This window comes from Marmota flaviventris, chromosome 12 (genome assembly GCF_047511675.1).
Source record: "Marmota flaviventris isolate mMarFla1 chromosome 12, mMarFla1.hap1, whole genome shotgun sequence".
Taxonomy (NCBI): Eukaryota; Metazoa; Chordata; class Mammalia; order Rodentia; family Sciuridae; genus Marmota; species Marmota flaviventris.
Window position 1 is genome coordinate 1783193 of NC_092509.1, and position 72089 is coordinate 1855281.

The 72089-nt window shown below is 35.5% G+C and overlaps 1 protein-coding gene and 2 pseudogenes across 1 annotated transcript; 2 read left to right on the forward strand and 1 right to left on the reverse strand.

The window, feature by feature from the left end:
* Window positions 1-1778: 1778 nt before the first annotated feature.
* On the reverse strand, window positions 1779-17617 carry LOC139707875 (kanadaptin-like). The gene is given in 3 exon segments (XM_071619780.1): window positions 1779-4020; window positions 4023-4090; window positions 17571-17617. Coding segments are annotated over 3 exon segments (2232 nt in total). The 3' UTR covers window positions 1779-1903.
* A 349-nt stretch (window positions 17618-17966) lies between these two features.
* Window positions 17967-21204, forward strand: LOC139707876 (zinc finger protein 84-like; annotated as a pseudogene).
* Window positions 21205-37849: 16645 nt separating this feature from the next.
* Window positions 37850-59291, forward strand: LOC139707877 (transcription factor JunD-like; annotated as a pseudogene).
* The last annotated feature ends 12798 nt before the right edge of the window (window positions 59292-72089 follow it).

The following is a 72089-nucleotide window of genomic DNA, read 5'->3' on the forward strand; positions in this document are numbered from 1 at the left end:
GTGTCCCCTTTTTAAAATAACAACTACTAACATCTATAAAGTCCTGTACTAAATCCACCTCCATCATCTCATCCAATCCTTAAGTACATTTGAGGTTCTAGGAGCAGGAAGCTTTGCTAGACTTGCTTGAGATAACAAAATTGAGACTCAGAGAATTTAGTCCTATTCCCAGTCTCTATTTAGTAAAAGGCAGCTAAGAAACATGTGTAGGTCATTTAAATCAAGTCCACTGCCCACAAATTACATATTTAGATTTTATTTTGGCATGTGGAATCCCACTTGCTTTCAGTGTCTGTAGACACGAAAGCATACCTACTGTTCCCAGAACCTTAGAAATCTGTCCTCCTAAAGCTGTCTATCCTCCTATAGCTCCTGGGATTCCTTAGGGTCACTGGAGGAGAGGATGTGTGTGTGTAGTAGCTCCAATCCCTGCACCTTCACTTCACCCAGAGCAGATATATTTTTACCATTCAAATATTAGGCTCACACATACAACTGTGTTTGAATAGAATTTCATATGCAAAGACCACTGATGTGGCTCAGACCTCTGTCCATTGTTTTAATCCAAATGTCATGAACACTGCCCCCAAATTCCTGACACTTCTTATATCATCAATCAGTTCTCCCTATTGGTCTGAATGAAGTCCAAAGTACGTTTCTCAGAGTACCAACACTCTCTTTTGAAAGATGAAGGACTTACTTTTAGTAGACAAGAACTTCCCCCATCTGTCATGGTAACTGGAATGGCTCATTACTTCTTCCTGCCTACTGTTGTATATACTGCGTAATGCATAATAAAAAAGCAACCAGTCTCATTCACTCTCTGGCTGGGCCACAGCATTTCTCCCCAATGTCTGCCTTAAGCCTAACCCAAATGCTCTCTACCTTGCTGCATCCCTTTACTTTCCCGCTTTCTATCTATGGAAGTAAAGTGAGGCATTAATTATGGGGAAAACGGGTGGAGTAAGACATCTTTTTACATTTCTTTGTTCCCAAGAGGAAAACACAGAGGTGAGAAAACACACATTGGGCGGAACACATTCAACTTTTCATTCCATAACAATATTTGCACCCTTCTGTAAGAGGAGGATGACTAATTGATTAGTCAGAGCCAAGATATTCAATGGGATGAGTTTTTATCAGACTGGGGCCCGAGTATATGAGATGGTGCTATCTATGGTTAACCTTGTCCTGATAAGTCAGGGTCTATTCTCAAATGTAGAGGGAGGATTAGGGTTGGAGGCAGTAGGAAACTTTCACTGTCAATCTAAATTTAGTTCTAAGAATGACAAGGACATCCAGAGTCAGATCCATGAAATATTCATATTTCACATCTGAGGAAGCAATATTAGTGAATTCTACACCCTAACTGCCAGACATAGCCTAATGCTTAGGAAAGCACAATTCTCCATCTTTTTTTTTAAATTGTGTTTCTGGGGATGGAACCCAAGGACTCAAGCATGCTAGACAAGCTACACCTCTAACCCACAGTCCCTAAATCTTAAATCAAACAGGCAATCAGTATTAGGGGCACTTTGACTTTTCATTTTATAATAGCATCCCTGTTTCTCACTTTACTATTTCTCAAAATATAGGGTTCCCTTCATACACACACACACACACACACACACACACACACACACACACATATATATATATATATATATATATATATATATATATATATATATATACAAAAATAAATACTTTTAAACATAAATTCCCAAATCAGGAGAACTGGATAACAAGATAAATTCAAGAAGCCAAGAGCATGGAAGAAAAAGTCAGTCACCAGATTTTACATAAGATCATCTGAACTTCTCTGGCCATTCAACTTCACATATTATTCCAAATACTCTATGTCACATAGTCCACAAGATCTTCCTCTGGGACTCTGATGTAATCAATAGCCATACTTGTCATTAAGATGAGTTCTGCCATCTCCACTTTGGCCTTCAGGTGGAACCCACACACAGTAGTCTGGGTCATCTTCGGGATATTTAGAAGAAAGTGTGGGGGGAAATTTGCCTGGACCAGGAGCTTTCTTTTTCTTCAATTCATCTCTGCTTTTCTCATATTCATTCTTTGGTGCTGATGGTTCTTTGCAGGATGAAGATGTTTCATTAATCTCTTGATAATTTTTCTTCTGTTCCATGTGGCTGATTTGAGACATGTTTTCATGGTTTTTTGTTTCCTTAGAACATGTGAGATCTGTGGGAGAACTCATTTCCTGCACTGAAGTTTCTGGCTCTATCTCCTGTGGCAACCTGCTGTTTCCATCCTCCATTTTCTCTTCGTGCTCCCCCTTTTCTTTCTCTTCTTCTTCATCTTCTTCTTCCTCCTCCTCTTCTACTTCAGGCTCGTCCTTCATTCTCATTAGAGCCGGAGGGAGTTCTGGACGCTTGGGGGGAAATTTCCCTACTGTTCCAGTTTTTAACTTGAATTTGCTTCCTCCTTTCATAGCACCAAAGAGAGGCAGTGTAAGTTTCTTAGCTTTATTTTCTGTATCTGTAGTCTGACTTTCAGTCTTTTTTAGTTCTGGAATATCTGCTGGCTTTACAATTTTTATTAACCCTTTAAGCCTCTGTTGTTCTTTCCTCAGTTCGAAAGTTCTGAGATGAAGTTTCTTCCTGGACACACCATCTAATGCACTCCCTGATTTCATTTCTGACATGAATGCATCTAAAGAATCCTGAGGTGGGGACTCTGACAGAGCTTTGCTTGAGGACTTGAGACTCTCAGAAATTTCAGAGAGTTCCCTTTCAGCATCATTTAACTTTGCAACCAGTGATTCAAAGGTCTCTGGCTTCTCATCAATCTTCCCAGCCTTCTTCATTCGGTTAAGATGCTTCTTCTCCACAAGGCCAGTGCGATCAAGGAATGTGTCATCATCACTATCATAAAAATATTCATCTTCCCAGTTCTTGGCTTTCCTTTTCCGAGATACTGCTTCCTGCCGCAGCAATCCCAAAGTATCAAGGATCCGGCAAGCTTCCAGTGAGCACTGAATCATTGCTTCTTTTTTCTTTCCTGAGTGAATGGCCTCAGCCACCAGCTGTTTCCCAGTTGAATCATCCACAGGTAATCTCACCCTGCAGAGCCAAGTGCTATGTCCCTGTTCATAAAATTCATATTCTAGTTCTTCTCCTTCTCGGTCAAAGAAACCTTGGAGAGCCTTTTTTGGGTCCTTTATATAAAAGGCTTCCCTTTCCTGCTGAAACTCTAAGACAATGGGATTCTCTTCTGCATCATCCTCTACAGCATCTTCTCCCATTCCCCAGGTACAACCCATATCATCATCTTGGTTACTAGTATTCCTCTTCCATTCAGTGTTATCCATTTCCTCTTCTTCATCTGAATCTTCTCCTAGCATCTTCTTCTCCAACAACATCTGTTGCTGCTTGCGCAGTTCCTTCAACTGTGTTACTGTTAACTCGTATTCTGCCTCTCGGTCTTCTTCTGGTCCCTGCAGGATAAAGAGCCGGGTGCTACCACCAAAGCGGAAAACGTGCCCGACATGGACTCGACAATAGGTGCGGGGAGGGATTCGAGTTTTGTTGAGGAACGTGCCATGGGTACTTCCCAGGTCGTAGAGGTAGAAGCCCTGCTCTTGGCCGTCGCATTCTCCGTCCGGGTCGGACGCCCTGTGTTGGAGCACCGCGTGGTACCGAGACACCGAAGGGTGCTCCAGGCACATGTCGCAGCTAGACAGCCTCCCCAAAAGGTAGCAACTTGTCCCTTTTAAGCTACGGGTGCCCAGGATGGTGCCGCCCTTCAGGGTCTCTAGGCTATAGGGGGCCATGGCTGGGCTGCCCCACGGCGGCTCTCTGTACAGCAGAGCTCGAGCCGGGCCACCAGGGTAGGAAACCGCGGTGGGGGGACGCAGCTGCTCTTCCTGGACACTCCTAGTCTCTCCACTCCTAGTCTCTCCGCTGTCCCGCCTAGGCGGAACGTCGGGCTCCGTAGAGTCAGAGTCCCGCGGCTCCGTGGGCCATTCCTTCTTCACCTCCTCAGGGTTTGCGGAGCCTTACTCCGCACTGCTGGGGTCGCCGGCAGGGCTGGCTTCTTAAAGTCGCCACTCAGTTCTGGCCTTTATTTGATAATTTATAAAGGAGAGTTGAGAATGATTCTTGCTCGTGTTTCCCCTCCTTAGAAACTGAACCAGAACTGTTCTTGGTCCTGAAAAGGGAGGACCATAACCAATCAGATATATATATATATATATATATATATATATATATATATATATATATATATATATATATATATATAAAGTTAATTGATTGTATATTCTCTTCTAAGAACTCTCTGTTCAGATCCTTGGCCCATTTCTTGATTGGGTTATTATTATTATTATTATTATTATTATTATTATTATTATCATCATCATCATCATAAACATCACAATTATTATTATTTGTTTAGTTTTTTTTTTTGAGTTCTTTATGTACCTTAGAGATCGGTGCTCTATCTGATATGTGCGGGGTAAAATATTCCTCCTAAAATGTAGGCTCTGTCTTCACCTTACAGATTGTTTCTTTTGCTGAGAATAAACTTTTTAGTTTGATTCTATCCCATTTATTGATTATTTGTTTTAATTCTTGTGCTTTCAGTGTCTTATTAAAGAAATTGGGGCCTAATCCCACATGATGAAGATTAGAGCCTGTATTTTATTCCATTGGACACAGAGTATCTGGTTTAATTCCAAGATCTTGATACACTTGGAGTTGAGTTTTGTGCATGGTGAGAGATAGTGTTTTGTTGAAGAGGCTATCTTTTCTCCAGTGCATGTTTTGACACCTTTGTCTAATATATAATAATTATAGTTTTGATAGTTGATGAGCAAAGTAGATGGAAAGTAGATGGAAAGCCATCTTCTAAGGTGTTAGGCTATCTTTTCTCCAGTGCATGTTTTGACACCTTTGTCTAATATATAATAATTATAGTTTTGATAGTTGATGAGCAAAGTAGATGGAAAGTAGATGGAAAGCCATCTTCTAAGGTGTTTTTTGATTCTGTTCTTTAGGTTTCTGTAGTTTTCCTTGTATAGACCTTTCACGTCTTTCATTGAGTTGATTCCAAAATATCTTTTTTTTTGAAGTTATTGTAAATGTGGTAGTTTTCTTCATTTCTTTCTCAGTAGAGTTTTCACTGATATACAGAAATGCCTTTGCTTTATGGGTGTTGATTTTATATCTTGCTACTTTGCTAAATTTATTTACTAGTTCTAGAAGTTTTCTGGTGGAGTTTTTTGAGTCTTCTAGGTATATAATCATATCTGCCATTTGAAGGTAAATGGATAGCATTGGAGAAGATAATGCTAAGTGATGTTATCCAATTCCAATAAAACAAAAAATGCCAAATATAAGGAGGCTGACTCATAATGGGGTAGGGAGGGGGAGCATGAGAGAAATCCATGGATTCTCAATAAAGAAGAGGGGTGGGAGGAAAACAAAGGGGGCAGGGGATTATCAAGAATGGTGGAATGTGATAGAGACCATCATCAAAAGTACATGCACAAATACACAAATTTGTATCGCCATACTTTATATACAACGAGAAATATGAAAAATTGTGTTCTATACATGAAATAAGAATTGTAATGCTTCTGCTGTCATTTCTTTAAAAAAATTGATAGAAATATGAAAAAAATGTTCATAAATTATATACATTATATATATATATATATATATATATATATATATATATATATATATATATATATATATATCTAGGGAAAGGCAAGTCTCTTTCCTGAATTTTCAAAAATCAATTAATTTATTAATTTGTTCTAACTTGCTAATAGAGCAGAATGCATTTCACTTTGTAGCACACAAATGGAACACAAGCTTTTATTTCTCTTGTTGTTCAGAATGTATAGTTAAAAAACCCATGTAACTCTACTTTGTGTACAACAAGATTTTCATCTCATTCCACCATCTTACCTACCTCTATAACATCTCCCATCACCTCCCTCCCCTTTGTCTTATTCAAAGTTTCTTCATTTCTTCCATGCTACCTCCCACTTCCCTCATTGTGGATCACCATCCACTTAGCAGAGAAAACATTATTGTCTTTGGTTTACGAGGATTGGATTACTTGCTTTAACATGATATTCTCTAACTCCATGCATTTACTTCCCAATTCCATAATTTTATTCTCTTTTAATGCTCAGTAATATTCCACTGTGTAAATAGACCATATTTTTTTACCCATTCATCTAGGGAAGAGCATATAGATTGGTTCTATAGTTTACCTTTTGTGAATTGTTTTGCTATGAACATTGATGTGGATATGCCTCTGTATTATGCTGTTTTTAGCTATCGTTGGTCTAAACTGAGGAGTGGGATAGCTGGGTAAATTTTGGTTTCTTTCCAAGTTTTCTAGGGAATCTCCTTATTCTTTTCCAGATTGGTGTCACCAATTTAGAGTCCTACCAACAGTGTAACAGTGGGCCTTTTTCCTCATATCCTCACCAACATATATTTTTGCTTGTATTTTTAATAATTGCAATTCTGATTGGAATAAGATTACATTTTGGAGTAGTTTTGATTTGCAATTCGTTAATTGCTAGAGATGTTGAACATTTTTTATTTATTGATTGATTGTTTATATTCTAAGAAGTGTGTCTCTTCAGTTCCTTAGCCCATTTCATTTAAGGATAGGGAAATTTGTTTTCTGTTATTAAGTTTTTTAACTTCTTTATATATCCTGGAAATTAGGTTTCTATTTGATGTGCATGTGGTAAAAATTTGCTCCTATTCTCTGGTATCACTTTTTGCCTCACTGAGTGTTTCCTTTGCTGAGAAAAATCTTTTCAGTTTGAATTCATCTCATCTAGTGATTCTTGTTTCTATTTCTTGTGCTTTAGTACTATTCTTAAAGAAGCAAAATTTCAAATCCCCTACTTGGGATTACAGTAAGACATTATGATAGCAACACGATTCATCTTCATTTCAAGCCCACTTTCTTAAGGGGCTTTCATCCTAGGAAGAAAAAGAAAATGTTATAGACAGGCCACTGGGTCTAAGGCCACGACATAAAATAAGGAATATACCATTAATCAATTTAAATAATATACTCAAAACTTTGGATCTCTGGAAAAACATATATATATAATAATATATATATATATAATATATATATATATATATATATATATATATATATATATATATATATATATATATATATATATTATTATTATTATACACACACACACACACACATACACACACACACCATACACTTTCTGGTTAAATCTCCTTGCCCTCACTCAGGGCAGTTTCTCTCTAGTTTTTATATGTCAAAAGAAATATTGGTTAAAAAAAATAAATGTATCTTTCACCTGTAGCATAAAAGAAGTGATCATGTCCTTCATCTTCCTGAACTCAGGACAAGCATAACTCTCAAATATGGTTCTGTGAACTGAGATTTTCTGGAGTCTTGACATGGTTTTGAGGGTGCTGTTCCAAAATTACATATACTTTATTAGTAATATTTTAAATTCACAATGGTAATTTTCACATAGTGGAAATTATGGGTTATACTATAAAATTCAATTTTTACTATTTTTATATGAATTCTAAAAAATAATTATCTTTCCACCTCATATAATTTTAATGTCCACTCTGTTTCCATACAAGAGAAGTTAACTGAAATTTTACAAGATTTTCACTGTATTATTTCCATCAATAAATAATATATTTACATATATAATCTTCAAATTCAAAAGGCCTCATATGGAAGTTTAAATGCAAATGCTTGTCTGGGTTGGCTGGATTTTACTTCTCCAAGGATACCTTGCCTTAATTTCGCTGCAGCCTGAGGATCTGGATTTCAATTCCCAGAGCCTCAAAAGAAAAATAAATAAATAAATAGATGTACAGACAAGACCCTACAATTAGACATCATTTATTTCTGGATTTGAGGTTATCTCCTGACTCTCAAAAAAACTCACTAGGCTCAGATTGAGCATATGAAGACATAAGTTGTGTCTAATCAGGACCCCTTATATAAGCATTGACCAATGTACACATATTCAGTAAAGAGAAGCAAGTTGTGACCATCTGGTGTGAAGTCTGCCAGAGTGGGTATCCATTTCTAGGCTTTCTCACTTATGTTCAGTGAACCTTATTTTTTCTCCTGTATACGTACTTTGTGATTTATAGAGAGGACATGTGGTTCCTAAAAATACAGTAAATGATGAGTGTGCAGTGAAATCCTGAGACTGGATGGTGAGTCTGGTTGAAACTGGCTGCACTAACTATGGTGGGAACTGGCTATGGTTGGCTAGAATCCCTGGTGTAATCTTTAGTTTCTGCAATCCTGTGTCTTCTCCTGAGAAAGGTCAGCCATGAATTTCCACTGGCCAGTCAACTGGACCATATATTAACAGTAGACACTGGAAGTTCTATAGTATCCTATAGAATATCTTCAGCCCCTACCTTAAATTCTATGTGAGAACATTTGTGGCAATATTTCCGAATCTTCTCAGATTGTGTTGTGGATTCTGGAGTGAGGAGATCATCCCAATAACAACTCCATGTATTTTTTCCTCTAGGAGTGGGGTGAGATACTCTATAGATATCTCAGTTTTTATTTCTTCCTTAATTCATTCTCCTTTTTTTTTTTTTTTTGGAGATTGTGGTATTGTGGATTGAGCCAGAGGTACTGTACCACTTAGCTACATACCTGGTACTTTTAATTTTTTTTTATCTTCAAACAGTTGCTGAGTGTGATTTTAAATTTATGCTCCAGTATTTTGAGTTGTATTTATACATAAAATTTTAGCTTCCTGTTCAATGACAACTTCCCACTTTCCCAGTATTATCAGTTACTTTTTTGCAGTACTATCAGTTTCTTTACCCATATTACATTTCAAATGAACATGGTATTTTCAATTGTTATACCAAAAACTGGATGAGATTTTAAAGTATTTTTTCTCTCTGGGTGCAATGATTCATGCATATTAATTCCAGAGACTCAAGTGGCTAAGTCAGTAAGATTGCAATTTCCAGGTAAACATCAGGAACTTAGGTAGACTAATTAGACAATTAGAAAAACCTGTCTCAAAATTTGAAAACATGGCTGGGTATGTAGCCCAGAATTAACATGCTGCTGTTTCAAATCCCCAGTACCATAGAAAAATATCAAAAGCAAAATTTTTTTTGTTGTTGTTTATGAGCATTTTACATGATTGAAAAGTAAAGAAGAATCACTTGATATTGGAAAACTCATGTGTTTCTATTCTTCCTTTGTGTCTCCAAAGGGAGACAACCTGTCAGAGTGTCTTTATGCTCAGATTTCCTTTTGTGGAATGTATATGAGAGCATTCTCATTCCCTACTCTGGTATTCTCCTGGAACTGTGTTTCAGAACTATGTAATATGAGGATCCCTCAGCTGGCACATCTAATGCCTCTCATAAGTCCAGACCAGTACTTGGGGCTTTTCTTGTTCAAGAGCAATATAAATGTAGAGAGCTTAGTTTCTCAAATAAATAACTGAGAGAACTCTCAACTTCCATTTTTTAAAAATGTCTTCACTAATTTTATAGTCTAGCACAGTGTTTCTTTCTTCCATATTCATATAATTGAAGTACTACTTACTATTCCACTTTTTGAGAGTAGCCATTCTAACAGCTGTGCTCATACAGAAGATCTTATAGTTGGATGGTGCACTAAAATTCTGATGCAAGCTTTTTAGATTCCAGGGTGCCTTATGCTCACTGGAAAAAAAAAATTGATGTGCACCTATTTTAGAAATAACGAGGGATCTGTGATTGTAACCATTTTTTCTGCACTAATATTCGAGATTTTAGCCCATTGCAATGTTTTCACACCAATGTGAGAACACTCCTTTTTGATCTAGGTAGATTTGCACCTCCACAGTTACCAGTGCTTTCAATGTTTGAGGTTTCAGATGTAGTCCATTGAATGGAAAAAGTTAATATCGGGACAAATTACTTACAGAAAGAATTGGTTAGGTCTGGTGTTATTAGTAAAGTGAGCTGGGTGAGAGACATCAGGAAGTGCTGAACTGCCACTTTGGCTTTCAGTGGTGGTCTGTATTTCCCTGTTAATTTTTTGGTACTTTCTAGATATAGTTCAACTGTCAGCAACAGCTATTTGCATTTTTAGAGAATGTTGGCAAATCCCTCTAAGGAATTAAGGGATTACCTTAAGATTTAACATCTCTTCCACTCTGGCCTAATGGAATAAAGCCCATAGATCTTGCATGGCCATAGAAAACCACTTATTTTTCCCCCTGGAGTAAATACTCATGTATATCTTATTCCTTCCTCTGTGTGTACAGATAAATTAGCATTTAAACTACAGGCAATTTAGAGTTAAATAATATATTTCAAATGCAAACCAATCTTCCTTTATTTATATTAACACTGTATTTGGGCATTTTGTTCCAGTAATTTTGCATATTGCTCAAATCAGAAAAATCTTCAAGTGCATTCTACTTATCTCATCTTGGTCGATATTTTTTTTTTTTTTCAGTTTTCCAATTTGTGTGCCTCTAATTCCTTTACAGTTTTTAGAAGGACTCAAAACAGGAGTATATATTTATTTGGTGTACCATAAATGGAGGTAGGCTTATATTCTGCTTTTATTTATTTTTATTTTATTTTTTAAAATTATCTCTCTTTATATCTGCTCTTTGGTGGATGCTTGTGTATAATTCCAGTGTCACACACATTCTGCACACAAATCGCTTTTGTAATCTATGCCTTTTATTCTAACATCTACCTTGAAGTTGGATTGTAGCATTCATTAACATTAAATATTTTATTGATATGTTTTGATTTATATACTTATAATAATGAACAATAAAAAGATATTTGCATACATATGAACTGCCCTATGTAGTTTTCTGTATTGTAATTTTTTTTTTATCTTAAAATTACTACACTGTTTTAGTATTATAACATGTATTAGTGTCAGGTAATGATCACTAGTACATTTGTTCTTACATGTGAGAGAGTACTTGTCTAATTTTATATACATTCATCTTTCCAGGAAAATTTTAGAAGTTTTTGCTTTGATTTCTTCTTTCACAAAAATCAAAGAATGGTAAAATTATGACCAGTTATTATTAAAGTGTACCTTGGGAAAAATGATCATTTTTATAATAGTTCTATCCTTTGTAAATATGTTGAATATTTTCTGTATTTTTATTTTTATTTTCTCAAATACTGCATATGAAATGCAACATTCATGTGACATCAGCATAAAACATACAAGGTATTTTATAGTATTTGTCAAACTGGATATAATACATCAACAAAAATTCTAGCTCCTAGAATTTACATTTTACAAAATTTAATAATTATTTCTTCCTCTTTAGCCATGCCCCTTGGTTTCAACTCTGGAAGAATGTGGATGTACTCTCATGAAAAGTTGCTGTAATTTTAGTCTCTGTTTCCTCTGTGGGTGTATCATATACATATGATTACAAAACAGTTTCTACAAATGGATAATAAAGGTTAAATTATTATTTTCCTTTTTTGTGAATGCATTTATTCCACATATTCATCAATACTATTTAATTCATCTATATGATGTGATTTTATTCAATGTTACCTAATTTCTAAAGATTTTGAGTTTTTATGATAATTGAAAAGTTAGATATATCCTTTTTAAAGTGACTCTTCAAGAATTTTTTTTCTTATGCATTCTGTTGTATTTCTTCTTCATATAAGTGTTTGATTATATGTGAGGAAATTAGGGTTTATTTTTAACTTGTCAGTTTTGCAGCTTTTAATGTAATCATTTGATGAATAGATTTTTTTGTATTAATATTTTGTAATTCATAAGTTTAAGTCTATTATATTATATTGTATAATTTTGAAAACAAAAAAAACTATTTTTTTTTCTTTTGTGATATTAGGGATTCAACCAAAGTGTCTTAATGCTGAGCATTTTCTCAGCTCTGTTTTAAATTTTATTTCCAGATGGGGTTTGCTCAATTTCTTCAGTTGGCCTTAAATTTTGAACTTCATGCCTTAGACTCCAGAATAGTAGATATTTCAGGTGTGCACCATCATATGAACCCTACCTTTTGTATGTAAACTTTTGAGCTTTGTACTTTCTTATATATTTCAGTATTATTTAGTAATAACTTATATTCAGCATTTAATGTGTCAAAATATGTTGTTATGTTTTATGAGTGAAGGGATAAAATAGCATTTTATTATCACACTCTTTTCCCAATATCTTGGCGTGTTTTAAGAGTTTTGTTGTCGGTGTTTTCTGTAGTTCCACCATTTATTTTATTATGAGGTTTACCCTGATTGATTTTACTTCATAACATCAATCATGTGGCATCATGGTATTTTGGTCAGCAGTAGACTTTATGTACAACCATGGATCTAGCAAATATCTTAGCCATGTACTAGTCTATACCATCTAGATTCTATCATTGCACCCAGAGTATTGGAAAATTGCAGAAGATTCTTAGGATAAATTTTCCAGAGTGTATTTCCATAAAGTGAGAAATCATTATATATGCCTATATTTGCAATTATATACTGTATAATTGATATAATTTTTATTCATTGAATTTTCAAATTTGCTAGTGCTTTTTTAATTGTATTTGCTTTTTAAAAAATTTGTACTGAAGATTGAACCCAGGGGTGCTTAACAATAAAGCCACATCCTCAGTCGTTTTATATATATATATATATATATATATATTATTTAGAGACAGAGTATTACTGAGTTGCTAAGTGCCTCCCTAAGTTGCTCAGTACAATATATATATATAAGACAATATTATATATAATATTGTCTTAGAATTTATGATCCTTTTTTCTTATCCTCCTCAGTCACTGGAACTACAGTTGTCCATCACTAGACTGGGCTCATTTGCTTTTTAAAAGCACCAACATTGATACTGGTAACTCTGTGTTATGTTTATCTTTAATAGCTTCTAATTTTGCTCTTTTGCTTAAGACTTTCTTTACTTTTAGTTTTTGAATTTTACTTTTTATTGGGATGTATGATTTGATAATAAATTCTAGTCATTTTATGGCTTAATAATTTTTTTGTATGTTTTATTTTCACCTCAGGTATAGATGAATTCCAATTTTTCCAGCTGTATAGAGGTCTACGTGAAACATAATAACCTGTATGGATATTGTTAAAGAAATGGAACCACAATTTTACCCAGTTTTTGACTGCACTGTATATGCCCAAAGGACATAAAATCAGCATACTACATTGACACAGCCACATTAACATTTATAGCAGCACAATTCACAATAGCTAAGCTATAAAACCAACCATTCAATGATGAATGGGTCCATTCAATGATGACAGGATAAAAAATATTGCTTATGTACACAATAAACTATGAATCGGCCATAAAGAAGAATGACTTTATGACATTTGCCAGGAAATGGATGAATCTGGAGATTTTATGCTAAGTAAAACAAACCATTTCTTTAAAACCAAATATTGAAAGTTATTGCTGATATGTGAAATCTAAATCTTATAAAGTGGGGAAGGGTAAGAAAAGAAGATCAGTAGATTGCACAATGGTAAACAAAAATAAATAAGTAAATAAATAAATAAATAAATAAATAAATAAATAAATAAAAGGGACAAGGATAGAAATATTACATATCTGTAAGTGAATCCTACCATTGTAGCCACCAACAAGAACAGGATTTTAATTAGGATAAGATATATCTCATGCTTGCATAATACCATAAAAATCAATTTACTGTCAGGTAGAACTAGAAAGAACCAATAAAAAAACCAAACAAACAAATTATATTTGTTTGAAGATATATATATATCTTCAAACAAATATAATTTGTTTCTATATATATTCTATATATATTCTATTATAAATATCTTACAATATACACATCGATCAAAGTTTGTGTATATATATATATATATATATATATATATATATATATATATATATATATAATTTTGTATGTTAAAATTATAAAAAGGAAAAATTCAAACAGGATTGTTGTTGCTATTTTTCATATTAATAACATACATAAAAACCATAAAATATTCGAACTTAAATAAACTATTAAATATTTCCATTAAGTGCTCTGCCTACCTTGTTGCATTTCAAAATTTCTCTTACTAGAGATCTCACTACACATTCAGAATAGTCAGCTCTATCAGAGAAATAACATATAAGATTCTACACATTAGTAAATTTCTGATTAGTGGTTGTACAATTAAAATTTGAAAATTCCCGTTCTTAATTACCATGATTTTCTCATCTGAAAATATGTATAATTTAGATCAAGAAATAAAAAATTACAAAATATATATTTTTGTGATAATGCCTGAGTTTTATATTGTGTTTCATAAATGTGGAGTATGTATACTTTTTTGAACTTAAATTACTTTTTCTGCAGAAGTAAATAATAGTATAATTGTGTTCCAAAAAACTACCTACATGATAGTCTACTAACTCTAATTTCAACTGTATTTACATTACAGACTGTGCAAATATTCCTGTGGTCAATATGTTATTTATTTACCTATTCTTATTTTAGGAACTGTTAACATTTATGGATATAGCCATTGATTTTACTGAAGAGGAGTGGGAATGCCTTCATCCTGCTCAGAAAAAATTATATAGAGATGTGATGCTAGAGAACTATAGAAACTTGGCTTTCCTGGGTAAGTTTAACTTCCCTTTAAAATTATTAATTACTAATTATTATTTAATTTACTTCTGTTGCAGAGTATATTCTGGGAACTTCTCTATAAAAATGAGTTTCAGATTTGTGTTTCAAAAAAAGGGCATTTTTAGTACAGATATTTTACTCTCTCTCTCTCTCTCTCTCTCTCTCTCTCTCTCTCTGTATATATATATATAATTTTACTTTTTAATCTGTCTCTTTCTTTGTGTGTTGCACATCCTTCACTTTAGATAAGTAGTACTTAGTATAATTTAGTGATGTAAACTATTGTAGACTACACATAGCAGCGGGCACAGTTGAGTCATTCAAATGTCAAGAAGAAAACCAAACTAAAAAATGTTGAAAGAGTAGTCACCCAGCAGAAGAAATTTTCAGAAGCTTAGGTTTATTTATTTTGATTGTAATCATTGAACACATACTGCCCTATATTTATCACATTTTCATATTCCTTGTTGTTCTCTGTTTTCTTCTTTAGTGATGTCCCAGTTTATTCAGATTAACCATCAAAACTTTGCTTTTGTTGTGAGGGCCAGCATGATCTGTTTAAAATCTTCTTGTGAGGAAACTTTAAAGGAACAAACAGAAGAGAGAAACGCACACACAGTGAAAAGGAAAAAAAAAAAAAAACTGGCCACCCCTCTTAACAGCTACACATATAATCCCCCAGAATTACATAGCTTCTGATACCATGACTACATTCTAACCCAGTGTTTCTTTAACCCCATGTGCTAGCTAACCAAGATTAGGTACAATTAATACAAATATAGAGCCCCTTCTCCCTAAGGAAATTACCACAGAAACTAGATAGTACACCTGTAGAGTTGTCTTAATATCTTCAGGGAGAAACTGCTGGGCATTACAATTGTGGTACGCAGGGTGCCAGTTACAATCACCCCCACACTTTCCTGTCTATTCCAAGATCAGAATACCTAATACCTCCCTCTTTTTTAAGGCCTTTTGAATAAATAATATTACTTATCTCCTTAATGCTGGTGGGGGCAAAAAATAGGGCAGACATAGACAACAGCAAGTTCCAACATCAGTAAACATCCACCTATGAATATTTTTGACCCAGATGAAATTGAGTAAACATGAAGTTAACCAATCCAAGAAGTCCAAAATCCATCATCTTGTTGAACCCTATGAATGATATCTTTAAGGTAATCTAAGCTTTTTGAAATAAAATTACTATTATAACTTTAATTGAAGGAACTCATGGTATTAAACTTCTGATATTCTTTATGATGTAACAATAACAGACAATCAATTGCAGCATAATTGTCAAGTATGGCATGACAATGTTGTTTTTGTTCTTCATTAAGCATATTTACATCCATGGAGGCATGACTAGTACTGTTTATGATAGCATAGGCGAGTTTCATAGTAGTTTTTTTAAGCCCATAGAGCTAGTCCAGGTAAACTCAGCAAGGAGAATGTCAAAGCGTTAAATTCTGCCTTAGAGAGAAGCTTCACTGAATCATCACAGTTTTTATCAAAAGGAATAGATCTTTTATGAATAAATTACACAGGATTTTGACCTATTAAATACTATGTGGATGGTAAGGACACATAATTCTGCTAAGACAACAATGAATACCATGAGATATTTTTGCAGGTGTATAACAATTTTATGCAAGTGAGTCAAGATATTGTAATGGGTTGTTGAAGTCCAGGATCTGGCAGTACTGAATTTCCCAGAGCTGGTGTACAAAAACAGAGCAAAATTGTTGTTAAGACCAAAGCATTTACAGAGTTTTGTGTGAGTTTAGCAATCAAAGCAGTAACAAAGTTATCTAGAGTACATTCTAACCCCATTTTAGCCAACACCTGTTGAGCTGAGGCTGTTGATGATTTTATATCTCAACAAGTAACTAGAATTTAAGTATTGTGGGGTCCTCTTTTAATGTTTCTCCTCTTTTGAAGATGAACTCTTATCTTCCAGGGTTAAATGAAACTTAGAAATCAGCTTGTGAAGTCACTGATGTACATTTGTAATTGCTATTTTTCAAGCATGAAGCTAGATTCCAAACAGGACATGTTAGCATAAGTGTAGCAGTCTATGCTTTTCCCCATGTGAGCAAAACCATTGGAGCTTGTCATGCTGGTCAGGTGGAACCTCATATATTACATAATTTTATTGGTAATGGCTGTTTGAGAATAAAATGTCTATTCAATGCAGATGGCCAATTTTGAGTATTAACTTTATGTTGTATATTGAGCACATTAACTGTAAATAATACAATATTTAATGCATATTAATATAATAGAGGCTAGATCTTTGTTTGTTTCTGTTTTAAAAGGCAAGTATTAGGATACAATTTGTGCACTCAACAAAAGCTCATCCAAAAAATTATGAGAAATTTCATGATTTAAAACTATATCTCACTGATTAAAAATTGTGCAAAAGGATGAGATGTAAAGGCAGGAGCATTATCCATATTTAAACAAATAGGGCCTCTAGGAGCAGATCATGCTTGGTTTCTTTCCATGCTCTCTGATGGAACTTACTTCACGTTTTCTATTGTAGATTCAATTCTGTTATTAAATTTTTTCTTTTGTTTTGTGTTTTGCAATAATGCATTAGTAATCATAAATATTTTGAAGTGAATAAATCATTATACTTCTACTTTGTAATTTTTAAATATTTTTTATTTTGATTTGTGATTTAATTTCTGGATCATTGTTATTTTATTGTGGCATGCTTGGATTCTTTTCACAATATATATATATATATATATATATATATATATATATATATATATATATATATATATATATATCCCACTTCTCTTTATATATCCTATAGATTTTTAATTTTTACAGTATTTTACAAGTTGCTTAGACTTGTCTTAAACTTGTTACTGCTTGATAAGCCTCTACCATATTTGTTGAATTTCAGATTTGCACACTAGGAATGCCCCTCTCATTTTTCGTAAAGAATTATTCACATAAACATTGTGCTCATTGATGTTAATATTTTTCAATTTCAGTCTCTAAACTTTTTTTAAATAGTTATTTAGTGTTCTTTGAGTAATTCATAACTGTCAGTATCCTAATGTTAAATTCTTAATGTTTTATTTTTGTTTTTATGTCTCGGATTTAGCCATGCTTCTCTATGTTTATATTTGCTGTACTATTTTTCATTTGTTCATTAAAGGAGCCATCAGTAGATTATATACTCCATTTTTGGGAAAAAAAAAGTATAAAAACTTTTAAATAAATAAAAATAGGCAAGAACAGTGCTGCATCTTTGTAATATTTGCTAATTGGGAGGTCATGCAAAAGTACGTCTTGTATGAGAGAAGTCACAGATATTTAGAAAGAGCATGGCTCAAACAATTTTAAAAAGACTTGTGTTGTAGTTTGTGATATAGAATTTTTGGGGTAATCTCAAGCATTACACATGAAACATTAAAAGTTGGATGACATAAAGATCCAGAATTGCCAGTACTAAGTATGTATCCATGAACAATTAAATCAGAAAATTGAAGAGATACCCCTGCTTTTGTGTTTAGTGCCAACATTTTTCTCAGTATTAAAGCTAGGGACTCAATGTGTGTGCCCATCAATGTCAAATGTTTAAAAATATGTACTCATATACTATTATTATTTAGTTATAAAACATTTTGTCTCTTAAAGTGTTATAAGAAATATATGAAGGACTTTGAATTATTAAGTTGTAGGAGCATTTGATTCACACGTGGAAGTCAGAAATTTAGTGAGCAAAATTTTGTCACCAGGCACTGTGTTTTGCGTAGGGTTGATATTATAGTAAAAGTCTCCATATTTTTATTTTATTGAGCATAATAGGGTCAAGAGTTTTATTTTACCACATAGTGAGTGTATTATGTTCTTCATAAATACTAGTAGAAGGAAAACAATACATTGTAAGAACAAAATTGATAATTATATGAAATAATGATTGTTAATTCATTCTATTTAGTCATTTAACCTTGTATATATAGTATAAATTACCATGATATATTTATAAATAAACAAAGTTGTATTTGTCAATAAAGGAAATTCTCATATCACACGAATGTAAAAATATAAAAATCAATTTATTATACTTGATTTTCATGTGTTGAATTCATCCAAATATTATGGCCACAGGCTATGCAAGGTTTTTATCGTCTTTTAAAATGTTGTTACAAAAAATTTTATTTACATATATGTATATTTCTCAGTAAATTTTTTGCTCATATTTCTTTTTAAGAGTCCATTGCCTCTTTGCCCTTGTTGAATATTTATGGTATTATCACTCAAAATCTACTAGTTATTTTCATGTCTCTATGTCATGGTAGACAAAAATCATTTTTTGGACACACTTTGAAAAACCCGGAAATGTTTGTATATGTTTTACATTTCTCTTATTCTACTGACAGTGAAGGTAGGTGGTAGATATTTCCTAAATACCCAATACTATCTTATGAAGGACAAAAGGGTGTTAAAGATTCTTTTCTACACTTTATTATATTACTCATCTTAATGATGTACTCCTCTTGGATACTGTGGTCTCTACAAGAATTTGGATAATATTCCCAAGGTAATTTTTTTTCTGTACATTTTTATTGAACTAATATATTTTTTGGATTTATGGTGACTTTGGACTTACTAATCTGCTACACTCCTGATGTACTTATTTTACCTTAATTTCATGTTATGTATGCAAAATATATTTATCCCAGTCTAATAGGTATTATTTTTTTAATTTTTGTTTATTTCAGCCATGACTCCTAATCATATCCAAGAATATTCACCAGAAAAGGGCCTAAAACATATATTACATGAAGTGATAAGTGCAAAATATGAAAGTTGTGATCTTGACTATTTACCACAAAGGGAAATATGGAAAACTACAAGTGAGAGTGAACAACAGAAATCGTATAAAAAATCAGGCCTTGTTCATCACCAGAGAATTTATACTGGAGAGAAGCTCTACGAATATAAAGAATGTTGCAAAGTTTTTAGTGAAAAAAAAGGTCTTATTTACCACAGAGGAAAACACAATGGAGAGAAGCCCTACAAATGTAAAGAATGTGGAAATGCTTTTGGTCAAAAATCAAACCTTATTCGCCACAGCAGAACTCACACTGGAGAGAAGCCCTACAAATGTAAAGATTGTGGCAAAGCTTTTGGTCAAAAATCACTCCTTATTTACCACAGCAGAACTCACACTGGAGAGGAGCCCTCCAAATGTACAGAATGTGGCAAGACTTTCGGTCAGAAATCACACCTTACTTGCCACATCAGAACTCACATGGGAGAGAAGCCTTACAAATGTAAAGAATGTGGCAAAGCTTTCAGTCTAGAATCACTCCTAATTTGCCGCAGGAGAACTCACATGGGAGAGAATCCCTACAAATGTAAAGATTGTGGCAAAGCTTTTGGTCAAAAATCAAGCCTTATTTGCCACATCAGAACTCACACTGGAGAGAAGCCCTACAAATGCAAAGATTGTGGCAAAGCTTTTGGTCAAAAATCAGACCTTATTTTCCACAGAAGAACTCACACTGGAGAGAAGCCCTGCAAATGTACACAATGTGGCAAAGCTTTTGGTTGAAAATCACACCTTATTTACCACATCAGAACTCACACTGGAGAGAAGCCCTACAAATGTAAAGATTGTGGCAAAGTTTTTGGTCAAAAATCAGACCTTATTTGCCACAGGAGAACTCACACTGGAGAGAAGCCCTACAAATGTACACAATGTGGCAAAGCTTTTTGTCGAAAATCATACCTTACTTGCCACATCAGAACTCACACTGGAGAAAAGCCTTTCAAATGTAAAGAATGTGGCAAAGCTTTTCGTCAAAAATCAAACCTTAATCGCCACAGCAGAACTCACACTGGATAGAAGCCCTACAAATGTAAAGAATGTGTCAAAGCTTTTGGTGAAAAATAAAACCTTATTTGCCACAGAAAAACTCACACTGGAGAGAAGCCCTACAAATGTACAGAATGTTGCAAAGATTTTGGTCACAAATCACACCTTATTTGCCCCAGCAGAACTCACACTGGAGAGAAGCCCTACAAATGTACAGAATGTGGCAAAGCTTTTGGTGACACATCAAACCTTATTCACCACAGAAGAAATCACAGTGGCGAGATGCCCTACAAATGTAAAGAATGTTGCAAAGCTTTTGGTCAAAAATAGACCTTCTTTACCACAGCAGAACTCACTGGAGAGAAGCCCTACAAATGTAAAGAATGTGGCAAAGCTTTTACTCAAAAATCAGGCTTTATTTGCCACAGACGAACTCACACTAAAGAGAAGCCTTACAAATGTAAAGAATGCGGCACAGCGTTCAGTCAAAAATCACAGCTTATTTGCCACAACAGAACTCACACTTGGGAGAAGCCTCACAAATGCAAAGTATGTGACAAAGTTTTTACTCAAATATTACACCTTATGTGCCACAGAAGAATTTACACTGGAGAGATACCTTACAAATATAAGGAACGTGGCAAAGCTTTCAGCAATAAAACAGGCCTTATTCACCACAACAGAACTCACACTGGAGAATAGCCATACAAAAGTGAATAATGTGGAAAAGCATTTAATAAAAAATAAAACTTTATTCACCACAGCAGAAGATATCCTGGTGAATGTGAAATGTGAATAAAGTAATAATACTTTTAAAGAAAGACTATCTTGGGGCTGGGGTTGTGGTTCCGTGGTAGAGTGCTAGCCTTGCATGTTTGAGACCCTGGGTTCGATCCTCAGCACCACATAAAAATAAATAACTGAAATAAAGGTATTGTGTCCAACTACAACTTAAAAGTAAACACTTAAAAAAAGAAAGATTACACCTTATTAACAACAGAATTTATACAGAAAAGAACCCCTACAAATTGAAACAATGCAGCAAAGTTTTTAATAAGAAATCAATTCTTTTCACCACTAGGCTACTTATTCTGGAAAGAATACATCTAAATGTAGAGAATGTAGAAACATTTTATATCATATATTACTAGACATCAGAGAAAACACACTGGAGAGAAGCTCTGCAAATGAGACCATTGTACCATTACTCTAAGAAAGGGACAGCATTTAATCCTCAACACAATAACCATGGCATAGAGAAAATTTTGTAATGTGAAAATTGACAATGTGACAATGCCTCTAAAATTTATTCACCAATACTCAGCACTTGTGGATACATACTGGTTAGAGAAAATACAAATGGAAAAAAAATGTAGCTACATGTTCTTAAACACTGCTTATTTTTGGAGAATTCATTATGCCCAGAAACTCTAAAAAGTTAAATAATATTTCCAAAATGTACTTAAATTTTAAATCATAGAACATCTGAAAACTCATACTAGTAGTGAACATTGAACAGATTTTGTCCAAAATGTATGCCTTATATAACAATGAGACATTTATAATAAATGTTAGAGTATAGTAAAGTTATTATCTATATATTACACCTTGATGTATATGAGGATCAGTAAAATACAGAACTCATTTAAGTTTAGAAAACAAGTAGTTGTCTTTAAATTTTGCTTAAATTTATTAAGCATTATCAAGTTATTTTGTGGAAATATCATATATGCATAGTGAAGAAACCTCATCTTTGAAAGAATATAATTGTTTTTCTAAATCAAAAATTACTATTTCACTTTTGAATACTGAGAAAAGAATTATATGAAATCTATTTTTGATGTTTAACACTCAAGTGTAATATTAAACTTTATTTGTGTGTGTGTGTGTATTTCAGTTTAAGTTTAGGTATTTTTATACACTGAGCCACATTCCTAAGCCCTCTCTCCACTTTTTCAAATTCTGAGACTGTCTTGCTCAGTTGCTTGAAACCACACTAAGTTGCTGAGGCTGAATTTAAATTTCTGAAATTACTCAGCTTCCCAATTTGCTTGGATTACAAGCATGGACCATCATACCAGGTTTACAGTGCATTTTTTAACCTATATTTAACTTATGTATGCAAAATGTCTTTAAAACTGAATATTTGTTTATGTGTTAACACTCATGTATTGCATCCTGTTGTTAAATGACAGACATCATAGTGTTCCACTTGACTAAATGTTCTATGTAACAGTAAAACATACTGTTGAGTGAATAATACTCTAGCATCTGTTAATACTTTTACACATTTTAATCAAACTTAATGTGGAATACAATTTGCATAAGTCAGATCATTATTTTTTTCTGTTTGTATTTATGTTGAAATTAAGAGTTATAAGAAGGATGTAGATATAGGAAAATAAGCCCCAGATTTTCATATCTTGATTTATAAATTTTAAAATTTTAACTTTTTAACATTTTAACATTTCCTAGTGATTTGAATAGACTGAATTTCCACAAACTTAAAGATAGCTCTTACATGAAAGAAGAGCTTTATCTTTCTTTTGTGCACAATGGCCTTCTAGACTTCATCCTCATTGGAGACATTTCATTTTTCATGGAATGAGGTCAATGATCAGTGTTTTCATGTACATTAGTAAATTCTGATGTCCTTGTTATTCTATAGGTTGTGTTATTTCAGGGCAGAAATTAGAGAAATGGATGTGGAGTCAAGGTTGAGTGAGGCCTTATACTTATGACAAAATAATCAATGAGCTATGTTTTATAGTCTCATTTTCTGAGGACCAAGTAGTAAGAGGTAAACTGAGAAGGTTGTATGTAAAGATTAAGTTTCTTATCATAAAATGTTGGCTTTTCAGGTACAATGGGGTAAAAGCTTCTTATACACAGAATCCATACAAAAATCATATTGAATATCATTCACAATTTTATTAACATTACATATAATTCATGAAGAACTGAGTTTACAGCAACAAAGGCCTAAGAACAAGATCTGGGGACATTGTGCACTCTCCAATATAGACATATTTATGCCAATTTAATTATACATGAAACTACTTTAAATGAGAAGTAAAATCAATTGGGTCAACACACAACAATATATAAATAAAAACTTGTAAAGACTTAAGCAAGAGACCAATAGTGGATGAAGTGTGGTTTCCAAATGCTAGGGCAATAATGGACATATAATCAGTTAAAGGTAATTGAAGAATGATAAGTTACCCACTTTGAGCTACAACAGCATTTGAATGAAAAAGAGTCACAAAGTAAGCAAAGATAATTCACTTCCATTTGTATGCTTTGTAATATTTTCTAAAAGTTTTCTGCATATTTTATTGCAGTAAAATTGGGGAAACAATCCAGAAAGTTAAAAAAGACAAGTATTCCTCCTCTGGTTTTAAAAAGCAAGAAAAGGAATAGAGAGAAATTTATTGAGCTAGAAAAATTTACTAGTTAGAGTTTAAAAAAAAAAAAGAACTGAGATTACCAGAGTCTAAGTATAATGTATTTCAGCTATCCCTGGCTGCACAGGGCATTTTTGCTTAACAAAGACTTTGTTCACGTATGTACGCTTAAAGAACATTGCTGTTTTCAGTCAGTCTTTTTCATTAATAACAATGATGTACCTTTCAACAGTTTCCAGCCACAAAAATACACAATTTCAGATATTTTCTGTTTCATCCTCTATATATTCTGCCACAATATTCACCAGGACAAGATAATATAAACCTTTTGGTAGTCAGATCAAGGCATTTACTTCTATTAATTTTAAGGCCAAACATATACTTCATAGAAAAGTATGATACATGGAACAACATAATTTTAGTTAGTAAAAATAATTTTTCTTCATGAAAAATATATCCCAACTCCTTTGTCTTGGGATTACATTGGAAAAATATGAGGTAATTATACTGGGTATTATGACCTTAGGCTATGAGCCTTAAAATACAAAAGAATATTAATGTTTATTTTTAAATATAGTTTTTATATTTAAAATATTCAAAATCCACAGCAATCAATGATACAAAAACATGAGAAAAACAACTACAGTTTGATGTCTCATCATGAAATTTCAATACCTGCTGTAGATTGCCTGTGGCTTCCACTTTTAATTTAAACAAATAGTAATTTTTCCATACAATTTGGGTGAAGTGGAGGACAAAATTTCCTGCATTGCTTTCCTGGGCAAGCCATCATACTTGAAACAACTGAATCCCAAATCAAAATATGTTTACTCTACAATCTAATTATATCAGTTCTTAACTCATCTAGCAAAAAACAAATCCACTTTCTTCTGGTTGAATATCTTGAGCTCAAAGATATGGAACCTGGGAGCTAAAAGAAGTATGGCATAAATAATGAGGTCTTTTTTTGCATAAGGCAAATTTCGCTTTTTTGTATTTGATTGTTCTGCCTGTGAAGATCTACATTTCTCTTCCTACAATGGTATTATGATTGATGGTGACTTGTATGATTACAGGAGGCGTAAAATGCAGCTACATGTGTTTAAGTCCTTTCACTGGTAAGAAAAAAAAATACTATAATTTGTACTCTAATAGGAGACTCAAAATGGTGCTGGACAAACCTATTTTTTTAATCTGCCTCTTTATTCATGGTTTTCTAATGGTTTTGATCTAGTCAATTCAGACTATTTCTGATTAATGGGTGTCATCAAGATGTAAATTCCCTCTATAATCATTAGCAATGAGACAATTCTTCCCATTAAAAATAAAAACATTCTCAAATAGTCTTTGCTATATTCTGAAGTACCACTCTTGCTTTTGCTTTACTAAACAAAACAAATTCCACATATTTGAGTCACAAAGTAAATGGCAATACATTAACCTAAGCACCATGAGGAATATAAGAAATACAAGATATCACCTTTGAAATATAAAAACAAATAAGAATCAGAAATGCTAAGCCATTACCATCTAAACTACACCAGAGCTTTTAAAATGTAATCTTAGATGTTCTACTCACTCTCATAGTAAGATGCCTTAGACACAAAGATATTTAATCACTCACTAAAGTCACTTAGTGAATGTATAACAGTTTTTATTCTAAAGCTTTTACCAAATTTTTTGATAATACATTGCAAAGTCTCAACTGTCTTCTTTAGAAATAAGACACAGAGGTTCTTTTAGTCTGTTTTATAATGTTATAGAAAAATACCAGAAGCAGGTCAATGTATAAAAAGAGATATAAATGCATAAAAATATTTTCTGAGAGGCTGGGGTTGTGGCTCAGTGGTAGAGTGCTCACCTGTCACATGAAAGAAGCTGGGTTCAATTCTCTGCACCACATAAAAATGAATAAATAAATAAAATAAAGGTATTTTGTCCAACTACAACTTATAAATAAATAAAAATATAGTTTTGAGTACATAGTTCTGAAGATTTAAGTGCACTGTATTAGAAACTTCTCAGCTCCTGTGACAGCTCCTTCACCTGCATTACACATGAGGTGGCATTATGGTGAGGGCTCATCTGAGAGGTAGAGAGAACATAATGAGACAGGAAGTCAGAGAAATTCAGAAAAAAGACTTGCTCTTTTATAACAACCGGCTTTAATAAGAACTATGTTGTGCCCCATGAAAGTTACATTAACCCTCTCCAAGAACATCTCCCCCAATGATCTAACCACAATTTACTAGATCTCACTTCTTAAACATTCCACTATTTTCCAACTCTCTCCCCTTGAAACTAAGTTCCAAACACATGAGCTTTTGGGGGACATACTCAAATTATAATGAAAGTAATATTAGAGAGACAATGGTAAAAATGAGACATAGAATGCCATTTCTTAGTAGTTATAAAGATTATAGATACTACAATAAAATGCTTTACAGTATAGAAATTATTTTAGGTTGATTTTTTTTATTTTAAAGAGAATAGGGAATTTAATTAAATTACTTTTTGAAGAATGAATGAATTTGAATGTGACAAGACTAATAGGCTAGTTATATTAAAATAAGGGAAAAGTCTGTGCAAAAACTCAATGAATATTTAGTAAACCATGCCTAAGTATAAAAACAGAATGCTGGGCTTTCTGATTATGCTATATCAAGCCAAAAGTTTACTGGCTAAAATCTGGTGGCCCTCAAAAGCAGAGCAAATATTCATATAAAAGATGCAGTGGACATCAGTCTCAAGAGTTTCCTACTTAAAATATCTGCTTCCAAATACTACATGATTCATAGTAATTCTCAGGAGTAATATATTTCTTTCAATTTCAATTTTTAGCTTTCTATATAGTTACCACACCATCTCATGGCCACATCAATATTTTCTTGAACTTCTTCATATATTAATCTATACACTATCTCAGATATGTTTGTTTCTAGATTGTCAGCGATCCCTTCTAGTGAATTCTGAGATGTGTGAGAGGTTGAACAAGCATAGAAATATGCTTATGAAATATAAGCCATGTTGTAGGTGGGAAGTAAAAGGAGAAAAGAAGCAAAAGTCCTCATCTAAACTTGAATGTGCTGATACTACACAAGGTTATTCCAATGATGTCTGGTTTGAGGTAGGGAAGCAACTTTTCTTATACATTATGACACAAAGTTCATCAAATATGGTTGTTACAGACTTTTAGAGAACACCTAAATTTTTCTTAGTAATTTCTACATTGAAAAATGACTGTTCCCTTTAAACAAAACTATCCATTGCAATAAATCTGAAATAGTTCTTTAATATTGCAAAACAGAAAATTGATAGCATTATTCACTGAATGCTAATATTTTCCAATAACACCTCACACCACAATTTATGTACCTTATATAGATTAACACCTCTAGGGGTTCTTAACACAATGGATAGATAATTAAAGAGTGAAATGAGACTCAGAAACAACTAATTATAGTAAAAATTATTATTACCTTATTTCAAATACTAGTGCACCCTTTTGCTTTTGTTTTCCCAAAAGTTCATTTTTTTTAACCTTTGGTATGATATTTCACTTTATTTAAATAACATAATAAATAGTACTGTTTTTTCATATGTACTCTCTGATGCATCTCAAATATATTTGCATACCCCGAGACCTTAGCAGATTTCTATACACATTATTCACTAGAGAAGCAGTAGTTACTTCTGAAATCTATATTGCTCTTTTCAAATGAGGTCTTGCAGTTTTTTTAAAAAAAAATATCTGAAATAATTATCATGAACTTATTTCAAATTAGCATATAGTAAGTGCCTGACAAATATTTGTGAAAAAGAATGAAGAAATAATAAGAGCATTTATATAATCTGTACAATATGGTATGTGGTATTTCATGATTTTCGCTACAACTTATTGAATATTATAACAATCTTACTATGTAAGTAAGATGCGGGTATAATGAACCAATAATAAATTTAAAAATCGTGCTGCATTGTTAGTAATTCACCAAACAATTTTTTTCAAAAACAGACACTCTGATGTGTTTTTTGTCAACTATTATATTATGAATGAATGAAGCTCAGTAAATGAATAATTTGAACTATGTACTTGCTTAGCGTGCCTGTCATTCATTGTAAAAAAAAAAAAAAAAAAAAAAAAAAAAACCTTTAGCTATATAAAATTTTAATATTGTATATACCATTGTAATATAATGGAATTTTAATAAAATGTACATTAATAATGCTGAAGTCTTTCATTGAGTCTTATATCAGTTTATGAAATAAACTTACTATGTGTGATTTCCTCAATTCTAAGTGTCTTATGTTTTAAGAAACTGTATGGACAATGCAAATTAAAGTTAACATACTAATATCAAGAGCAGAAGCACCACAGGAAAGATGAAAACAAAGAATTGGGAGATTCCACCATTGTAGATGTAATTTTCTCAACATCTTTTCAATGTACCTAACCCACTATTGATACCAAAATTAATGAGCAAACTCTTCTCATGCTGATTGTGCATGATGCTATTATATAAAATGAAAACAAGCAAATGTGTCAGAGATGCATTTTACAACATTAGTTGAAAATACAATTGATTGATCAGTATCTCACTGTGTTTTACCCCAGAAGAAACCTTCTCAGTGTGCAAGATAAATGGGTAAAAGTTAAAAAAAATCAAGTAAAATTTATGTTAAAGAATCACAACTATTTTTTCTTGAGGAAAATGTTAATGTCTTTTTGAAACAACATGTCAATAAACTGTGCCCTATCACTTAAAGGAAAGCAATAATTCTGATAAATTTCTTCATTTTATTCTTTGAATATGCCAAGTATTCTTTAGCAAACTTCCACATATATTGTTTAATTTCACAGGTGTAAATTATATCTGGTTTTCTAGAAATTGCTACTTATTTAATATAAATTTGTTGAGAAATTCTTTCTGAATGTGCTGATAGTGAAATATAGTGAGGAATGGAAGTCATTTAAAGCTCTATAAATTGAAATCACAGAATGGTGGGAGGAAACTGTATATAATCATGAGAAACATATTGAGTACTATGAATTTGTTTCAGATATTTATTTCCCTTAGTTTCCACTTTTCACATAAGCAAGTGCTTTTAAATGAAGCTGACTATTAAATATCATAGAAAAGGCCATCAGAGAAATCAGAAGAAGAAATTTAAAAGAGAAACAATCAAATCATAAACATCTGGTTGAAACAAGAACTGGCCAAATGTTGGATCTTAGCTTTTGACTTTACTAAATTTTCTCCTATCTTTTTTTTTGTTGTTTGATTATGACTAAGAGGAAGGTATTTCGATTAAAACACTTACCGGAAAAAATTTATAGCAATTTGTTTTTTCTAAAACACGGATGAAATTGACTTGCTAACTCAGGATAGAATCTAATGCGTAAATCTTGTTATGGTAAGAAAAAAAAAGTATAACTACTCAACATGAATATTTGCCTTTTCAAAAAAATATTAGGGTCAAAACCAATTTAGTAAGATAGTATTGAGTATTTTATATCAAAGAAAATGCAAAAATATTTAAAATAATTTTGATTATTAGATGCATGTAAAAAAAAGTAGTGTCCAGGCCTGATGTGGTGGTACATACCTGTAATCCTAAATATCATAGGGGCTGAGGCAGAAGGATCACAACTTCAAGACCAGCCTTGGTAACTAAGTGAGACCAGGTCTCAAAATAAAATATCAAATAATTTTGTATATATATATATATGAGTGATAAAGCACCCCGAGTTCAATCCCCAGTGCCATATAAAACAGTAGTTTCCAAAATTTACACCCAGATCAGCAGCCTACACTCTATCTGCAACTATGTAAAGTTTTAAAAGGAAACTAAATTTAGCCATATCTACTATGAGTTGTTTGATTATATTGATCATAATATTGAAATATAAATAGAAGACCCTACACAATGTTTTAGGTGTTCCCATTATTTTTTTATAATTGCAATGAGAGAGGGAGGAAAACCAATTTAACTTATGGGGCCACTTCTTTTTCTTCAGGCCTAATTAATCAAATATTAAAAGGATTTAGCATTTAACTGATTATCATTTACGGTATGTGTTCTGGGATTTCTTGCTTAATTTACATTGGACACTTTATTATTTCTGAGTATCAGCATCTGTACAGGCCACCACACCCACTCTATTTTTTAATAGTTACAAGTCCCTGTGTTCATGCTTCCTCAGTTATTCTCTTTAAAAAATAATTATGTGTTGCATTCTTTGTCTACAGAAAATTTATGAAGGTTAAAAACCCATAAGCATTTTCACAAATTTGACTTTAAGATACTTTTCATCACAAAACACACACCAAAATTAAGAATGATTTCTTTATCGAATTTATTAGCCTTTCTGACATCCAATATCAGGACATGAATGCTGCTCATGGAGGGATGTTCTTACCATCAAGAACAATCAGTACTACTTTCTTCTTTCCCATTAAATTTTACAAAAAGTGCACATTTTACTGTGTTTCATATACAGAACTTGGCTTTCCATTATTTGTGTTTAGTATGTTTTTACTTTCTTTTTTTCATCATTTGTTTTTCCTGTATTTTCTAATATTCATTTTTTATGGTGAGAAAAAATAGACCACTAGAATCTTCTAACATTTGCTACATTCAATCACTTGACTACTCACTAGCTAATATTTCTATTAAACCATCATTTTAAAGGTAGGACTGAGGTATGCTAAAAAACTATTTTCAAGGTCTACTGCAGAATAAGCATAACTTTCTTGAGCTCTGCAGTTAGAGCCACTGTTTCTGTCCACCAACTCTGCTCTCTTTTTAATTTTTTTTCTTCTATATTGAGTAACTCTCTTTGAAATGAGGCATGGGAAATAGCTTTTTAGATTTTTATTATTTATGAAAATCTATTTTTATTTATCATTGATGGACGATCTGCTTCATTTTAGAATACCAGATTGAATACTATTTTTCCTTTAACTCTTGTGCTTATTCTGTATTTATCATATATAATCCATCATTAAGGATAAATTCTTGGGTTTTATTCTTGCTTTCTTGAAGCTGACCATGGTTTTTCATTTCAGGATATTTTCTTTGTTTTAAGCATAGCTACTTGAGAAAATCTGGAGATATATTTAGCATATTTAAAATTTATTTTCTTGATTATTGTATTCAATCAAAATGGAATATTTCCAGACCTAATTTTCTTTTCAGTATATACATGTAGGAAAATGGATAAAATATGGAAAATAATATATCTGTTTTTCAGACCAAAAACAGGCATAGCAGGTGAGTGAAACCATAAGCAATAAGTGCAGACTGGTTAGGCAAACTATAACTTTATTTTAAAAAATGAATCTTAATAAGCACAGTTTGATAAAATGCTGTTAAAACTTATGGGTAAAGGGAAGTAAAAATAATCAAAGTATACCACTGTAAGAAATAATTGAGGTCTGGCACCTGAGAACAGACTGTGGGGGGAACTTCATGTTATAATAGGAAAGAATTCCTCACTTTCCCTTCACCCTCTCACCCACGTAACCTCACCAGAAACCACCAAGATGCCCAGAATAAAATGTTTCAAGTTCAATAGTCACAATCGTTCCAAATACAAAAAGCAGTTACAATTCAACTGAACAAAGAAGCTAATGTGCAAAGTTAAGGGGATCTGAGACATCATATAAAAAGTTAGGTTAAGGATAATTCTGTTTGTTTTTTTTTCTCTTTTTTGGTGTGTGTGTGTGTGTTTTGTTTTGTTCCAAGGGTGTGGCTATTCCTTGGTCACCTGAACTCAGAAAAGAAACTGTTATTTTGATGAAGTGTTAGTGGGTGACCCACATTGAAATCAGACAAATATTAAAAATTTTTTTAAAAGCCTATTAATCTGCTTGAATCAAATGTATGAAATATGACATGTAAAGAGCTTTGTAATGTTTTGAACAACTAATAATAAAAAAAATAAAAATAAATAAATAAATAAAAAGCCTAATTACAAAAAAAAAATGTTGCTACTTTCTCCCTCTACATTTTACTTTTTAAAGTATCTTTTTTTTAAAAAAAATATTCATTTTAGTTTTAGGTGGACACAATATCTTTATTTTTTTCACATGGTGCTGAGAATCAAACCCTGTGTGTCATGCATACTAGGCAAGCACGCTACTACTTGAGCCATATCCCCAGCCCTAAAGTATCTTTTTTTAAGTTATGATTTTTATTTTTTGTCCTGAAAAGTAGACAGTAAAACAGCTTCTGGAAAAATTTACAACCAACTGCATGAGGGTCTGGGAAGCTGAGAGGCTGAAGCAGGGCTGGGGGGGAGCAGACTGGAAGTCTGACTAAGGAGCAGGCTTCCCTTAGTCACTGGAGGCCAATTATAACTAAAAAGAGACAAAAATCAATAAGTGTTTGTAAACCAGGAAATGACACAGATTATCAAGTTAGTGTCAGTTATAAAAATTTATATAATCATGAAATTAGAGAAACCATGAACAGGATTAGAAAAATAATAGATGTAAATTATATTTTTAGAAGTTTATTTGTGATACATAAAAATAAAGATTTTAAATGGAAGGCAGAGAAATATGCAAGTCATATAGTACTTCACAAACCTTACTTCAGTTACAAAAGTATAATCAATTGATAACTTCTACTTATTTTACTCTCTATCTTCCTTGGCATTTCACCTGAGGTCACATTTGTAGATAGTGACCAATAACTAAGCAAATAACTAACCAAGAAGATAGTCACTGAAGTTACACTCTTTCTGAGAAAACCCCAATCAATTTCAGAGCAAAGGTGTGATACAACACCTATTCATTTCTTTCTTTGGGAAAAGGTCCCTTTTGTGAATCAGATAGAAGAGGAAATTGGCCAACCTCTATCAAAATATTACTAGAAATAAATATGAGTTATCTTCATTTAGAAGTGAAGTGAAATAAAATAACACCATTGTACAGTATCTTTCAGGATTACCCTTGAAAAATAAAAAATGAAAAAAAAAAAAAAAAACTCTTTCTAAAGAGCATAATACTTGGCAGCACACTTCATCCTTAATTTCATGTGGAAAAATAAGTTACCTCAGGTAAGAAGGTACATAAGAAGGTACATAAAATAATAAGAAGAAATCAAGACTTGGTCAAGGATTTAGAAGGAACTTTGAAGACTATAAAATTTGGGGGGTACAGTAATAAGGACGGATCTCTGAGAGAGACAATGAAGTGTAAATATAATGGGATTTCATGCTATCACATACCAAAGCACATACATCATGGATATTGTACAAGACAACCTAGTCGACAACTGGACTTGGCTAGTTGTTTTTATCCAGCCTCTGATGCCGCACAGGATGAATGAGGACTGAGTAAAATAGTGGTTTCCAGTCACCATATTTTATCTATCAAATGCTTCTTCCAAATATCTAGCCAGCTAGGAGGAGAGATCTATCTCTAGGTTCCTGTTAAAGCATCATTCTTTTCTTCATTTTCTCATAATAAATTAACAAGTGGATGTCTTTTAACCCAGAAATAATTTTAACCAGAAAAACCCAAACATTTTTTTTTTTTTTAATTTTGTTTTTACAGACAATAAATGCTAAGCAAGTACCACTAATAAAGTGTCAATACATCATGCCTAAAATCGAATCAGGTCACACTTAACAAAAATAAAGATATTACTATTGGTCTATGACCATGGTATCCACTGTATTATCATCTAAAAAATAGAAACAAAAAGCTGCTGGCCTGGTAGAATTCTGGAACAGGTGATGGTGTTGCTAACACTTCTTAAATTTCACATCATTATATCAGGTTGTGCTACCAAGAGACACAATATATAGATCCAGGAACCAGAGTGTCAAAGTTTAAGAGTCTTAACTCACCATCACTCCTATTAATGCACTTGGCAATCATATTTTCTTACATCATGCGTCTGCATCCTCCACTTTTAGAAATCCTAATTATTTAAGAGGACCCTTTACCAACAGGATGTTTAACAAAATTCCAACTAAAATTTAAACTGCACCTGAGGACTCTAAATTCTATGTACTAAGAAAACAGAAAGCAAGAGGAGAAATTACAATCCTAGGTAGGTCAATTCACTCTCCTCACCAGAAGGACATTGATTCCATGTTGCAATGCTAAGCAAGTACCACTAATAAAGTGCCAATACATCATGCCTAAAATTGAATCAGACCACACTTAACAAAAATAAAAATATTACTATTGGTCTGTGACCATGGTATCCACTGTATCCAAATATAAAAATCTATTGTATATTTGAAGATAAAAATCAGATGATTCAATTTGAAAACAGATGATCCAATTCTCTATTTTTTAGTATTCACTTTCCATACATGAATTGTAAAAGGATCAGTGCAGTAGTTGTGTCTTGAGAAAATTATAGTGAGGAGCCTCAAATGATTTGGGGATGAGTATAGAGACCAAAAGAAGTATGTTTAGTGGGTCTAAACTGAACAGAGGAAGAGACATAAGATGACTATTAATTTGACATTCAGTCTACACAGCTGTCAAAACTGTAATTAATTGCACTGTTTTCCATTCTTATAAGTTTTCTTCAGGAATAGAGTCTCACCAGTACCATAAACTAAGTACAGAACTTGGACTGAAAAGTGAGTTTTTGTGGTGTTACTACAGGGAACTATGCTTTATGGCACCATTAGGACTGAAGGATTCATTTCCCAGACAATTGCTGAAAGTGGTCTTTTCAAAATATTTTCATTAGTAGAAGATAGTTTTTCTGGCTGTTACCATTTAAGGTTTCCTAAACTCAAGACCGTTTGAGACTCATGTAAATCACACTCCATGTCTCAAGTATGAAAATACAAGAGTGCAAGACAGATCCATAATTTCACTTTGAGTAAGCAGAAGCCTCCTTTGAGATTAGACTGCAACCCCAGAGTCTGTGTACGCAAATGTGCTTCCTTCCCTTTATTTCCATTGTGCTGATCTGAAGCACACTAACTTATGGACTTCCAAGGTGCCTAGTCATGGTCTTAATCCACCTCCTGGAAAGCCCTAATTAGAACTCAAATGCATCCTTCATCTACTTCCAGACTTTCTGTTTTCCAGAAGGTGTTTAATTGATAGATAAAATATGGTGACTGGAAACCACTATTTTACCCAGTCCTCATTCATCTTGTGCAGCATCAGAGGCTGGATAAAAAACACACACCCTGGTTTTCCTGTGGACTTGATGCACAACATTTCCAGAAGTTCTTTAAAGTCTTTTTGTCACTGAAGATTACCTCCTCTTTTCATTGTGGAGGTTTGTCTCATTTTATGCTTCTCTTTTACTGTTACTTTAATTCATTGTCAGTAAAATAGACTTGTATATTTGAAGATCCAGATCTCTAAGTAAAATAGTTAGTTTATGGGCTTATAATACACAATCAAAAATTTTCAATACATTTAAATATAAATTTAGATCCATGATTAAAATTGGAGGAAATAAAATAGGCTTTATTAGGATGTAATTCTGCACTACAAAATTATCTTTTTTTCACAAAGGATAAGAATTTTGGAAGATAACATAACACTAAAAAAAAAAAGAATCACTATTTTTTATATATAGATGTGCTTGAAAGAGAATAAAAATTTCACCATAAATTGATGATATAATATAAAACAAAAAGCTTTATAACCAAGTTCTGTTTATTTTTGACAAAACATATTTGAAGCAAAAATACCAAATCCATGAATCTCCTCAAAACACTATACAGTGAATAGCATTTCTACACAAAACATATATTTTTATGATATTATGTAAATTTTCTAGACATAGATGTAGAGGTTAAATACACTAATATTATTTCTCAAGGCACATTTATTTTGAAGCACAGTTCCATAAATCTGCAAATAAAATTAAATTTTACTTATTATACACAGATCAGTACCGCAAAAATGACCAAATACCTGGATATATTTCCTTTGACAGATTTCTCTTTCCTAAACAATAAGGTCAGCTTTAATATAATATATCTCCTACCTTTTCAGTGACACAGAATTTTTAAATTTTAAGCAAACTTCTCCAATAGGCTCAAAATTCACCATATAACTATGGTACTAATACAATTAGTTATGGATGATGTTACAAGAAAAATTCTTAGTTCTTTTAAGAGAGTTTTTTGAAATGAAACACTATATCAACACATGATCCTTCAAACAAATTACGATAATGCATGCACAGCAATAAATTTGGAATAAAGAAGGTATAGACATTTATTCGCTACAGGACTTTGAAAACACATGCTTTGGACCTAAAAGACAGTTATTTTGCTTTGTAATTGCAGCACATTTTATAGCTTTGTGAGGAGTTTTAGTTCTAAATTTTTGTTTTGTGATCTCACGTGCTTCATGTATTTAGATGTATTAATGTAATATATGCTTATATGAGTTATATGCCTCTTTCTATTTATAGAATTAAAAAAAAAACTCTTGGTAATCATACAGTTTCTAAATTAGAGAGCAATTACCATGCAAGCTAGAAAATGCACAGTGGCTTAAAGAACTCCTCATTCCAGAGTCTAGCCTTAGAGTTTTCTCATAGTCGAAGATCAATAAATTTATATGGATCATAAAGTTAAGATCTGTTTAAACTTAAAGTAAAGAAATAGGAAGCCAGACAGGTGCTTATTCACAGATGTCAAGCTGTCATTACTGGGAAACCCAAGGAGTCCTAAAGTGCAGTCTGTCTCTCTGATTGATGTAGTTATGTAAAATTCAAGTCCTGCTTTACTTCCCCAAAACTTTGGCTTTCCTTTGTCATTTTGTTCTTTGTGTTTCAGTGACCAGAGAAAGAGATATGTTTACACTTATTTGTTCATGCTAAAGACAAAAAACAAACAAACAAACAAGCAAAAAAAGAACTTACAAACAACCGAGTTTGTAAAAAAATCAGAAATTTAAGTACAGTGATCAGGGTAGAATGGGATTCTACTGACCTAAATGTTCCTTTAAGAAAAATTAGATTCAGACATTTTCATTGTGACAGAAATGGGAAAGGGTATATATGTATGTATATAGTCACATATATATACACACATGAAACTAATACATAAAGAATGAATTAACACAAATATTCCTCCTCTAAACTTGGAAATTATATTCCTGTTTATTTTTAATCGGGAATGGGAAATTACTAGTACATTCATTTGATTTTCAAAAACATTTAGTGTGCTTCCAAACCCTTTTATCATGATTCTCTCATTTGTCATTTCCTAACTGAAAGAGTACAGGATCAGGAAATTTTTAATCTTTTGAGTTAAATTGGATCCAAAGACTTTATGAGAAATATAATTAGTTTATGGCATTGTTATATTGCCCTCTATGAAATGAAGTTTTGAACATAGAATATCATTTCATTCTTAAAATTTAAAAAAAAATATATAATTACTCAAATTATAGAATTCACATCAATAGTAGTCCTATTTTATTTTTTTAATATTACAGAAGCAAGTTTATAAAAAATGATAAATTACAGATGGAGATATGGCTCAGTGGTGGAGCACTTGCCTAGCATATGTGAGGTCCTTGGTTTTATCCTCAGCACCACATGAAAATAAAATAAAATAAAAATTTATAAAATATCAAGTTAAAACTCATGTCTTCTTTTATAATATGTATACAAATAAGTAATTTTTAAAATCTGTAGATGACATTCCATATGTAAGTTGTATCAATAGAACTCATTAAACTTAGAACAAATGGAAAACTAAAATTAATCATTATTACCTATTAAAAATGACTCATTTTAGGAGGATATAAAATTAAAGAAGCAAACATTGTTAGAAGAAAATATCCTCAATGTGCCATACAGAACACAGTCCTCTGGATTGAGTAAAATTATTGGAGCTGAAGTCTCTCTCCTGCATATACAAGAAACCTCACTAGTATGCTAAAATTTCCTCATTCCACAGCCTTTCCATGACCCAACTGCACACTACTTCTGAATGTAAGAATGAAGAGGCACTTATCCAGATGGATGAGGCAAAGGATGATGTGGTGCAGGTAATAGCCTAAAGAGTTGCATGTTTTAAGGAAAGACATCTTTAAGTTCTGTCTCTTCAGGCCTATAATATTATTTTATAGAGAAATATGACAAAAATCTCCCTGGAAAACACAGAACTGAGGCTTTCCAAGTGTAATACATAAGCTGTCTCTTAATTTTACTTATTCTTTGGTGGATAACAGCAATCCTGGGATAGCTGGTCTCCAAATTTTTTTCTGGACATATTTGGAAAGGCATCTCAATTGGAATCATGTCCAAACAAAATTGCTATTACTCTGATCATAAGATCAAATTAGTCCAGTCAAATTAAACAATTTACAATGCCTCCAATTTGGGGTGAGGGATTTCTGGCACCTTCCATGGTTACACCATGGCTCTGAGGGTCCTCTCTCTATCATGTGTGATAGGCTCCTCTTCCCTAGCTTTTTCTCACATGAAGCACCTGGTTTCTGGGTAGTGTTGTTTCTGCATGCCACCATTTCTAAAATGGATTTTTTTTTTGTGATTCAGGCTCTGTGTAAAATATTAAAAGTAATAATTAATCAATGATTAATAATTAATTAATTAAAGTTAATAATTAATTAAATAAATTAATCTGAAATTTCAAAAGAAGAAGAAGAAGAAGAAGAAGAAGAAGAAGAAGAAGAAGAAGAAGAAGAAGAAGAAGAAGAAGAAGAAGGAGAACTACAACAACAACAACAACAACAGAAGGCTACATGCTGAGGAGATCACAGGAAGATTGAACATGGAGCTGTGTCAGAGCCCATGCTGAAAGGCAACCCTAAGGAACCTGTGATGAGCCATCATATTCACTAACGGAGGTAGAAGGGAGGCCTGCCCTTTCTCTGAGACAAACCATGTAATATTAGCTTAGTCTTGTCTGTACTATATATAAAGTTATATAAAGCATACAAAATAAAATGGAGACTTGTGATTTAGAATCAAAAGAAAGTACAATCATTTCAAGCAGGTCACTGAAATTCCAGTGTTGGAGTCAGAAGATACTGCTTTATCACAACCATTGTCAATGTGTGAAGAGTATTAAGTATCATAAAAATGAAAAAAAAAAAGTATTTTGAGAGAGATTTGGAAACTTGAATTAAATGATAATAAAATCAATTAAAAACTGTAAGGCCTACAGGTAATTTTCCACATGGTTGAATTTGGAGTAGTTTGAAAGCTGCAGAAAAAAATTTATAAGAAATGCCAAATCTTGAGACCTTCAAAGCCATGTGCAAAAGAAAAATAAAATAGGAGAAGGGCATAAATAGTTGAACAAGCCTATGTGTGATAAGGCAAGGCTCATTTGTGGAGGAGGAAGCCCTGGGATTCATGTGCCTTGGAAAAGTTTATCCTATAGGCCAGCCCCCATCCTGGCCCAGCCACTCCTCTGCCTTTGCTGGATTGGATTATTCCCTATTTCCTTGTGTGGCATTGTCCATTGATCACCAAGTTACTACCTGGAATTCTCTCCTCTATGTACACTTATTCCCTAGGAGTATTGTGGGGTGAGTTGTGGCAGAGGGGTTGGCTTGTGTCCCCTCAGCTTTGTGGAGTCTTCTTTTGTTTGGAGCCACAGAGATCTCTTTGGAGAGCTACAGAAGTACAGACACACACCCTGGTTTTCCTGTGGACTTGATGCACAACATTGAGTAGGTGAATCCAATCATTTTGTCTAAGTTTCCCTGATTTTTAATATAAAAGTGATTGCATCTCTAATTGTGAGCAGTAGAGTCAATCACCCTGATACCTGGACTTTAGCTCCAGTCAGAGAAAAAAAAATCTCTGTGGAGTACTCTCAAGCATTGGATTTATTAAGCTTGCAGGGAGGTTCCTAGATGTTATGATTAGTATAATATAAATTTTAATGGACCAAGGTCCTGAGTACGTATCATACATATGTATTCTGGCTTTTATATATTTATGGAGGCTTGAATAGTTTCTTTTTCCTTTGGTACTTGGGATTGAACTCAGGGGCACATAACCATTGAGTCTTATCCCCAGTCCTACTTTGTATTTTTATTTATAGACAGTGTCTCACTGAGTTGCTTAGCACCTCAGTTTTGCTGAGGTTGGCTTTGAACTCACAATCTTTCTGCCTTAGGCTCCTAATCTGCAGGGATGGCAGACATGTGCCACCTCACTTAGCTTGAATACATCTTTAATTTCTCTCCTTAGATCTTTAATTTCTCTCCTATTTACTTATCTTTAAGATGGGGATAATGCCACTTGCTTCCCAAGACTATAGTGAGAATTAAATGAAGTCATAGATAGTTAGCACTTAGTGCCTAGTGAGTGTTCCATAAGCCAGGGGGATGACAGTCCTTTGTATTTTTGCTTTGTGGGCACCCAGCTTTAGGTCTTTGGACAAAGCCTTGAAAAACTTAGCAAAACCCTGTTTAAAAAAAATACAAAAATAGGACTTATGATGGGGATATTGCTCAATGGTGAAGCTTGCTGAATTTCAGTCACTGGTACCAAAAATGTCATTTAATTTAGGACATTGTAATTATTTTCTTAGTATGTTCAATTGTGACCTATACATATATGGGCATAACATCATTGACCAGTCTCATTTCTCAGTGCCTGAATCATCTCTATTATCCTCTCTTCCATCAGTCTAAACTCAACTATTCTTTCTCCAATTTTTTTTTTGAGATCCACTTCTTTTTTCAACTCCATTTTTCTTTTACCTTTCACATGTGAGAGAGAAGACTTGACAATTGACTTTCTGCATTTGATTTATTTCATTTAATTTTATATTCTCCAGATTCATTCATTTCCCACAAATGATATAATTCCATTCTTGTTTATGGCTGAGTAGAATGAGTAAACTTGTGAAAATATGTGTAGATGATATTTTCTGGGAATATCACCTGCCAGCACACAGGACCTTCAGGGTCCAAGCTCAGCCTGCCATTGTGTGAACCAGGGAATGAAGATGGAGGAAGCAAAAGGTCTCATGTGAACCATTTGAGGTCTTCCAATCCATGGCTCTGACTATTTGTACATGCACCAACCAGCCTGGTAACTTCCAGAGTGTCCTTTATTGTCTGCATTGATGACTAACCTGTCTCAGTGGTCTGTTTTCATTACAGTTTTGTTCTCAAGAGGAGGGAGTCAATGTGAAGGTAAAATCTCCTGATTCTCCAAGTGTCAGATATAGGATTTGTTTCCTTCCCTTAATTATTTCCCTTTTGTCCATTCATGAAACTGCCTTTATCTGCTTTACATTAATCCTCTCCTCATGTGGCACCTTTGTATTTATTCTGCCCTGAGCTCTGGTTGGGGGTAGGGAATCTAGAGTCAGAGCAAACCTGGGCCCACTGGCCACATGAACTTAATTATTTTATTTATTTATTTTTTTTCCTTTTAAAGGATTCATGTTTCCCATGTTGTGAAGTGGGATTGACAGCTAGTAATGGTGACACTTAATGACATCAGGAGCAATTGATGACCATGTACTGGACTATTGTTTTTGAGAATTTTATCCCTGACCTCTTCACTGGCAATAAGAACTCCATGAGTTGAAGCCATGTTTACACCCATGTTGCAGGACAGGAATGCTCAGCTGTGTCGAGTTAACTTGCTTAAGGTCACACAGCTAGCAAATGGCAGCTTCATTGTTGCTGTGGGAACAGAGGGACAAAATGCACAGATGAGCATGGTAAAGTGTTGGCACATAATGATCAGGTCATAGAGCAGGAAAATGATGTACAGGTGCAATGGAAGGCCTGGCTCTAACCAGGATATAGGCAGGGCCAGTGAGGAGGTGAGAGCAGAGTTCAGAGTGCAGGGTAGAAGGAGGCTTCACTCCTATCTTAAGGAGGTAGCTCAGAGAGTAACACCACAGGAGGCCTTTGCCTGCCTTGAAGGGATGGGGCCAAGTGGGTGGTTCCCAAATTTGACATGTAGAAATGCAGAATATGAGGATTGGGCTTGGTGGAAAGACCCAAGCTCCTTGCTGTTGTATGTGCATGTACATAGGCACATACATGGAGGGATGCCCAGAGAGTTGATAACCTGTGTAAATTCAGGGAAGAGTTCATATTGAAGGAACAATTGAAAAGACAGAATTATCACTTTAAATATATTTTAGTCTGTTTGGACTCCTCTAAGGGAGTACTAGAAACATATACCTTACAAAAAAAATAAAAAATTCATTTGTGGACTTCTGAAAGCTCAGATGTCCAAGATCAAGTCTCTAACAGGTTTGTTGACTATTGAGAACTTGCTTTTTCATAGAAAGCTCTAATTTGAAGGTTTGTGTCTCCTTGGGTAACTTGGTTGAACTCCTCCCCATTAAGGTGATGGTATTAGAAGGTGAGTCTTTGGGGAGGAGTTGAGGTCCTGAGGCTGAAGACTTCATCAGTAGAATTAATGTTATAATGAACAGTGCTACAGGCTAGATAGCTTCTTCCACCAAATGATGACACAGCCAGAAGCTTCTACCCATTAGAAATATCCTTTCCAAACTTTGAATTGCCTTGTGCCTTGATCTTACACATTGTGAAAAATGAGTGTCTGTGGCTTATAAACCACCAAGTCTACCATAGATTATTATAGCAGCTTGATGAGAGTAAGGAAGTACACCATCTCTGTCCTCACAGGATAAATTGAGAAGTTTCTTTGTAACTTTCTTTTAATAAATGACAATAATCCTATTCCATGACTTAATAACCTGCAGGACCCCACCTTTGTCTGCCTAGGCTCATGATAAACTACCACAACATTAAAATACATACTCACACAGGGTCTAGGACTGGTCATTTTCCCCCAAGTGTGTATAGCTAAGCTTCTGAAACCTGGACCGGAAAGTAACTGTCAAGTCCTCTCTGTGTTCTTGGCATTAAACTTTCAAAGAATTCTTCAATGTATATTAATAGTCATATCTATATATTCACCAGGCTGCTCACACTAGATAAGAAGTGGCCGCTGCTCTTGTAAACTCCAGTCTAATGGAGAAAGCATAAAACCCATCTTGTCCCTTGCTCTGCTGACACTAAACATTGCATATGAATCCTGTGATCTTTTATTGCCAATTACTGATCAGTAAATGTTACATCACAGCAAGCATTGCTACTTTAGGTAAACATTTTGTTCACATTGGAGAAGAGATCCTGGAAATCATGCAAGCTTAAGAAATTAATTAGTCACAGAATAGTATGGTTCATGTTTGTGTTGTCAGACTCTTACCTGTCTGTTGGGCTTGATTTTTGTCTTTTGATTTAATTCTGTTTTGAACATGTTTTTTGTTTATGTGGCTCAAATATAAACCCATATTAAAATACACTGAAGACTCACCTATATTCCATCCCCACTAATCTTTAAACATTGCCCTTCATGAACAACTGATTTAATTGTTTCTAGTATATATTCTTACTGTTTCTTTTTTTTGGTAGGAGGTAATAAGAGTAATATGTTATTATGTAAATTTCTTTCTTACCCCAAAGGGAGTGTTCCTGTATATGCTTTCTGCCCCTTATTTTTCACTCAATGAAACAACCTGGAAAACACTCCACATATGCAAAAATCTTAACTTTCCATGAAATAGATAGATGAAATTGGAACTAAACAAATGATGGACATTCGGGCTATTTCTGAATTTCATTACTTAACAATATTTCTGTATTGAATAGCTCTGGGAATCTATTTTATATTCTTGCAAATGTACATTCAATGTTCAGTCCTGCAAGAAATATTGCTTTATCAATGGCTATTTTTTATACTTTCAAACAATAAAGCCCAATTCGCTGGAGGGTTGCAACATTTTTCTTTCTCCCAGTAGGTATACAAGTTCATGCTTTCTGTAGATGCCCCATATACAGAGGCCACATTTTGGATATTCTGTGCATTATTACAATGTGCTTGTACTTTCTTTTTTTTCTGAGAGAACCATTTCCTATTTCTGTTATTTTTTTTTTCTTTTTCCATATGATTGATACCATGTCATGGTTACAGAAGAAAACAGCAGTGTCCTACCCAATGCTGAAAACAATAATTTCTTCCCAGTACAAAGATCACCAAGGATACAATGCATTTTGGTATTTTGTGTCTTCCACCAAATTGATCTATGTTATCTAAGTCCTTACACCTATGGGCTGAGAGTTTTAAATATTGTTTATTTATTTTAATGTTCATGTATTAATAGTGATAACATTATTTATTTTTTAGTTAGAGTTTTATCTATTTATTGACTTTTAGAAAGACCTGAGGACATAAGCCTTAGAAAAAAGACTTCCTGGAACACCCCCAATATTGAAAATAAATGCCTTAGAAAGTAATACATTGGTACAATTGTTCAGCATACACTAGTGAATACAAGATCATGTTTGGTCACATTGATGATGGCAGTAGAAGACAATGAGAATCAAGCATTCAAAAACATGTAGAATACCCACAAGGAACAAGGAATCACAGGCTCTGATGTGAGAATTGATGGTTGAACTTTGCCAAGCAGAAGCTTCTGGGGCTGAAGGTGATGTCATAGAGAACACTCAGTGGGAAGGTGGTACAAATGGAGAAGCACCCCCCAAAAAACTGTGAAAGTAGATTATTAATTTTTATTTGATGTCATCTCAAAAATTATGAGACAAAACATCTGTAACTATGATCCCCATAATTATTAGCAAACCTAGATGTATTAGGGCCAAGAAACCAATGGTAAAGTTCTTGGGCTAGATCTTGTGCTAGAAAAGGAATGTGAAGTTTCAGAAGAAAATTATGGTGTTAGCTGAAATCTCAAAATAAACTTCAGAGGAAAATGTTTCTTTTATTAATAAATAATATAGTTTGTTGATCTTTTTCATTTTTTTCATATTCCATATTAATAGTATATATCTTAGGAGAAAATGAAGAAGAAGCCTTTGTTTCAAATAGTGTCATCTTCATCAAGCTCAGCCTATCCTCTTACCAGGGATATATGTGGATTCACCCAAAACACATTTTCTCACTTCGTTTATCAAGTCCCTCTAATATCCTCCAGGTGCCATTCCAATATTATTACCGAATTATATCTGGATTATGTAATGGTAGTTGTGCTCCCACTGTACATAGGCTTTCTTATAGATTCAGAATTACCATATATTATCAAAATAGTTCTTGATATAATCTCATCTTGAGGTTTTCTGTGGTAGTGTGTTACTTTGATTTCATCTTTCTCTTCTTGATTAAGCAGTAGGAACATATTGAAAACTCTATTATTTTCAGTGAATTGAAATGGAAGGATTGCACAAAAGTAAAGAATTGCAGCCTTCTCAAAAATGCATCTTAATGTAGTAGGTGTGCACATGGATGTATTTTTTAGTGCTGTCTTTTGACATTTATTACAAGAACTAATGCCTTTAATAAATTATCTAATATGACACTGAAAATCATGCCCTCTAGTGATTTTTTAAATTTGTATTTATAATCTTTTATTGAGTTAAAGTGTTACCTTGATGCTAAATCTGATCATCGTGTATGACATATAAGGAGTCACATTACATATATTCTAGAGATATTGTGTATGAAAGAATAACAAGTATCAAATATGGATGGGATTCTGAAATAAAAAGTCCTCAGTAGAAATGCTGGCCATTATGTTTTAATTATGCAATTCCTCATATATGTGATTTAATAGATTTAAATTTTTTCTTTTAATAATGGCTACATATGTTTTTGCTTCAAATTGTTTTCATAATGTTAAAATATTATAGCAATATGTGTAGAAAGCTCTTTGGCAGTATTTTAGGCCTGTCTTTGAATCCCCAATGTAGCTATCTTCCTTGTATATATGTTATTATTATGACCAGAAAAAATATCTTAAGTGACCAAAGTCCAGCTATTGAATATCAGTAGAAATATATTATTATTGTCTTCTCCTCAATCATCTGGAATAAAGGATTGTACTTAAAGTCACAGTTCAGATAGACTCAAAGTCATTTCATTGTAATGTTATTAATTAAAGAACAAGAATTGGGCCCAAGCCTAAAAGATGAACTTCCATAAAATACCAATATTCATCTGCTTGTAGGAAGCAATGTATTTCTTCAGTAAAAAAAAACACACATAAAATTGATACAGAAAATTTGATGTTAATCTGATAGAATAGTTTCTATACAAGGCATGTTGTGTTTTAAGTCAAGTGTCTGAAATAGTAGGTATGTACTTTAAATTGTTTCAAGCCACATATTATTAAATACCAGGCATCAGGGCTAAGACTGTGGCTCAGTGGTATAGTGTTTGCCTAGCACATGTGAGAAACTGTGTTCAATCCTCAACACCATATAAAAAATAAAATAAGAAAATAAAGTGTAAACAAGTTTTGAAAAAAAATAGCAGTCATCAGAAAACCATGTGGATGAGGCTAAATCATTCCATGACTCTTTAGACCTTTTAGATATAAAAGACAGGATAGTAAGAAAAAACAAAATAGAAAAAAATATTTATGAACATAGGATACCATTTTAAAATCTGAGGTGATGTAGATATTTGGTTAAAACATCAAAGAGTTGATTTCTGTTTATTTTAATTTTTAACTGGAATCTACTATTTGTACTTGGATATGAGACCCATTATTGTAACTCAACATGTGTATATAGTGTGACATTATCAGATCGGGGTAATTTTCATCTAATTAAAATTATTATTCTTTGTTTGAAATCTGCAAATTTCTGGCTATTTTGATTTGTTTAAGAAGTTATTATAGAACGTAATCACCTTATTGTGCCATAAAACCTAAGAGTTACTTTCTGGTCTTAACTGATTTTGGCACTCCTTACACACAATCAATCTCTTTCTCATTCTTATCATAAATCTTGGAAGCATTTCTGTTTCAGTTTCTGTGTAATCAACTTTTTAGCTTTAACACATAAATGCCAGATGCAGTATTTGTGGGAAAATAAATGTCATTACTAGGAAAAAAATATTATCCTCAATTAGTAATTTTGGAACTTGGCATAATTGTTTGCATTCACTCATTCAGTGTTTTGAACTTGTCTATAATAATAAATCTGTAAAAAGAATAAAAATATATAAATCAAATATCCATGTTTTCAAGATTTTATGGGTCACATTTGGTCAATGGGAGTAATTTTTGTGACATCTATTTTTATAAAAATGGCATATGCTAATTCTTAAAAATTTATTTATAATAAGTGAATATATTATATGTATGTTTTTTGATTGCAAGTTTAAATAGATCCATGTTACCATGGAATAAATAACTTTAAAAATTGTATTAGAGTTGGCTCAGTGGCACAGGCCTGTCATTCCAGTGGATGTGGAGGCTGAGGCAGGAGTATTGAGAGTTCAAAGCCAGCCTCATTAACTTAGTGAGTTCCTGAGAAATAATTTAACCCTTTATCAAAATAATAAAAAAAAAACAAGAAAGAAAAGGGGACCCACACACAGTGGCACACATCTGTAATCCCAGTAGCTCAAGGGGCTGAGGCAGAAGGAGCAAGAGTTCATAGTCAGTCTCAACAATGGTGATGAACTAAGAAAATTAGTGAGACTCTAAATAAAATACAAAATGAGGCTGGTGATATTGCTCAGTGGTGGAGTATCCAAGAGTTCAATCCCAGAAGGGCCAAATCAAATAAATAAATAAAAGGTGCTAGGGATGAGGCTGGGCCTGTGGTTCAGTGGTAGCACAATTGAATTGCATGGCATGTGTGAGGCTCTGGGTTTGATTCTCAGAACCACATATAAATAAACAAAATAAAGATCTATCAACAATGAAAAAATATTTAAAAACTGGTGATGTATCTCAGTGGGTAACCACCCAAATGAACTCACCCTGTACCCCTTCTCTATCTGGGATGACCACCCTAACACATATGAAAGAACAATATCTCAGCCTGGCCACCTATCCAGCATTTCTCCTTTAACAGCCCATGAGGACCCATTCCTCACTTGATGCCCATTCTTTCATGCCACCGAGTGACTATGCACTGAGCCTGTACTAAGCCACCTGAGCACAACTGGTTTTTAAGGTCCAGGTCCAGGTATCACTAATTCATTTCACTGGGACCTTATATTTTATAAAATGGGTTTCTAATAATTCAAAATGACAGGTTTAGGGCTGAAAGTTCAGTTCAGTAGTAAAACAAGTGTTTCCCATGTGACTGGCTCTGGGTTCCTCTGCCACGTGACCAGCGTGAGCTTCATGAAAGAAGATTTGGTGCATAAGAAATTGCTAGTGAGTTTTAAATTAAAGAGACTCTCATTACCTTTAGCACAGCTCCAAGACGGCTTCTCCTAGTTCCCGCCTCCAGCCACCTAATGTGGTGGCGAGGTTTACAGAAGAGACTAGCGAGAGAGTGAGAGCATGCCAGGGAGTGAGCTTTTATTGGGGAACAAAAAATTCAAGGGAAAATCCCATCCAATGAAGGATAAGGGGGGCAGCATCCCAAGTTCAGGGCCGGAAATTGGGTCTTCAGGTCAGTGGCCAGGCACGGCTCAGCACGGACAAGCCCTTGGACTAGGAAATCGTGGGGAAGGCTTTTTAACACAGGCTGTGTTTAAGCACTTCTCACCCAGGCAGGGAGGTAACTCAAACCACATGTAAGGATGGCCTCCCAGGATCCAATTCCAGCATGTAAAAAAAAAAAAAAGCAAGGCAGGCCTGGTGGCACATGCCTATAATCCCAGTGACTATAGAGGCTGAGGCAGGGGGCTCCCAAGTCTAAGGACAGCTTCAGCAATGTAGTTAGGCCCTAAAAATCTTACAGAGATGCTGTCTCTAAACTATAAAAAGGGTTGGGGATGGTTGTTCAGTGCTTAAGCAATCCAGGTTTAGTCCCCACAACCAAAAACAGAACCAAACCCAAACTAAAAGTAAAAAACAAACTGTATTCCCCAATATTCTTTGCAGGTAGGGGTCTCTATAATTCTGTGCTGGCCAAGGAGATATCAGTGGAAGCAACTGGGCCTCTAGATCTTTGTTTTTTCCTTCTTCCCTTTCCCCTGATTGCTGTATTGAATAGATTGCAAAATGAAAAACAGAAAGGGTTCTGGGGCATGATGGCATAGCTGGATAGCCATAGCAGCCCAGAATACCAACCACTGGGCTTCTTTGACAGGTACAGGAGTAATGTATGCCAAGAGAACCAGCCATCTTTTTCACCAATTATTATTCAGGTCTCTGGGGATGGAAAGAAAGTACAAGACAAAACCTTGACTTTACCTAATCTGAGCCCTTGGGGCAGAGTTAGGCCTGAGTCATCTCCAGGATCTCTCACCTGCCCCAGAATGTTCTCAGAGAGTGAGTATCTTTTCTTTTGATGCCAACATTCAAGTCCAAAATCTCAGGGCTCCCATGGCTCTCCTGAGAACTGTTCCACAACAGGCTAACACTGGTCCCAATCTCAATTCCTGCACTGATGGGCCATTAGGTGTGGTGAGCCGCTTCTGCCATTTCTGCAGACTATGGTCGCCATTACGAGATGGCACTGGCTCCGCTGTGGTATGTGACAAACAACTCCTTATCTGAGAGAGTTGGCACATGATTTTCACCACCCTGTGAGAAAGCTCCACGCGGCAGCTTTGCATTGGGGCTTGGGATGCTTTATTAAGGCTGGGAAGGGCATCCGGGAGGAGAAGAAGAAAGAATAAGAAATATCAAGGGACCTGAATAAACTGCTGAGAGAAGATTCCCGAGTGTTGCGTCTTCCTTGCGGGCAAGGGGTCGCGACAATTAGGAAAGTGATTTTAAGCAAGCCTTACTGTCCCCATTTTTTGAAGTGGATCTTCTCCAAAAAAGACTTGAATCTAAATGAACACAGAAGGAAGAAGCCAGGTTCCAAGGACTGAAGATAAAAACTGCCTCCAGAGAAACCTAGGATTTGAAAAACAATCAATTAAAGTGAGGTGGCAGGTAAAGTATGGACCTTGACATAAAACAATAGCCTGACAGCAAAATGTCAGGTGTGGAAATGGACATATGTGTGAGAAACTGACTTTTCACAGCCTCCACTATAGGTGAAAATGAATGCTAAAATTGCAATATGGAACATAATAAAAAGGAACTACAATTTTTTTTTTTCTTTTTTTGTACAAGGGTTTGAATCTAGGGGCACATACCACTGAGCCTCATCTTCATATTTTTTTAATGTTATTTTTTAACTTTTGAGACACATTGTTAAACACAATATAAGTGTATTCTTATATCAAACAAGCACTTTGGTCACAAAATAAATATGTCATGTTAGCAACTACTTCTCTTTTACTGATTTTTTTCCTTAAATTCAAGTGAAAATGGTTTATTTTCATATTTAATAACTTTTTTTATAATTTTTGCCATTATTTAATTTATTTTTATGTGGTGTTGATGATATAACCCAGCACCTCATGTGCACTAGGCAAGCACTCTCCCAATGAGCCACAAACCCAGCCCACATTTAACCCCATTTTAATAAAATTCTTTTCATTCTTTCTACCCACCCTTGCATTTTTATTTACCCTCCAATGTATGTGACTAAAAAGGCCTGAGAAATGATACTACCTAATGTTAATTTTGGTGTTTGGGGCACTGGGTTTTGGCAAGATTCCCAATCTTTGGCCAGTTTTTCAGTATTCTACTGTATATTTTGAATTCTTTATAGGAGCTTTTAGCATTGTTGTAGAACAATGCAAACAGTTTCCCAAAATATGGCACTATTTTTGAAAGTTTTGTGGATATTGAATGACATGATGAGAAAAGCACCTGGCATGGTGTGGTTGTGTGATTCTGAAAAGACACAAATTTCATTGTGAGGTCACAAATGGTGTTCTTACCTATAATGTCCTTCCATTTGTTCTTTAGCATACTTCAACTCATCCTTCAATACCTACTTTAATGTGAAGAATTCATACTCTCAGCCAATACCTATACCAAGCCAACCAGCCCCCTTCTCTGAAGACTAAGAATCTGAGCAGCACCAAAGCAACAGCAAAAAGGCTTCCAGTGTGCTTTTATATCTGTGGGTTCCAGGAAAGACTATAAAGGGGTTTGGGGCACTGAGATCATCTGGCAAAACCCAGCTCCTGGTTTTATTGAGTTTTGCCATCAGGTTCCCTTGACCTCCCCAGTGTCATCTAGAGCATTTTTTTAAAAGCACCCAGTTTAGTTTCTGCAGCTTGAAACCCAAGTCCCCAACTGCTGCCCTATCTCTACAGCATTGAGTCAGGCTGTCAGAGTAAACAATAGTTATACATAAGTCATTATAAAGAGGCTTTTCTTCTGAGACTCAACCTTGAGAAAGATGGCCATTGTCAGACACTTATGCTCCCCCATCTGAGATGCCCCAGCTGGCTGGAGAAGAGATCACAGATGACTCTTGTCTGCCAAGTAGCTGTGCCCATCCTGTGCTGAAAGGGTAAGAGAAGGTGCTTAAGGCCACAGAGCTAAAGAGCAGAAGGCCATATCCTTTGCAAACATGCTTTTTTAATTCTGGCTGGGCTCTTTCACATATAGGGCATGGACCTTGCTAGTTGCTTGCCAGTGCCTCTTCTGCATCCATAATACACAGATAGTGTTGAAAAGTGCTCACGTTTATGTAAATAAAGTATTATCATCAGCTGAATTTTGTAAACGGAGATACTCTGACTTAGGTTAGCAGAGTTGTTCAAGGTCAAACATTAAAGATGTGGGGTTCAAAGGTGACCAGAGCCCAAAGGTAATTGTCCCTTAGACTCAGTGATGTCACAACCATGGGCATCTCTGCAAGATCCCGTTTTTTCATTTCAGATAGAGTTTTCAAGGAGCAGTAGAGAGGCCAGGTGACACAGGGAGGCTGCCGTAGGAGTGAACTTGATGGAAATGTATGGCTAATGAAGAAGAGCAGAGCCATTTTTTGTTATTGGATATTGGTGGAATTGGGCCAAGCCAGACTGCAAATATTCCAGAACTGAAGGGAAAACCCTGCAATCCAAGAGTGTTAAATATGTCAGTGGAGGCTGAGCCACGTGGACAGAATGCAGAGGATCAAGTGGATGGAGTGGATGTGGCTCTACATAAGAGAGCAGGTAAGAGGCAAGATGTTGGGTGGAGCCCATTTAAATAAAGTGGAGAGGACCTAGTGGGGCTTGAATGTTGGGCAGAGCTGGTCAGGCAGAGTCAGGCTGAGTGAGTGGAGCCCACCCAACAGTGGGTGGGGAGGAGACAGGGGAAGCATGTGGGAGGCAGCACCCCCATCCAGCACTCCTTAGGTGAGCACAGCCTAGGAACCAGGAGGCGCAGTGGTGCAGGAGCAGAGGGCATGGTACGTGTGTCCACAGGAGGCAACTGGAGTCAGGTGAGGCATCTGGAAATTCTGTCAGGAGACACTGTGGAGCCAGTGGGGAAGCAGGATCTTTGGGCTCTGAGATAGAAATGTGACCTCAGGGTCTGTTCCATTGGGGGTCTCAGTTTTCCCTCTTACACACTGAGGCAATGGAGGGAGGCTGAAGATGCCACAGCACAGCCTTTCTTGGTTCCTCCCTCTCATGGGATGCTGTGCACTTTTTTATATTTCAGGTTGATTGGGTTCCATGGGGTTTCTGGAAGAGGTCCTGGGGATATCACCTGAGACACTTTGTTTTTGGGGAACAATAATTTTACTGGCATGTTCACAGAGACTTCTCTTAGTGCCTGCTGTGTACATACTGAGACCTTGAGGTCCAGAGAGGGTAAGCCTGTGATTCAGCCATAACTTGCTGGAGCTTAGTTTTGATAGCACAGCCCACTTCACTCACTCACTCAGGCACAGGAAGTGTTTTCTAGCACCTAGGCAGTGAAAAAAACATAGATGGGGGAGAAGGCCTTAACCCTTTCCCAGGGCGACTTTGGAAAACTCCCTAAATCTGTAAAGTAGAACACGATGTGATGCCTTCCTCTCAGGCTGGTCCAGCTTCATGATTCTCTGAAATGCAGTTTGGCGTGGATGGGGCAGGGCATCTATTTTGACAGTATTATCATTTAGGTTTTTTTTCTTTGAAACATTTATTTCTTAGTTGTGGGTGGACACAATACATTTATTTTATTTTTATGTGATGGTTAAGCTTGAACCCAATGCCTATGTGTAATAGGGGAACACTCTACATCTATGAAAAACCACAGCCTTCATTTAGTTTTATATATGGAAACATAACCCCTCGCATTTTAAAATAAAACTATAGTACCAGGCTCTGTTCTAGGCAAAGAGGACACAGATATGTTCAAAACAGCAGGGAATCTCTGCTCTCATTCTTGCTTCAGACCATTTACCCTGGTCTGAAGCAAAAATTCAGACACTAAAGGGACATAAAGTACTGACACCCTTTAGGCATCTGATCTAATGTTACCATCCATGGCAATGTTTTACCTTCTCAATTATTCTAAAACACACCCCTCACCATGTCACTTATCTGCCCCAATCCTTTTCTACCTGTGAGATAAAGGCCTCCTTAAGGATCCATCCCTTGCTGGCTTCTCGAGTTGCATCTCCCCACCCCTCTCTGAGGTTTCAAGAATTCCTGTCTCATCCCTACTTGTACTTACTGTTCTTCTTAATGTGTGTACTTTCCCATTGTTAGAAGTGCTAACTCCTAATGAGACACTAGACGGCGTCAGAACTCTACTTTTGACTTTTTTTCCCTAGTGTCCACCAAAGTATCTGCCTACTTATTGGCTGGCTTGGTTAAGAAACATTCTAGAAAGCCCTTCAGTATTTGTTTTATAATCAGATTTTTAATTTTGTTTCTTACAAATATTCATTAATTGTATGTATGAAATTAATCATCCAGCTATGAAAGGGAGTACACTAACTATCCAGTGTATGTATGTGTGTGTATATAAGTGTGTGTGTGTGTGTGTGTGTGTGTGTGTGTATATATATATATACACACACATATATATTTTTTTTTCAAAATTTATTCAGAAGTGGAATAAGAGTTTCAATTCAGTCATGGCCTCTTTCTACACCTGTTGTTCCTGGGATGTTTCAGGAGTTCTTACTAATATTGCAGGTATTTTTTTCTCTTTTCTATGCTGTGGATATTATAAGCCATTAAATAGAATAAATATATCTCAGAGATGCCAAGTGTTATCTCACTTGTAGTTGTCCATTGGGCATCTCTAGGCCTAAGTAAATATTCAGTGTTTTTTGGCAAAAGCATCTTTTAAGTCCCTCAATATGGGGAGGATTTGTGCCTATTTAGCAGAACTTGTCCCCATGGATATGATTATCCATAGAATATGTATTATATGATATGATGGCATGACTTGGTAACAGGAATAAAAGTGGCTTAAACTGATTTATTTATTTATAATTATATATTTTATAGACATTTAATGTACATATAATTATATACTTATAAAGCAATAATTTGGAGTACATGTATCACTCTTTCACACATATATGCTTATAATATTGTCTTTAGTATAAGCAGGTTTGGGGATGGATTGGTGTGAGTGTAATGGTGAAAGGATCAAGGACAATTGCTGAATTTTTGACTTGAGCACTCTAGGGTAGTTACTGATACCCAATCCTGTATGGAGCAGAAAAACCACATGAGGCTAGTCTCAAAGAAGGCTTTTGTGTTGATGTTTGTGATTTCTCCTTGATTTCCACATGAACATGTTTGAATGTGAGAGGAGAGGACTGGGAAGAAAATGAATATTTGGAAGGTGTGGGAATGTGCAAAATACTGCAATGAGGTTGAGCATGACCCTAGGTGTGGGTGAAGATATAGAAGTAGAGGGAGCATTTCTCTGAGCTGGGGACACTCCTATATTTAGCATTGGTGAAGAAAATTATATGAAGGAGACAGAGAGTGAGGGCATCCAGTTAAGGAGATAGAAAACCAGGGAAATTTAATGACATGGATTTCTGGAGAAGATGATTTAAAAAAGAAAGGCAGAACCTTTTGTTCTAAAAGCCACTAAAAAGTGAACTACAGGGTGATAAAGGAGGGACCTTGTGATTTGGTGCCATAGTGGTTTCTGATGATTTCAGTGGAGCCCCTGTCCTCAGGTGGTGGGAAGCCAAATGGAAGATTTATGGAAAAATTAAGGTCAGCATAGTGAAGGTAATAGCTGGAGATAATTTTTCTGATTGTGTACAATGAGATAAAGGGAGACTCAGCCAGGTGTTAACATTAATGGCCTCTGAGATGTAGGAAGAGTTTATTTCTGCAAATGTTTGTGGCTGCAGAATTTTTTTTTTCTATTACCATGTTTTCCACCTACACCCTAGAGTTGATTTTTTAGAAGTAATATAGAAGCCCCATAGTGATTTCTGGAGAGTAGGAAGGGTGCTGGGGCAGGGCAAGGGATGAAAGTAGAAGATGGATAATTAGATATGATAACTGTGTGCCTTGCATTGGAAATATTATGTTCAATTCCATTAACATGTGCAATAAATGTTTGTTAATTAAAAATAAATTAAAACTAATTATTCTATTTGATTACTGAAAGGTAGGCACTCAACACTGAGGGAGAGAGTATACTTTTGTTTTGTTTCCTGCTTGTGAAAATGGTTATTGTTAGTCACCTATAAAGAGAACTTATTAAATAATTTTGGAAGGAATAGTATGCATTTGAAATGCCTTGTTCTCAAAGTATAAAGAGCTTATCTGATGGTCACTGAAATATTTGAAGCGCTACATTCCATCCATTGTCAAGGTAGTTTGTGCCAGCTTCATCCTTTGGGAATGTAATATTTTCCTTATTCCTTCACTATTTGTTGCAATCAAGTCACTGAATCTGCCCACCCATAAAAGACAAGGATACTAAACTCCACATGCAGGAGGGGATGCTATTCTCCTGCATTGTTTTGAACTCTTCTATATGAAATATTTGTCTGTTCCCATCACTTATTATCAATGAAGTCAATTATGTTTTATCAGTAAATATATATTCATTTGTTGCTTTCACTTATAATTTACTGATAATGGTTTTTATTTTATTGCTCATATTTTTCCAGCTTTCACTCTTTCAGGATCTTTTACTTTAATTCTCATGTCATTTGTCAGGAATCCACATGTGGGACATCTTGGGAGACTCTCCTCTTACTCTTCCTTCTTTTTCTCCTACTATATTCAGGTTCATTTTTAAATTTATCTTACCAGATCCTAGAATCATCATTTTATCCAGGGAAATATACACATTTTTACTGGTATTTTTAGGGAAACTTGTGTAATTTGTCAGGCCCAATGCAAAATGAAAACTTTGACTCCCTGCATAAAATCAGGTGACCTCTACAATTGACATCATGTCACAGAAATCTATATCTTTCTTCTGTGATCTCTTCACATGTCATGGTAAATTTTGTCTTTCTTTTAATTGTCCTTATTACAGAATTTTAAATTTTTATCAAGACTTCTAACATTCATCTTTGTGTATGCCATATCAATTCTATATGGAAACTTATGAGCAAGTCACATTGGAGAGCTTACATATCCATGTTGTGTTCATTAATACCAAAGCAGTGAATGTTACACAGAACCAATGCAATTGTTTTTACTACAACTTGATAACTGTGAACAATTTCTCCAGCTAGTTTGTTAATGAGTTTGAAAGAAATGGAAGAAAAATGACTGTGGATCACCCTACTTTTCCTTTCCCTTCATATTCTCAGCTGGAGAGGTGGGTTAACACAGTGAAGTACCTTGGGTGACAAAGCTGTCTTCTTTCTATATTTGAATCTAATTCTGGTTGAACATTAAGGTGTGGTCTCCCCGGGTTTCATCATGCTCCCTTTTTTTACTTACTGGTGAATAAGACATGGTCACATTGTACTCAACTCTCTCTTAGCTACATTTCTTTGCAAACAACATGCTTCTCTCTCTCTCTCTCTCTCTCTCTCTCTCTATATATATATATATATATATATATATATATATATATATATATATATATATATATATATATAAATTTAGACACATGGTCTCATTCAGTTGCTTAGCGTCTGGCTAACTTGATGAGGCTGGTTTTTAACTTGTGTTCCTCCCACCTCAGCTTCTCAAACCACTGGTATTCAAGGTATGTCCCACTGTACCCAGCTCACTTAATGATTTTTCATAGAGATTATTTTGTGTTTCAGATTTTATACTCTTCTCAGGTGATGTGTAAGTAATTTCTCTCATTCCAACAGTTGAATCTTTTCCCTGTTCATGCTTTACTGTGCTGTGCAGAAGCTTTTGGTTTAATGGAATTATACTTGTCTGCTTATGGTTCACTTCCCTGTCCTTTTAATGTCATAACCAAAGGAACGTTTCCTAAAGCAATGTTGTAAAGTGTTTCTTTTGTGTTTTCTTTGTATATTTTGCTCACAAACTTATGCTCTTCTTTCTTTTTTTTCTATTTTAGATTGAAAAAATAGCAACTTCATCTGCTTGTGTTGTACAGCAGGATATTTCATCTTTCTACATATGGATTTCCAGTTTTCCCAGCACCAATTGTTGAAGAGGCTATCTTTTCTCCAATTTATGTTTTGGTCACCTTTGTCTAGTATGGATTGGTCTATATGCCTTTTGATATGGGGTTTCCTTTTTCTTTCTTTCTTTCTTTTTTAATTATTTCTCTGTAGTATAGTTTAAGGTCTAGTATTATGATGTCTATTGATTCAATCATTTTGTTGAGAATTGCTTATTGAGAAGGACTATTGTGGCTCTCCTATTTTTTTAAATGAATTTCACGATTGCTTTTTCTAGTTTTATGAAGAGTGTCATTGGACTTTTAAAAGGAATTGCACTGAATCTGTATAAGTATTTTGTTAGTATTGCCGTTTTGACTATGATCATTCTTCCTACCAAGAGCATGGGAGATCTTCAATTTCTATCTTTAGTGTTCTGTGGTTCTCATTGTAGAGGTATTTTTACCTCTTTTTTAGATTGATTCAGAAGTATTTTATTTTATTCTTTCTTTTTCTTTTTTTGAGGCCATTGTTAATGGGGTGGTTTTCCTAATTTTTATTACACTGAATTCATTGCTTGAATATAGAAATTTATTTGGTTTATGGATGTTTATTTTATATTCGGCTATTTTGCTGAATTTATTAGACAAGAACGTTTTCAAGTGAATTTTTTTGGATTTTGTAAATATAGAATCATGTCATTTGTAAATAGTGATAGTTTGATTTCCTATGTTTCTATTCATTTATCTATTCATTTATTTAATAAAGATAAATGAATAGAAACATAGGTTTTGGATAGAGCTTCAAGGATGATGTTGAATTGAAGTGGCAAAAAAAAAAAAAAAAAGGCATCCTTTGCCTTTTTTTTAATTTTAGAGGAAATGCTTTAATTTTTTCTCCCTTAAGAATAATGTTTCAGAGGAGCCGCCACAGAAGGCCCAGGTGCAGCGGCCACTGCCTGGGTGGGCACAGGGCTGAATGGGCAGGGGAGGGGAGCGAGCCCCCAGGGAGGCCATGGACAGTCCTCCCGCACAGGGCGCAATGGTGATGCGGAGGCTGGAAACACCCTTCTAAGGTGATGAGGCGCTGAGCAGCCTGGGCAATGGCGTCAGTGGCAGCAGCAGCAACTTTGCGTGCCTGTCCCGCTTGTCCCTGGGGCGCCCCAAACAGCCTCGCAGGCAGAGTGGTGAAGAATGACAGCTGACGCTGAGCCTGAGCAAACAAGTGGTGGTGGCACCACCTCTGGCCCCCCTGCGCAGACTGCACCCCCAGCAGTCGCCACGACAGCCTGCTCTCCAGCCCGACCTGGGGCTGGTCCAACCACGCTGACCAACCATCCAGACCAACGGGCTGGTCACAACCACGCTGAGGAGCACGCAGTTCTTCTACCCAAGATGGTGGCCAGGGAGAAGCAGGAGTTCACCGAGGATGTTGTCAAGGCCCTGGAGGATTTGAACAAGCAGCACCAGCTTGGCTGGGTGCAGCCCGGCTGCTGCTGCGGCCTCGCAGGAGGACCCTCTGGCACGGCATCCGCGCCACCCTCCCAGCTGGCACCAGTCTTCCTAAACCTGAGCCACTACAAGGATGGCGCCCGGGGTGCTGGGGATGCTGCCACTGTCGCCTTCTCCTCCTAGTCCGTTCCCTTCCCACAGCCGCTGCCTCCCAGTGATTTACTGGGGCCGCTGTGCCTAGCTGTGCTCAAGGAAAGCCACAGATGGTGCCCACCTTGCCAAGCTTCGGAGAGAGCCTGCTGTCACCAATCAACGTGGACATGCAGGAGCTCATAAAGGCTGAGCCCAAGCAGCTGCTCAACAATATCGCAGCCTCCAAGTGCCCCAAGGGCAAGCTGGAGCATCTCTCACCTGGAGGAGAAAGAGAAGCGCTCAAGAGCCAGAACACGGAACTGGCGTCCACCAGGAGCCTGCTGCCCAAGCAGGTGGCGCAGCTCAAGCAGAAAGTCCTCAGCCATGTCAACAGCAGCCGCCAGCTTCTACCCCAGCACTAGGTGCCCTGGTACTGAGCCCAAGCACAGGGCGCATCCTCGGCCTGCCTCCTCTTGAGGGGCGGGCTTGCAGGGGGCGGGGATTGAGCTCCCAGGAGTTGGTATGGTGCTGCCCTGGCGACCCCCTCCAAGAGGGTGCCCAGGACTTGGAGAGGGCGCCTTGGACTTGACAAGCTGGACCCCCTGCTTCTGGGGGGTTGAGGGAGAGCGCATGACACCCCCTCGTACTGCCTCTGTTCCCCGCGCTGCCGCCAGGTGTCACACAAACCCAGGGCCTAGCCGCCCCTTCTACACACTGCTGCGGAAGGGGCTCTGTGCGGCACAGCCTTCAGCCTGACTTTTCTTTTACATTTTTTTTTTTTTTTTTTTGCCTTTGGAAGAAAGAAGAACAGAGTTTTAGATTCTTCCGTATTTATGTTTCTACTCGGGAACAAAGGGTTGTGTGTGCGTGTGTTTCTTTGTGTTGGCTTTTTTAAAAGAAATGGGAAGGAAAAAAAATCACCCTTTTCCTTACTCTCGCTACCCCCTTTTGTCCTTCGGACACTTTTTGTTCTTTGTTTTTGTTTTTGTTTTGTGAGGAGTCCACATTCCTGTTTGTAATCCTTTGTCCGGTTTTGGTTCTGTTTTCAGTAAAATCTCCTTACTCAAAAAAAAAAAAAAAAAAAAGGAGGAGAAGAAGAAGAAGATTTCCCTTGTGTTTACCATAAACAGCTTTTGTAGTGTTAAGATATTTTTCTATTATATATAGTTTTCTAGTGTTTTGACCATGTATTTAGTCAAATGCTTTTTCTGCATTTGTTGAGATAATTTTTTTTGATTCTTGTCTTTACATCTATTTACTTAAAAAATGTTTATTGATTTCCATGTGTTTAACCAACCCTGCATCCCTGGGACAAAGCCCACTGATCATGTTGTACAATATTTTTAATATGATTTTGTATGTTGTTTGCCATAATTTTATTGAGAATTATTACATCTCTGTTCATCAGGAATACTGGCCTGAAATGTTCTTTCCTTGATGTGTCTTTGTCTGGTTTTTGCATCAGGTTGATATTAGTTTCATAGAATGAGGTTAGAAAGTTTTGCTATTTTCTATTTCATAAAATAATTTTAGACGAATTGGTGTTCATTCTTTTTTCAATTTCTTGTAGAACTGGGCTGAGAATTCTTCTGATAATGTTTTTTTTTTTTTCTTAGTTGTTAGGCTTGTGATAAACGCTTCCTTGAGAGAATTAATGTAGTACACTCAAGACTTTAGAGGAGAAATGCCTACCTTAACATTAGCCTGCTTTGACAAATGTTAGTCCTCAATAACAATATTTTTTAAACATTTTTTTGTTTTCCCCAGAAGAGGACTGACACCTCCAAGATTCCTTTCTTTAAACATGTGTGTGTGTGTGTGTGTGTGTCCAGTGTTTTGTGGTCACTTGTTAAAACTTCATTAAATAACACAGCCATGACTTCAATTTGGGTATTTTACTCAAAATTTTTAGTCCACATCTTAAGTTTTTGATCCATACAACACTTAAAGTAGCTATAATTTCTATCAGAGTTTCTACATGGAAGTATGAAATGATGGGATAAAATATTTTAACACTCTAACTCTCCAATATTATCCAATTTATTGCTAATGGAGTGTAATGTCATTCATACTCTTGACATAATTCTCCTGAAATAAATGTCAAAACATTTGAAATAAATGAAACATAAGAGGATCAGTCAAGGGAAGTGACAGAGCCCCCATGAGAGCAGGATGAAGATTATGAAATACTTCTGAATTAAAAGCTAAGTTCCACGAAAGGTGGAATCAACATTTTTCATGTGTGTGTGTGTGTTTGTGTGTATTGGGATAATTACTACACTAAGATATTTAGGTATTTGTAGAGTAGGAGAATATAAGATACTATTACAGTGTTAAGAAATAGGGAAATAAAAGGAGCCCTATCATAAACATCATGCTGAATTTAGCTGGAAACCCAAATGTGAAGCCTAGAGATGTTTTGTAGAAAGAAACAAAGTTAAGCAAATAGATCATCAGTTCTCTTGCTGCTGAGGACAGAGTAGAACATAATAGTTTACAGACATATTTTTAATAAATTCAATAAAATGCTTCATTTCAAGCGAAACTAATAAACCAGGCTGTGGTAGAAAAAAACTGTCAAGTTCAACTTGTTAAACTGTTTTTGACACATCTATGACCAAGAAGAAAAATGACTATTTCCCATGAATAAACTCAGTAATAACAGAAAGTCTTTTCAGATAAGTGGCTACTCTTTGAATAATGCTGCAATATTCATTAACTCTGCTGCCTCTTCCAGAATAATCCCTCAATGCCTGAAAGACACATGAATACAAAGAAATAGGTAGCCAGGGCTTTGAGTTTCTTCAAGAAAAATTTCATTTTTCCCCAGCTTTGGCCATCCTGACATCAATGTGTGGATTCAGATATTTGGAGCAAAGCTGTACTCTGATGATCCAATTACCTTTTTCTTTTAAAATTAAAAAAAAAATTCTATAGAAAATGCTTACTTTATCTGAACATCCAAAGTCTGTTGTTATTCATTGAATGAATTTAAAATGTCTTTGAAATGCATTGTTTCTTTAAAGTTTTCAGTGAACAAAATCATCCTTTGATATTTGGGTGAAAAAATCAGTGAAAATTCCTTTGAAAGTTTGAATACTTCTCAGGAAAAGATAAAATAACTTTCTCTAAATTATTATAAACTGCTCTTATTACAGAAAAGTCAGTAATGTAATAGAAAATAATTTGGACTTTATTACTGTTGTCATTTTTGTTTGTTTGTTTGTTTTTGGTTCTATTCCTAGCAAAACAATGTAAGGCTTCTCACTAGACCCTGGACATGTATGATTTGTTGTATAAGAAATTAAATTAAACAAAAAACACTAATGTTTTATGTGAGTGTGTATACTCTTAAAATATATTTTTCAACTAAAAAAAATTCAGAGTAACAATACATAATATAAATGTATATGGCTCCCATAGAGCTTTATTTTCCAAATGACTAGTTTGTGAGAAGTAAATATGAAGAGTAAACTGAGACATCTTCTCTTAGAAAGAAATCAATGAAGGGATGGAGTGTGAGAGATAAGAAGGAAAAAACCAATAAAATGAGAAAGGAAGAAAATAGAGAAGAGAGAAAGGAAGGAACACATTTGACTAATGTTTTTTTCTCATTTGGGAATGAAGACAGGTTAAAGCACCTTCTTTCTGAGGAAGCCAGCTTTTCTTCCAATTACCCCTTCCCATTGTAGTCCATCTTCTGATTCTCTCCACCTCATCAAATTGAATATTTAGCAGATATACATTGTCATTATGAACCAATCTGTGCTTGAAGATAATTTCTTCAGCTACTGTACAGTTCAGCTTAGCCATGAGCAGGTAGTTTAAGAACTGTGAAAAAAATGAACTGTAGATGCCAATCATGCAGGATTTTCTCTTTCCCATTCTAGGAACCAAAATGAGAACCTCTTTTCTGTTAACCTTGGCTGAGAAATGTAAAAGAAGGCCCTGACTGGCCCTGGTCATGCCCAACTCTACTAAATATTGTTGTGAGCATAATGGAACTTGATCTGGACAGAAATGACTCATGGACCCTGTTATCTGTTTCTGGTAGGATAGTGTTAGTAACTACCATAGCTCAGAAATGAAAGATCTACATGGGAAGGATTAAGTATTAAAGAATATATGGAGAAAGAATATGGAATTTTCAGTCTCATCAAATGCCTAGTATTTATCTGATCAATAGGACTGTGTTTCTAAGTAATATCACCCACAATTTATCTGCCCCTTAATGTGTATCAGTATACCTCTTTACTTGGACTATCTTCATTTATTTCAACCAGTGATTTGTTGGGTAAGAAAAAAAAGTAATCTCATTTTATTGGTAGCATATTGGAAGTTAGGTGGACTTTAAAAAATCTCAGATAATTTTCTCATGATTATTTGTAGTAAAATAAGTTTAGAACATATTTTCCTTAGTATTCAAAGAATTACTACCTATGGAGCAGAGTGATAAATAATCATTTTTTATTGATGTATAAACATCTTTTTAATAACGTATTAGTTTATTCACTAAGGGCTTATGTTCACTATTCTCTAAAAAGATCATGAAAATTGTAGAAATAGATTTTCTTGATTTTTGTAGGAAAACACCAGCACTACTTCACAAAAAAATATACAAAAAAAGAAAGAAAGAAAGAAAAGAAACAAAAGAAAAACAATGTTGTTGGAAATTATTAATTTTCAGTACAAATTTTATTGTTGAGGGGCAGTCCTAGGCCAGGCATGTTTGAGGCTAGGAAAACCACCAAGCCTTCTTTGATTGTTTTAATTAACAGGCAGGTTGAGTTCATCGTGGACAGGCAAAAGGAGTGTTAGATTGGGGCTCCAACCTTCTCCTCAGAGTCTGTCCCCATCTTCCCATGGTTGTATTCCTCTCAGGTGCTCTGCACCCTGGAGGAAGAGGATGGAAACTGACTACATCTGCATCCATCTGCTGATGTGGTCACTCTGATAGAAGCTTTTCTTCCCAGACAGGCCCAGCACAAGTCCTGGTCATCCCTGGCCCTGGGGATATAACTATGACATGTGATCCCCTAAGCAACTACCATAGCCCACACTGAAGTCAGGGGTTCCCATCAACCTCAGCTGAAGGCCTGGGATGGAATGTGGGAGGGGATCTGGGGGGCCATGAACTCTGATGGGGACTTGAGTGAGAGTGAGCCAGACAGTCACCACAGTGTCAGGGGTCCTGATACCCGCAGAGCATGCTGTGGGTGCCATCTGTCCCTGCATCCTGGGACACTAGGTAGGTGATGGTGTCCAGGTTCCATTCAGAGGGAATTTTGTTGAAATATTTGGTCAAATGGTAATGTTTCAAATGCAGAGAACCACACAAGTTCTTGGAGGTGGTTGTCACTGTTGTTTTCTAAGAGCAAAGTCTGCAATTCTTAGAAGTGACTGAGAAACAGCTGTGTGATTGACAGCTCCTGGCCTCACCCTCCTCCTCTGGGCTGAAGAAGGGCAGGGATTGTGGCTATGGTGTGATAATTTATGCTTATCTAGTATCCCTCTAGAATCCATTCCATAATGTAAATAAATAACTGCTTCTTTTTATGCCTTCTGTTGCATTTTTATATCAAATGAGATGTGAAACACAGGCCTGTGGAGGAAACTTGCTGCTAACAGGAATGTGTGAATGTATCTCAGGACATCATCCGGAAGGAAGCTGTGATCCCTGGGTTGTGACAACCTTGAGTGGAACTGAGTTTTTAATAGAATATCATGTACAAACTGCCTGAAATCCTGTGATAAGAATTACACGTGTTGTGTGGGGAGCCCTGATGCACACAGCTAGGAGGGCAGTGCAGGTCTTAATTTAAAATATTGTAATGAATACTCATCCTGAGGGAATGTGAGTAATAAAGATGAAACCAGAAGACAAATGGTTGCATTGCCAAAAGAGAAAAGATTGTAAAAAGAAGCAAATTGGAAAGGCTCAGAACACATAATCTGAAGCCAAGGGAACAAGACAGAGGACATGGCTCTCTGCATGGAAGCCATGTGCCTTTGGCCAGTGGGGGCAAGTGTTTCCCTGCCTTGTCTGGCTGTTGGACCTAGACCTCAGGAGGTGAGCCACCAGGACCCATAGTTCAAAGCCCTCCTTTTCTGAGCACTGTGGTTGGGGCAGAGGGAGGCTCTGTTGTCCACAGGAAAGAGGAGAAGCAAAGCCCAGGCTTTCTGCAGAGGACAGGCCCTCCCCATGCTGTTGCCCTGGTGCAACGTGCGCTGGGAAATATGACCATGTTTGGAAATCTGGAATCCATCCTCAGCTCCCTTCTGGGTTTTTCTTTGCTGCTGTAGTCCAGACAACATGGTGACAGTTCGCTGGCTTCCATTGCTGGAACAAACACTTGAGACATCAACTTGCAGAGAGAAGGGGTTTGTTAGCATATAGTTTTTGAGGATTTAGACTGTGGTCAGGTTTGGGGGCTTGTGGTGAGTTAGCACCCTGTGGCAGGGAGCGTGGGGGTAGAGAAAATGTCCACTCACTCTTTCCCTGAACAAAGAAGAGGAGGGAGCTGGCTTCCTGCAGCCACCCTCAAGGCCCATGATCTAGAACCTTCTGCAAAGTCCCCAAAGGTTCCCCACCTCATCAACACCAGACTAGGAACCCCATCAACACCTGGCCTCTAGGGACCACCCAGATCCAAATGGAAGCAATCACTAATGAAACAGGGGAGGGCCACCCTGTCAATCAATTTGAGGAACCCAGTTGCTTTTTGTTAATATTTAGCCATTGGCCATGGAACCAAAACTCAATGCTGATTAAGACAGCCAGCACATCATGGTTCATGAGGCATGAATCAGGCTGTGTCTCCCAGTGGGCTTACACTTCACACCTGAGCTGAGAAGAAGGAGGCAGCTGCCGGCCGGTCCTCACCAGGCCATGCAGCACCTCTGCAACTAGCCAGTGCAGCTGCCCCTCCTCACCGCCATTTGGTGTTAGCTTCTCCTCTCCTTCTATTAAAGGGTTAACTGAAAAGTGAAAGAACACAGGGGAGGTTTAGTCTGTTTATCAGGAACATCTTGTGTGATTCGGTCATCTATAACTTATTTTATGAAAAGATTTTGTAAAAATCACAAACACACAAACATGTATATAGACAGACTTATATAAAATCAAGCCATTGACTCCAAAGCCTGGGCTTGGACCACTGTCTGAGGCTCTGAAGATGCTTGTCAAGAGGTCCCTTCATGGGTCCCCATCCTGCAGTTCTCTGTCCCACTGGATGGAACAGCTAGATGAACACCTAGTGGACATTTCCCCTCAATAGTCTAATATTTTTATTTCTAAGGATTGGTGTTCATTATAAAAATTTTAAGCTACATAAGGAGAAATCAAAATCCCAGCATCCCCAGTATGACTCCCATTCCAAATGGCTCATCTAAGTCAACACTGTGCAGAGACAGCTGGCTGGACAGAGAGTTGGGGGTGATCATCACACCCTGTAGCTGTGACCTTCTGCTCTGCATGCTAGGATTCCAAGAGATGTCAAGTCCCCCATTCCCTTCTACTTAAGAGGAACCAAGAAATCTAATGTGAGATCCTTGCACTTCCAAAAGCATCAACCACCACAAGGTACTGATTTTTGACAGAATAAAAACCATCTATATTTTGCCTAGAAGAATCTCAATTCACCTCCAAAAGAAACACATAGGACAAAAGTGAAGAATAAGAGAAAGTTATCTCAAGCAAATGGAAACAAAAATTAAACAGAAGTAGCTATTCTTATGTCACAAAAATTACACCTTAATACCAAGTAATTCTCCTGCCTTAGCCAGCTGAAGTGCTGTGATTACAGGTGTGAACCACCACACTTGGCTGACTTTAGTTTTTAATGCAGTTGGAATTCAATCAAATTACGAAAAATTCTTTTAACTGTTCAATCATATCCAGTTACCCCAATAACCAAAACGTTCATTTCTTCTTATATTAATGTTATTGTTTTGATATATAAAGCTTTAAAATAAGATTTTTCTTATTTCAACTGATTTATAGATTAGTGTTCTGATCCCTAAATAACCATTGTTATTTACTTATAACATATTTTAAATAAATGCATATTTCTTTAAAGCATAGTATTAAGATGTATAAAGATTAGTAAAATGATAATAATAATAATAATAATAATAATAATAATAATAATATAATAATAATATGCAAAGAAAAAAGCAAACATAAAAGAGTAAATAGTATTTGTCAGGAGGGTAGACATTGTCACAGGTAAAAAGCCTAAGCCTCTTCAGACCTTTTAATTATTTGATTTTGCACATGCTATATCAATTAGATTTACATATTCATTTAATTTTCAACTCTCAAAGAGTTGTGATACAAATCTATGTATTACAAGATAACAAAAATAGAAGACAGTAAGAGAGGAAGAATGGTCACACAGCACAAGGAGTAAACATTAACCAAAATGGCACTAGTAAATATTCACCTGTCAAGAACCACCTTAATGGGGTAAATTCTCCAGTAAAAAGACATAAAGATCTATAATACATAGAACAAAAAAATCTATATTTTGCCTACAAGAATCTCATTTCACCTCTAAAAGAACACATAGGATAAAAGTGAAGAATAAAAGAAAGATATCTCAAGAAAATGGAAATAAAAACTAGAAGTAGCGTTTCTTAAATCACAAAAAATAGACCTTAATACCAAAAGTAAAAATAGACTAAAGTCATTATATAATGACAAATGGTTTCAATTAAGCAAAAAATATAAGTATAAATATAAAATCACATAATACTACAACACATAGACATAAGACAGACACTACTTCATCTAAATGGAGAGAGAGACTTCAATGTATATTAATAGAGGACTTCTAAGTTTGAAAAATGGATGGAACTTTCATCCAAAAACATCAAAAAAGAGACACAGGATTGTAAGTGTTTTGACCATAGAAATATAAGGACAGCATTCCTCTGGTGAGCAAACTCCCAGGAGGTAACAGGCACCCTGTTTCCTATGTTTGGAATATTCTGCAGTTTCTTGCAGAAACCAGCAAGATAACTAATACATGTGCAATACCTAGCTGTTGTGGCAATGCCTTGCATGAGGAAGCTCTTTTCTAGAATCTTATCAGCCTCAACCTTGACCTTAGGCACTTAGCTTTTGGGGAGGGACTCTCTTTTTAGACAACCACATTGTTTTGCCAAGTTCTGCTGCACCTGAAGCTGTCCACATAATAGTAACTTTAAACAATGGACTTACTTGAGAGCCACACAAGTCTCCTATAGCAACCTTAGTAGGTAACTATCTAAGAAGCTGCATAATGTTGCTAAATCTGTAGTCTAATGGCACAATGAACAACAGTGTACTACTGATGCCAGTGCCATAAGGTAACCTACTACTATAAGTAAAGCTGGCAGCTTGGACAAGGAGACTTTCTACCATCCTGTCATTCTGCCTCTGCACCTTGCTTCTGTCTCTTCTTCTTTCTTTACACAGGATTTAAAGTACACTGAAGAGCAGATAGGCTTAACTGAACTTTCCGACAAAAACCAAAAGAAGACAAATTCTTCACAACAGTACCAACAACATTCTCCAGAATAGACAGCAGATTAAGTCATAAAACAAACCTTAACAAATTTTAGAAGCTAAAAATCATTTGAAATAACTATTTTTCTGAACACAATGTAATAAAACTGGAAACCTGCAACAGGCGGAACTTCAGATAAATCCTGCATGTCTGCAAATGTAACAACAAGCTCTCAAATAGCCAGGAGTCAATGAATAAATAGAATGGAAATTTTTAAAGATTCTTGAGAAAAATGATGATAGAAACACAAAATAAAAAAAACATATATCATAGAGCAGAGGCAATTTTAAGAAGATTAGATCAGTACATACCTACATCAAAAAAGAAAACAACCAAGACTTCCACTTCAAGGAGGTAGAAAATCAAGAACATGCCTGACCCAAAACTAGTAGAAGAAAAAATACTAAACATCAGAGAAGAGGTAAATAAAATAAAGATTAAATATTATTTTAAAAATATCAACAACAGAAAGAATTTATTTATTTATTTATTTATTTATTTATTTATTTATTTATTTACTTACTTACTTACTTACTTACTTACTTACTTACTTATCCCTAGTATTGAACTCAGTAGCAACCACTCACTGAGAGATGTCTCCAGACCTAGTTTGTTTTTTATTGAGAGACAGGGTCCCATAGAGTGGCTCAGTGCCTTACTTTTGCTGAGGCTGCCTTTGAACTTGCCTTCCTCTTGGCCCTCCTTGAGGATCTAAACTGTTCATATCAATGGTTAAGCGTACAGCTTTGCCATTGAACTCACTTAAGCAGTGGGAAGATCATGATGCTGTATAATATGAGCATTCCCAGACGTGACACCTACGGACATCTTCGCATTGGCTTTGTCCACAGAAAGCATGAGACTCACCTTTCAGGACTCTGCTTGGTGCATGGTTTGGCTTCTTCTCTTTTTGGGGGGAGGTTGTCTGTTGGAGACTAAACCCAGAACATCATGCATGCTCGGCAAGTGCTTCCCCATGGAACTGTGTCTCCAGCCCACCTTGGCCTTTATTGGTGATCAGAGAAAGTGTCTCTGGGACTCTATTTTTAATGACTTACTGGGAAACTTCATGTCCTCTGATTCTACCTCTTCTGCAGATCCAATTGAAGGAGGAGGTGCTGTGGAGAGCCATCCCCCTTTTCATCTTCTTAGTCTCCAGTCAGGTCAATCCGGTCTCCTGTGCTGTTGTTGGGGCAAGGGGGAGAGGGGGAAACCATGTGCCACTCCTTTGGTTTCTACTTGTTTCCAGATCCTTTGTTTGGTATTATGGCCTCAGATTCTGTGGACCCTTTCTACTGGATGTGAGGGATTCTGGCCTCCAACAGAGGGAGGCTCAGACTCACTCTGCCTCTTCTCTGCTGGACCAGCACCATTTAGTTGAATTACAGCTTTTCTGTGGAGCTCAGAGAATGGGCAGCTCTGTGTCCTGGAAAGTCTGCATGTGCCATGTCAAATAGCCTGATCAATGGTGCATTCAGCCTGGGCAACACCATCTTCTTTAGAATTGGGTTTGAATGCAATACAAAACCTGGAAGAGCAAGATAAGTCTCTGATTGAGAATTTCTGAAAACTTAAAAAAACTAGAGTGTTTGAAATCCCTGAAATGAGATGGTGAGTCCACATGGAACACTCTCTAGAACTCTCTATTGGTTTCTCAGCTGCATCTTTTTCATATCTACAGGTGAAATATATGGATCAAAACCACGAGTGACAGTGGAGGATCGAATCTAACCAGTCACCTGTGGGTCTAGAAATGATTTTCTTGTGTATGTTGATGGTGCATTTGATGGACACGGTTTAAAAATGGGGTTCCAAAGAGGTTCCAGTCACTCAAAATCAGAGCTCATCTGAACATGATGGAAAGGGAAGGTTGATTCCCAACTAGATCCAAATGTGCCAGCCCCATCTGCAGACTCAGGAAATGATTGGAATGTTCTCCAGTTTTATGAACTGATGAAGGACGGGCCTCTCTGTCCTCTGTCCAGCCAGAATAGATCTGTCCATGGGGGTGGGAATGCAGCAGGCTCTTGAGGGGTATGTGACTTTCCAAACAGAATGACATGGGGTCTGGTGGGCTCGACAGAGGGACTCAGTTGTGTTCTTATCTTTGGTTTTTGGGGGGTTATGCTATAATTGCTGCCAGCAACCTGAAGCCCATCCAATGTGGAGAAGGGGTCACATTCAATTCTGTAGGTTCATTTTATTAAATAATGTCTTGCTTTCTTGAGCTCACAGGGGCTTTGTGGCTGCCCATTTCCTTAGACACACTCATGGAGCTGGGTATCTCTGCAATGGTCACCTTGGGCCTCATCATGCAGCTCTTGGCTTGCGCCAAGATGATTGAAGTGGGTGACACCCCAAAAGACCAAGCCCTCTTCAACTGGAGCCCAGAAGTTTAAGAAAGATCATGGGTACATTTCTGGTGTCTAGTTGAGAATTTGAATTGGCTCTAAAATTGGGGGCATTAAAACAGCCCAGTTTGGCCTGTGTGCTTTGCCTGCCGACCCTGTAGGTGCTCCATGGCCTGTTAGTGAGAGAGCACTTCTGGGAGGTGCTGGGTATGGGGGAAGGCCAGGCAGGGCAGGGGAGGGCAGGAATGCCCCAGAAGATGCACTTGAAGGATCAGTGCATGGAGGTCACCCCTTCACCAGCCATGATTTCCGTACCTCACGAAGGAGGTGACATCTACTTCAGAGCTGTCATAAGAATTCAATGAAAGCCAGATGCTGTGGAGTATGCCTCTAATTACAGCAGCTTTGGAGGCTGAGGCAGAAGGATCACTATATGGAGGCCAACCTCAGCAACTTAATGAGGCCCTAAGCAACTCAATGAGACCCTGTTTCTAAATAAAATAAAAAATGGCTGGGGATGAGACTCAGGGGTGAAGCACGTCTGCTCAGTCCTCAGTATCAAAAAAAAAAAAAAAAGGATTAAATTAAATAATCACTCTCACAGTGCCTAACACATGGTAGTTATTTAGCAAGTGCTATTTTTCTTCTGTATTTAAAAGGATTTAATGAGCAAAAAGGTGATCCTCTCAGTCCAGCTCTGCTGTTGATTAGTTTTTTTTGATGTGGAAGAAATTTGGATAATAGTTCTGGAGTCTCAGTTTCTACATGCTGTTAAACTAGGTTAAGAGTATTGGCTGTATCAAATGATAGGCAGCCCCAATAATGGGGACCAGCCTCAGAGTCAGCCAAGCCTAGCCTCTGTTAACTGGAATGTGCTATTTAGAAAACAATATTTACAATTTTCTACTCTGCCATCTTCCATACAGCATGTCTTAGAGATCTTAAGTTAGTAGGTTAAATAATTCAGTGAGAAATCCATCTAACTTAAATTGTGAGTTTCAGACACAAATCAAGTTTGTAGAATATATTTATGTATTAATGCATTAATCATTAATGAATTAAGTAATGCATTATTAAATATTAAGTAATGCATTTATTATTCAATGCCTTAAATTAATGCATTATCCTTCTAAAACACTAATAAGTGGTTTTCTTTTTTTAATTTTTATTTTTGACATTTTAAAATATACTTGGCTTAGTGCAGTGGTGCGCGCCTCTAATTCCAGCAGTTCGGGAGGCTGATCCTGGAGGATTGTGAGTCAAAGCCAGCCTCAGCAACAGCGAGGCCCTAAGCAGCTCGGTGAGACTCTGTCTCTAAATAAAACCAAAATAG